Raw genomic sequence first — 60,948 nt, 5'->3', positions numbered from 1 at the left:
GTGTCCTGCACTAATAATGTATGGGTGCTGTATGTGTCCTGTATTGGTAATGTATGGGTGCTGTATGTGTCCTGCACTGATAATGTATGGGTGCTGTATGTGTCCTGTATTAATACTGTATGGGTACTGTATGTGTCCTGTATTGGTAATGTATGTGTCCTGTATTGGTAATCTATGGGTACTGTATGTGTCCTGTATTGGTAATGTATGGGTACTGTATGAGTCCTGTATTGGTAATGTTTGGGTACTGTATGTATCCTGTATTGGTAATGTATGGGTACTGTATGTATCTAGTATTGGTAATATATGGGTACTGTACGTGTCCTGTATTGGTAATGTATGGGTACTGTATGTGTCCCGCACTGGTAATGTATGGGTGCTGTATGTGTCTTGCACTGGTAATGTATGGGTGCTGTATGTATCCTGTATTGGCTATGTATGGGTACTGTGTGTATCCTGTATTGGTAATGTATGGGTACTGTATGTATCCTGTATTGGTAATGTATGTGTACTGTATGTGTCCTGTATTGGTAATGTATGAGTGCTGTATGTGTCCTGTATTGGTAATGTATGGGTAATGTATGTGTCCTGTATTGTTAATGTATGGGTAGTGTATGTGTCCTGTATTGGTAACGTATGGGTGCTGTTAGTGTCCTGTATTGGTAATGTATGGGTAATGTATGTGTCCTGTATTGGTAATGTATGTGTCCTGTATTGGTAATGTATGGGTGCTGTATTTGTCCTGCACTGGTAATGTAAGGTTGCTGTATGTGTCCTGTATTGGTAATGTATGGGTACTGTATGTGTCCTGCACTGGTGATGTATGGGTGCTGTATGTGTCCTGCACTGGTAATGTATGGGTGCTGTATGTATCCTGCACTGGTGATGTATGGGTGCTGTATGTGTCCTGCACTGGTAATGTATAGGTGCTGTATGTATCCTGCACTGGTAATGTATGGGTGCTGTATGTGTCCTACACTGGTAATGTATGGGTGCTGTATGTGTCCTGTATTGGTAATGTATGGGAGCTGTATGTGACCTGTATTGGTAATGTATGTGTACTGTATGTATCCTGTATTGGTAATGTATGGGTACTGCATGTGTCCTGTATTGGTAATGTATGGGTACTGTATGTGTCCTGTATTGGTAATGTATGTCTGCTGTTTGTTCCTGTATTGGTAATGTATGAGTACTGTATGTGTCCTGTATTGGTAATATATGGGTGCTGTATGTGTCCTGCACTGATAATGTATGGGGGCTGTATTTGTCTAGCGCTGATAATGTATGGGTGCTGTATGTGTCCTGTATTAATAATGTATGGGTACTGTATGTGTCCTGTATTGGTAATATATGGGTGCTGTATGTGTCCTGCACTGATAATGTGTGGGTGCTGTATGTGTCCTGTATTGGTAATGTATGTGTAACGTATGTATCCTGCACTGGTAATGTATGGGTGCTGTATGTGCCCTGCACTGTTAATGTATGGGGGCTGCATTTGTCTAGCGCTGATAATGTATGGGTGCTGTATGTGTCCTGTATTAATACTGTATGGGTACTGTATGTGTCCTGTATTGGTAATGTATGGGTGCTGTATGTGTCCTGCACTGGTAATGTATGGGTACTTTATGTGTCCTGCACTAATAATGTATGGGTGCTGTATGTATCCTGTATTGGTAATGTATGGGTGCTGTATGTGTCCTGCACTGATAATGTATGGGTGCTGTATGTGTCCTGTATTAATACTGTATGTGTCCTGTATTGGTAATGTATGTGTCCTGTATTAATAATGTATGGGTGCTGTATGTATCCTGTATTGGCTATGTATGGGTACTGTGTGTATCCTGTATTGGTAATGTATGGGTACTGTATGTATCCTGTATTGGTAATGTATGTGTACTGTATGTGTCCTGTATTGGTAATGTATGGGTACAGTATGTGTCCTGTATTGGTAATGTATGAGTGCTGTATGTGTCCTGTATTGGTAATGTATGGGTAATGTATGTGTCCTGTATTGTTAATGTATGGGTAGTGTATGTGTCCTGTATTGGTAATGTTTGGGAACTGTATGTATCCTGTATTGGTAATGTATGGGTACTGTATGTGTCCTGTATTAGTAATGTACAGGTACTGTATGTGTCCTGTATTGGTAATGTTTGGGAACTGTATGTATCCTGTATTGGTAATGTATGGGTACTGTATGTGTCCCATATTGGTAATGTTTGGGTACTGTATGTGTCCTGTATTGGTAATGTATGTGTCCTGTATTGGTAATGTACAGGTACTGTATGTGTCCCATATTGGTAATGTTTGGGTACTGTATGTGTCCTGTATTGGTAATGTATGTGTCCTGTATTGGTAATGTACGGGTACTGTATGTGTCCCGTATTGGTAATGTTTGGGTACTGTATGTGTCCTGTATTGGTAATGTATGGGTACTGTATGTGTCCCGTATTGGTAATGTTTGGGTACTGTATGTATCCTGTATTGGTAATGTTTGGGTACTGTATGTATCCTGTATTGGTAATGTATGGGTGCTGTATGTATCCTGTATTGGTAATGTATGGGTGCTGTATGTGTCTTGCACTGGTAATGTATGGGTACTGTATGTGTCCTGTATTGGTAATGTTTGGGTACTGTATGTATCCTGTATTGGTAATGTATGTGTCCTGTATTGGTAATGTATGTGTACTGTATGTGTCCCATATTGGTAATGTTTGGGTACTGTATGTGTCCTGTATTGGTAATGTATGTGTCCTGTATTGGTAATGTACAGGTACTGTATGTGACCCGTATTGGTAATGTTTGGGTACTGTATGTGTCCTGTATTGGTACTGTATGTGTCCCGTATTGGTAATGTTTGGGTACTGTATGTGTCCTCTATTGGTAATGTATGGGTACTATATGTGTCCCGTATTGGTAATGTTTGGGTACTGTATGTATCCTGTATTGGTAATGTTTGGGTACTGTATGTATCCTGTATTGGTAATGTATGGGTGCTGTATGTATCCTGTATTGGTAATGTATGGGTGCTGTATGTGTCTTGCACTGGTAATGTATGGGTGCTGTATGTGTCCTGTATTGGTAAAGTTTGGGTATGTGCACACAGTCAAGATTTGCACTAGGCCAATCTGTGCTGGATTTTGAAATCTGCAGCAAAAACTCAGATTTATGCTGTGAATTGGCACTCTCGCTTTCTGTCAGGATTTAGGCACAGATCCACGTGTGACGAATTGTCTAAGGTGGCTGTATTAGTAATAAATGGGTGCTGTATTAATACTGTGAGGGTGCTATAATGGTAATGTATGGGTGCTGTATTGATAATGAATGGCTGCTGTATGCGTGCTGTATTAATAATGTGAGGGTGCTGTATTAATAATGTGAGGGTGCTGTAAGTGTGCTGCATTAATAATGTGAGGGTGCTATATTGGTAATGAATGGGTGCTGTATGCGTGCTGCATTAATAATGTGAGGGTGCTATATTGGTAATGAATGGGTGCTGTATGCGTGCTGTATTAATAATGTGAGGGTGCTGTATTAATAATGTGAGGGTGCTGTATGCGTGCTGTATTAATAATGTGAGGGTGCTGTATTAATAATGTGAGGGTGCTGTAAGTGTGCTGCATTAATAATGTGAGGGTGCTGTATTGGTAATGAATGGGTGCTGTATGCGTGCTGTATTAATAATGTGAGGGTGCTGTATGCGTGCTGCATTAATAATGTGAGGGTGCTGTATTAATAATGTGAGGGTGCTATATTGGTAATGAATGGGTGCTGTATGCGTGCTGTATTAATAATGTGAGGGTGCTATATTGGTAATGAATGGGTGCTGTATGCGTGCTGCATTAATAATGTGAGGGTGCTGTATTAATAATGTGAGGGTGCTATATTGGTAATGAATGGGTGCTGTATGCGTGCTGTATTAATAATGTGAGGGTGCTATATTGGTAATGAATGGGTGCTGTATGCGTGCTGTATTAATAATGTGAGGGTGCTGTATTAATAATGTGAGGGTGCTGTAAGTGTGCTGCATTAATAATGTGAGGGTGCTATATTGGTAATGAATGGGTGCTGTATGCGTGCTGCATTAATAATGTGAGGGTGCTGTATTAATAATGTGAGGGTGCTATATTGGTAATGAATGGGTGCTGTATGCGTGCTGTATTAATAATGTGAGGGTGCTGTATTAATAATGTGAGGGTGCTATATTGGTAATGAATGGGTGCTGTATGCGTGCTGCATTAATAATGTGAGGGTGCTATATTGGTAATGAATGGGTGCTGTATGCGTGCTGCATTAATAATGTGAGGGTGCTATAATGGTCATGTATGGGTGCTGTATTGATAATGAATGGGTGCTGTATTAATAATGTTCATGTGTTTTACGAGATGTGTGGTGGTATGACCAGTCAGCGCCATATTTATCTCTCTTATTGGCCCCTCTATGCTCATGATTTCTTTGCTGCTAAATACACATATGTTTGAGGGTGTATATCTTTTACTGTGTGGCTGCAGAGTCGGCGGCAGAGTCGGCAGCATAGTCGCATGTGGCCTAACAATAGAATGGGATGTGTTACATTCAGTGTTCTGTATATTTAGAAGCTACAGTTTGTGAGCTACGGTTACTTTAAAAATAAATTAAAACTCTGGGTGCCCCATCAGCTTTGTTGCCCAGGGGCCTCCACGATCCCTAATCCGGCCCTGATGCAGTATGTGTAATATAAAGGTGCTCTGTGGTTGCGGTCATGGAGGCATGTGGGGCCTGAGTATTTACAGAGAAGTTGCCTAGCAACAACCAAAGCAGGAAGCAGGTGACCACCCAGGCCATCTTGTTAGTGGCGCATACTAGCACTTCTCCACCCAGGATTTAGGCAAGGGATATACGCCGACACAGGTTTCCCAGCCAAAGATCGCTGTGTGATCGCAGTGTCGCTCTGGCTGCATTGCAAACTTGAAGGATTTATTGCGACTGTCGTGAGGGTCGCAACGTGGCCATGATCCCTTTCATTACAGCGCTGCAGCCAGCCAAACTGCAATGTAGGCAGCACAACACAGCGATCTTTGACCCTACGACCCGGTCAAAGTCGCCATGTATCCCTATCCTTAATGGGAAAACAGAAAATTAAAAAATGACCCACTTGAAAATTTCAAGCATATAGCATGTAAAAAAAATGACATCCATAGTAGTCATAGCTTCAACAAACGAAAGACGAAATGGCGCAACACGTATTGCATAAACAGCTACACCAACACTTATACATGTGCCCCAGTGTGTTTCTGACTCTTCCCAGGGCCGTGTAGCATATAGAGACCGCCTATGTAAATATACAGGTGTTTAGTATACAACTCCTGTTACCATAGTAACTCACCTCTCCCAGATCACATGACATGAAGAACTGGTTAGCAACTCCCATGGCAGCGCTGAACTTAGCTTCACTACGTCACTTCCGGACACCACTTTCTCATTACGAACGTCTTAGCTTTCATATATGTCTCTGTCACAGGAGCCATTTTTCCGGGGGCAATCACTGTTATTTCTTATGAGCCGGTCTCTAAGAACATGGCCACCTATGCTAATCTAACCCTGCACAAATGGAGACATTTTTTGTAATCGTTCGTATTTTTCTGTGACATTTGGATTTTGTAACTTTGTGAAGCCGCCAGTGACACCAGGACGGCATGGAGCTGCTTATCAGAGGGACGGTGGGTGACCAGCAGCTTGGGGTCATGGAGGGAGGCCTGGAGGGGATTGCTTGCTTTACCCTTAACATGAATATAGATATAACCTTAGTCATATTGGTGCATTGGGTATGAACAAATGATCCTCTATATAGAGACACAAGTCCCAGCAGGCAATATGTGTGTTATATGCTGGGATTTGTAGTTCTTCAAAACCTCTATAGTCAGTGGGGACTCTGCGAATATCTTTGTCGTTGATTGACATACCATAGTTGACATGACTATTGTACGATTCGCAAGTTATGTGACTGTCAATTAAGTTTATCTATTAAGAGTCAATTGAAATGTGCCCCTTTAATCACAGTGCCCTCATAACCTCAGTGCCCCATAACCACATTCCCACTTTATAACCACAATGTCCTCGTAACCACAGTGCCCCCATAATTACGGTGCCTTCATAACCTCAGTGCCCCCGTAACAACAATGCCTTCGTAACCACAGTGCCTATAACCTCTTTGCCCCCATAACCGCAGTGCCCCCATCATTATGGTGCCTTCATAACCTCAGTGGCTCTGTAACCACAGTGCCCTATAACTTCTGTGCCACCATAACCGCAGTGCTCCCCTAACTACAGTGCTTTCTTAACCACAGTGCCCCCATAAGTTTGCCAGTTACAACGCCCTCTGCTCACCATGTCTCTCCGGGACACCCATGGCTATGCACCCTATTGTAGCATGTAGATGTCATAGAGAATAGCTGTTGTAAAGGGGGCCCTTCCTGCCCTGGAGGACTTGGTACAGGATGGGGGTTCTCCTCACGGCACAGCTGACATGTCTGTCATGTATTTCCTCTATAGAGGCCGGTACTGAGGGGGATATGTGCTCTCCAGCAAGTCAGGAACCTACACCGGACCCCTCCGAGGCTGTTCCCTCTCATCCCTATTGTGGTGGAACAAACGGTCAGTATATGAATCTATACCACAGTGTCCTGTCTCTGATGATATAATTATCAAATATTCTGGATTATGGAATGGTCCGAAAAACTATACAAAACCTATTTAAGCAGAGGAGCCTAATTGATTCTCTCTGGATATGTGAAATCCCACCTTATTGTACAGTTTTGTGCTGGAATCAAGCACTGGATTATCAGACTTTCTGGATCACCTGTCACCTCCTTTACGCCCTCCTCCCTGAGAGCAGCATAAAGTAGTGACAGACATGCTGACTTCCGCAGTCTGTCTATTATATGTTAGAGATGAGTCCAGCGTATTCATGAGCTGTCGCCCCCTCTGGTTCTGATTGATGGATTTCCCTCTATTACTGTGGATGGCGAGAAATCTGTCAATCAACGGCTGCAGGGCATGGGGCAGCTACTCATGAATACGCCGGACTCCTCTCTAACATGTAAGTGACAGACCGCTGAAGTCAGCAAGCCTGTCACTATTTTATGCTGCTCTCAGTGAGGGCAGCATAACGGAGGAGACAGGTTCTCTTTAAGTGCACTTACGTACAATCCCGGACGTAGCGAATATGAATTGGGGTTTCCTAAATTTGCAGAACCCCTTTTGAAGTGAATGTCCAGTTTTAAGTGGCATTTTACTATGTATGTATGTGTATGTGTGTGTGTGTGTGTATATATATATATATATATATTCTTAATACTTGTACTGATCCTGAGTTACATCCTGTATTATACTCCAGAGCTGCACTCACTATTCTGCTGGTGGTCACTTTGTACATACATTACATTACTTATCCTGTGCTGATCCTGAGTTACATCCTGTATTATACTCCAGAGCTGCACTCACTATTCTGCTGGTGGAGTCACTGTGTACATACATTACATTACTTCCCCTGTACTGATCCTGAGTTACATCCTGTATTATACTCCAGAGCTGCACTCACTATTCTGCTGGTGAAGTCACTGTGTACATACATTACATTACTTCTCCTGTACTGATCCTGAGTTACATCCTGTATTATACTCCAGAGCTGTACTCACTATTCTGCTGGTGAGGTCACTGTGTACATACATTACATTACTTCTCCTGTACTGATCCTGAGTTACATCCTGTATTATACTCCAGAGCTGCACTCACTATTCTGCTGGTGGGGTCACTGTGTACATACATTACATTACTTCCCCTGTACTGATCCTGAGTTACATCCTGTATTATACTCCAGAGCTGCACTCACTATTCTGCTGGTGAAGTCACTGTGTACATACATTACATTACTTCTCCTGTACTGATCCTGAGTTACATCCTGTATTATACTTCAGAGCTGTACTCACTATTCTGCTGGTGAGGTCACTGTGTACATACATTACATTACTTCTGTACTGATCCTGAGTTACATCCTGTATTATACTCCAGAGCTGCACTCACTATTCTGCTGGTGGGGTCCCTGTGTACATACATTACATTACTTATCATCTACTGATCCTGAGTTACATCCTGTATTATACTCCAGAGCTGCACTCACTATTCTGCTGGTGGAGTCCCTGTGTACATACATTACATTACTTATCATCTACTGATCCTGAGTTACATCCTGTATTATACTCCAGGGCTGCACTCGCTATTCTGCTGGTGGGGTCACTGTGTACATACATTACGTTACTTATCCTGTACTGATTCTGAGTTACATCCTGTATTGTACTCCAGAGCTGCACTCACTATTCTGCTGGTGGAGTCACTGTGTACATACATTACTTATCCTGTAATGATCCTGAGTTACATCCTGTATTGTACTCCAGAGCTGCACTCACTATTCTGCTGGTGGAGTCACTGTGTACATACATTACTTATCCTGTAATGATCCTGAGTTACAGCCAGTATTATACTCCAGACCTGCACTCACTATTCTGCTGGTGGAGTCACTGTGTACATACATTACATTACTTATCCTGTACTGATCCTGAGTTATATCCTGTATTATACTCCAGAGCTGCACTCACTATTCTGCTGGTGGAGACACTGTGTACATACATTACATTACTTATCCTGTACTGATCCTGAGTAACACCCTGTATTATACTCCAGAGCTGCACTCACTATTCTGCTGGTGGAGTCACTGTGTACATACATTACATTACTTATCCTGTACTGATCCTGAGTAACATCCTGTATTATACTCCAGAGCTGCACTCACTATTCTGCTGGTGGAGTCACTGTGTACATACATTACATTACTGATCCTGAGTTACATCCTGTATTATACTCCAGAGCTGCACTCACTATTCTGCTGGTGGAGTCACTGCTATTTTTATTGCAGGGTCGTGGGGAGAGAGCATATGACATTTACTCCAGGTTGCTACGTGAACGTATTATCTGCCTCATGGGACCGGTGAGCCTCCTGATCACTAACCCCTCCCCTACTCTTCTCCGGGGCCCTTCCTCCTCTCTCATACTTACATTTATTCCTTCATTAAGATTGACGACTCCTTATCCAGCCTGGTGATCGCTCAGCTCCTGTTCCTCCAGTCAGAGAGTAATAAGAAGCCCATTCACATGTACATCAACAGCCCAGGTAATTGGCTCAGGTCAGTAGTTTGGGGGGGGGGGAACCACACATCAGTATATATTGTATACTTAGCTTATATTTGTTTTCAGGAGGCTCAGTCACGTCCGGTCTGGCGATCTATGACACCATGCAGTATATACTGAACCCCATCTGTACGTGGTGTGTGGGACAAGCAGCCAGTATGGGGTCCCTCCTCTTGGCCGCCGGATCCCCTGGAATGAGACATTCTTTGCCAAACGCCCGAATTATGATCCACCAGCCCTCAGGAGGTGCCAGGGTAAGTCATGTGCCCACAGATAGATGGTGGTAGGTATATAGCAAGGGAGGTGTAACCCATAGCACCCAGTTAGGTTACTGCTCTGATTTTTTTACCTAGTGCTAGTAAGAAGTGAAGATTTGGTAAATCTGGGTACCGGCTCTTAGGCAGGAGGCAATTGCTTATTTTATAGCATTACTATAAGGGATGCAGAGGTAGCAGTCGTATCCGGGCCCTGGTGGTGCCCAAAGGTCCCTCTGCTACATAATAGGTGGAGGACCTGCTACGGACTTTGCATTTAGGCCGAGGAGCTTCAAGTTACAGCTGTGAGTACATTGAACCAACCTGATGACTGTTTCCTAGACGGTTGGATGTTACGTAGTTATCACTTGTCATGTAAAGGACATTTATCAGCCATGGATCTTGTGTGATGAATGATTTCTTTATGTTGTGCTCAGGGTCAGGCCACAGACATCGCTATACAGGCGGAGGAAATCCTGAAGCTCAAGAAACAGATTAACGAAATCTACGCCAAACACACGCGTCAGCCGCTGTCCCTGATCGGTGGGTACCACCCCGCTCATACTGTGGAGTATGTTTTCAGGTGTAATGCTAGAGAAGGTGGAAGTTCCCAGACTTACAAGAGTTAATGTAGAAAGTGAATTACAGGGAGATTATGGGCTTCTAATATAATTGCTTTTAATTGTAGAGTTCACGAAAGTCACTCGACTAGAGAAATCATGACTACAATCACATTTTCTTACACAAGGCAAAGATATTTTCTCATTTACCAAACTTACATTTCTTCTTTGATCATAACAATAAAAGAATCATTATAGCTTATATATGATCTATAATAATATCCCTGGCATCTGGTGGTTTAATAATATGGCATCTAGTGGGTTAATAATAAACCTGGCATTTAATGTGTTAATATCCCTGGCATCTAGTGGGTTAATAATAATATCCCTGGCGTCTAGTGGGTTAATAATAATATCCCTGGCATCTAGTGGGATAATAATAATATCCCTGGAATCTGATGGGTTAATAATATCCCTGGTGTCTTTTGGGTTAATTATAATATCCCTGGCAACTAGTGTGTTCATAATATCCCTGGCATATAGTGGGTTAATAATGTCCCTGGTATCTAGTTGGTTAATAATAATATTCCTGGCATCTGGTGGGTTAATAATATCTCTGGCATCTAGTGGGATAATAATAATATCCCTGGAATCTGGTGGGTTAATATTGTCCCTGGTATCTAGTTGGTTAATAATAATATCCCTGGCATCTGGTGGTTTAATAATATGGCATCTAGTGGGTTAATAATAAACCTGGCATTTAGTGTGTTAATATCCCTGGCATCTAGTGGGTTAATAATAATATCCCTGGCGTCTAGTGGAATAATAATAATATCCCTGGAATCTGGTGGGTTAATAATATCCCTGGTGTCTTTTGGGTTAATTATAATATCCCTGGCAACTAGTGTGTTCATAATATCCCTGGCATATAGTGGGTTAATAATGTCCCTGGTATCTAGTTGGTTAATAATAATATTCCTGGCATCTGGTGGGTTAATAATATCTCTGGCATCTAGTGGGTTAATAATAATGTCCCTGGCATCTGGTGGGTTAATAATTGGCAGCACGGTGGCTCAGTGGTTAGCAAATGGGTTCAAATCCAACCAAGCACAACATCTGCGTGGAGTTTGTACGTTCTCCCCGTGGGTTTCCTCCGGGTACTCCGGTTTTCTCCCACATCCCAAAAACCTACCGATAGGGAATTTAGATTGTGAGCCCCGATGGGGACAGTAAGTGAGGACCTCTGTAAAGCGCTGCGGAATACGTTGGCGCTAGATAAGTAACAGAAATAATAATATCCTCAATCCTGGTGTCTAATGGGTTAACAATTCTACATCTGGAGCCTGGTTAATAATATGATCCCTGCTGTCCAGTATTAATATGTCTGAATGAATATTAATAATAAAGACCACACCCAGACATCATCCCTGGTAGTTAGTGGGTTAATAATAATTATATGATGTAATTTGGAGGTCAATAAGGTCTGTTGTGGTGTGTAATAGGTTAATAATTAGAACCATGTCCTATAGAGTTAAATGGTTTAACTCTGATCGGTGGAGGTCCGGAGCTGGCACCTTATCACCCCAGTGCCAATCGTGATCGGGCCTGTACTGTAATTCCTGGTCCGGGACGGCGCTGCAGGGGGGAGAAGCGGTGGTGCCGAGTATAAATACCGTACTGAAAACATGATTACAGTACAGGACAGTTGTCCGGCAGGGACTCCTAGCGTCGTACATAACTATGATGCTAGGAGCCCGGCTCCCTGCAGTGGGTTCGCTCCGGGACTTGCGGCCCAAATACGTTCCGTCCATTACGGACCGAACATGTTCGTGTGAATCCAGCCTTAACCTTTTAGACACCAGGTTTATAATTCTGTCCCTGGTGGCCCAGTGCTTACTTACCTGTCCACATTTCAGCTTGATGATGATCATGACTTTACGTTTTCTACATCCGTCTATCGGCTAATGATAGGGTTAATACTAAGGGCAAAGCCCCACGTGGCGGAATTGCTCTGGAATTCCGCTGCGGACACTCCGCAGCGTTAATCCGCAGCGGACCCGTTTCTCCATTGCCTTCCACAGCTTTTTAGTAGGCTTCGTTTAGACGAGGCAGAAAATTCCGCTGCGGAGCATAGGCTGCGGTGCGGAATTTGGTGTCCGCAGCATACAATGGATGTTGCGGACTCATTGCGGAAGTTCTCCATTGACTTCAATGGAGATTCTAAATTCCGCAATGAAGTCCGCAGAGGTTATGTAGATGTTATGTGTGGTGCGGAGCGTATTGGTTTTACTAACATGACATTTCTGCCTTTTGGCTGGACCTATGTATTTCTAGGTCTACAGCCAGACTGAGGAAGTCAATGGGGCTCCCGTAATTACGGGTGACTACGTGTGTGTACCCGTAATTACGGCAGCGTTGCTAGGCGACGTCAGTAAATAGTCACTGTCCAGGGTGCTGAAAGAGTTAAGCGATCGGCAGTAACTGTTTCAGCACCATGGATAGTGACTACCGATCACAATATACATCAACCTGTCAAAAAAATAGAAGTTCATACTTACCGAGAACTCCCTGCGTCTGTCTCCAGTCCGGCCTCCCAGGATGACGTTTCAGTCTAAGTGACGGCTGCAGCCAATCACAGGCCAATCCCAGGCTGCAGCCGTCACATGGACTGCCGCGTCATCCAGGGAGGTCGGGCTGGATGCCGAAAGAGGGACGCGTCACCAAGACAACGGCAGGGTAAGTATGAAATTCGTTTACTTTCACTGGGGAAAGTGCTGTCCCTTCTCTCTATCCTGCACTGATAGAGAGAAGGGAAGCACTTTTACCGCAGTCCGCAGCAGCTAGTCCGCATCAATTTACTGCACATTTTTGGCAGAGCCGCAAAAGAATCTGCAACACAGATTCTGTGCGCCATTGATGCGGACAGTTGCGGAAGAAAACTGCCACGTGGGGCCATGCCCTAACAGAACAACCTGCAGGCACAGTGGCATCAGCTGGCACTGTTTTCCATGCCTGTTTTAGGTTGGGTTCCCACAGTGCAGATTTGCTGCTGATTTTGCATGTTTTTTGTTTTTTTTAGCCAAAACAGGAATTCGATCCCGGAGAGCGGACCTATAAGGCCTTTCTTTATATATTTCTTCTGTTTAAGTTCCTTTCCTGGTTTTGGCTACAAAAACGCATGCTAAATCCGCACTGTGTGAACCCGGCCTTAGGGTGATTTGCTGGCACTTTTTCCTTCGGACCCCGTATCGTCCACACACATCATCTGTGTTTGCTTGTTTGTTACTTGTCCGCCACCCATATAACACTTTGGTTTCCTTTCCCAGAGTCCGTCGTGGAGAGAGATCGCTACATGAGCCCCACAGAAGCGCAGGCGTTTGGTATCCTGGACAAGGTTTTAGTGCACCCACCTCAAAATGGAGAAGATGAACCAGAACTTGTCCGAAAATCAGAAGAGCAGCTGCCACCCTCTGAGCCTTAGATAGGCAGCACTGTGCCACTGTAGGTCACACTGAACCAGGGACTGCCCTCACAGGACCCCTGTCATTAGTCATCATAGGGATGCCCACACCAAATAATAATCAGATCTCTGCTGATATTCCTCTCGATTAGTGATTATGAACAGTTAACATTACACTGCCCCCTGGTGGCTGCTTTTCTACCATCAGTATCTGTGAAATTGTAGAGGAATCTCCCTCCAGAAGCAGATTCCCATCCTGTCTGTCCGATTGTAGCCCCTGTGTTGGGCGTAGGGTAATAAAAAACATAAAAACAATGGAAAATAAAATTATTTTCACGGAAAGCTGCGGTCTGGACTCCTGTATACAGTGGCAGTACAGCGTGAGCCGGAATAACGTCTTAAACAGGGGCGTAGCTAAAGGCTCATGGGCCCAGGTGCAAGAATTCAGCTTGGGACCCCCTACCCCTGCCCAACACCACCATCATCAGACCCCTGTGTGCGTGCCTATGCCCAGACGCCTTGCCCAACAGCCCCCATAGTATAATGCCCCCCATATCAGCCCCCACAGTATAAAGTATAATACATAGCTGCCCCCATACAGTATAATGCCCCCATATTAGCTCCCCATACAGTATAATGCCCCTCCATATCAGCTCCCATACAGTAAAATGCCCCCCATGTGAGCTCCCCATACAGTATAATGCCCCCTATGTGAGCTCCCCATACAGTATAATGCCCCCATATCAGCTCCCCAGCAGTAAAATGCCCCCCATGTGAGCTCCCCATACAGTATAATGCCCCCTATGTGAGCTCCCCATACAGTATAATGCCCCCATATCAGCTCCCCAGCAGTAAAATGCCCCCCATGAGCTCCCATACAGTAAAATGCCCCCAAATGAGCTTCCCATACAGTATAATGCTACCCATACAGTATAATACCCCCCATATGAGCTTCCCATACAGTATAATGCCCCCTATATGAGCCCATACAGTATAATTCCCCCATATCAGCCCACATGCAGTATAATGCCCCCCCCCCCCATACAGTATAATGCCCCCATATGTGCATAATAGCATAATTACTTACCTTATCCTCGTTCCGACGTCGAGTGTAGGATCCTTTGCCTCCTCCGGTGTGTACGATGAGGGACTCGGCGCAGACAGGAGCGATGATGTCGCTACATCCCACCAGCCTGCGTCGAGCCGCTCAGGGCACTGAATGCTGGATCAAGGAGACGTCAGCTTTTTGCTCCAGCATTGAATGGAACCGGAACCTTGGTGAGTGACTCGTGACCTCCAGAGGGCTTCACACGAATCCCCAGAAGCGACCCACAGTTTGTAATGTATTGTGTTGTGCAGTTTGCGGTGGGGAGAGGGGGTTGTCATTTAACGGGACCCCCTCTCCACCGCAAACAGCACAATACATTACAATACAAACTCTGGAGTCCTCCGCACCGGCACTGCACTGGCTGGAAGACGTGTCACGTGACAAGACAGTCACATGGTACACTAAGTGTACCATGTGACCGTAACCAGGAAGTGCCGATTTCATGGCACAGAAAATTAATTTAACAAGCATGCTGTATGGCAACGGGGGCCCGTCAGCCCCCCAGGCTTGGGGGCCCGGTCGCAACTGCGACCCCTATAGCTACGCCACTGGTCCACAACAGAAACCGACGGAACCCCAGAACGGAAAGCCAATGCTGCTTTGAACAGGCCCTTAGTCACAGCATTTGCCATAACTGTCTGAATGATGCAAGTCCCAGTTGTTGGACCCCCCCCCCCCCATCTCCAGAATAGCGGTTAACAGTCATCTGTCCAGCCTGGTGGGGCGGTCACAGCATCCAGGCAGAGAATGAAGGGAGAGATGGCCGCACCCTTTAAGGACTTATGTATTTGGGGTCCATGTTCCCAAACTTTCTTTTCCCCCCCCCAAGATTAGATGAGTCTTTCATAGGTTTACCTTCTTCCGTCTGCTGCATCATCTATACGCTATAATGCCGGATTCTATCAGGCGAAAGCAGAAAAACCATTGCTAATGAGATATATATATATGATACAACAGTTGGTTAAAGAGGAGACTTAAGGTGGTTGTCCTACACATGGTCGGCCTTGGCTATGTTCGACCAGTGCGTCAGCTGCCACACTGCAAGAGGGGCGCCAGCGGGTGTGTGTATCCCCACGCCGTTGCAACTACCAGCGGGGATACACACACTAACTGCAGTCGCTTTTCAACCCGGGCGCTTCTTCACTTAGTGGCCGTCGCTACCGCTGTAGCAGCTGCTAGCGGTGACACCGGGTATGATGGCGGTGGCGCCGCTAGCAGCTGCTGTGGCGGCTATAGCGGTAGCGACGGCACTATAGCAGAGCAGGGAGATATCTCCCTGCTCTGCTGTCTACTAGCACCACTGTAGCTCCCTGAAGGAGCGCAATCCCCGTGTGGGCAGGGATTCCGCTCCTGGAGCGCTGCTTGATGTTTCTGTCCATATATGGACAGTGACATCAGGGGAAACTCCTGCAGCGGAATCCCCATTCACAGCATTGCAGACTGACCGGGGATTCCACTCCAGGAGAAGCCAATGATGTCATGGACACAGACCACAGGAGCTTCTCCTGGAGTGGAATCGCCAGTCATAGCGTCTGCAATGCTGTGACCGGGGATTCCGCTTCAGGAGTTTTCCCTGATGTCACTGTCCATGTATGGACAGAGGCATCAAGCAGCGCTCCAGGAGAGGAATCCCTGGCCACACAGGGTTTCCGCTCCTTCAGGGAGCTGCAGTGGCGCTATCTATACTGGAAGGGGGGGGGGGGGGTTTGCCATCTACTGGGGGGGGGCTGTGTGGCATTACCTACAAAGGGCAACTGTGCCGGAGCACACAAAATACCCAGCTTTCCCGGGTATCAAAAAAAATAAAATAAAAAAGTGTGGAAATAAAACTAAGATATGACTTATTTAATCTAGCTAAAAGGATTAATCCTTTACTCAGACTAAATAAGTTATATTTTAGTTTATTTCCACACATTTATTTGATAGCCGGGAAAGCTGGGTATTCTGTGTGCTCCTGCCCAGTTGTCCTTTTTTGAATGTCTATTGCCCGCCAGCTATCAGGGTCATTTCCTAATCCTTGCACTACCTACAAGGGGGCTGTGGGGCGCAACCTACAGGGGAGTGGGGGGGCTGATGGTCATTTTACTGTGAGTGGGGGGCTGATGGTCTTCAAGTGGTTTCCACCTCTGACCTCCAATTGACATTAACAGGAGGCAGAAAATACCTGCGGTGCCCGTTTGGAGCTTTTTTTTTTTCCTGCGTCTTTTGCATTCGCTTCAACAGCTTAAGAAAAAACACAAAAAAAAAGTCACAACGCTGTCAGTTGCTGAAGGAATTTTGAGGCAGATTTTTTTTGCCTTACAAAAAAACGTGTGTGAACATGCCCTACGAGTGGAGTGCTTGTTCTTAGCCGTTTTCGGGCTCTCAAAACAATTTTTGGTAGGGGGGCCCTGAGGAAATAGTTTTTCCAGTGCTGCCTCAAGTCCGAAAAGGTTGGGAAACCCTGTACTAGGCTACAGGGTCCCGTCGTGGAGCAGCTCAGTTAGTCATGGGAACGGGGCCCAGGTGAGTAAAATTTTTGTTTTTGTTTAGGGGCACTGTCTACAAGGGGGGGGGGGGGGTGCGGGGACTGTATGGCACGACCTACAAGGGGGGGGTGCGGGGACTGTATGGCACGACCTACAAGGGGGGGGGGTGGGGGGACTGTATGGCACTGTCTACAAGGGGGAGGTGGGGGACTGTATTGAACGATCTACAAAAAGGTGGGGAATTATGGCACTGTCTACAGGGAGGCTGTATGGCAAAATCTACAGGGGGCACTATACTGTGTGGGGGCCACTAAGTGTACATTATACTGTGTAGGGGTACTACAGATGGCATAATACTGTGGCCACAATTAGAGGACAAAATACTGTGTCCTTGAAGGGGTTGTAATATATTATTATACTGTATGGGGGCACTAAAGGGGCATTATATTTTTTTTATGGGGCATTTATTTTTTATTTTTTTTAATGATGGGGTGGGGCGCCGAAAGATCATTTCGCACAAGGCGCCATCTATCCTAGGGCTGGCCCTGGTCCTACAATCCCTTTGCCCTGGTTTCTCCTCACTGCATCCCCCCTCAGGAAGGAAGAGCTTGATTAAAGCGGCAGTCAAACATGCATCTACCACTCCACGTCTATGCGACTGATAAACAGCCGAACGCTGTACTCAACTGTGTCCTCATTCACATAGACTTTTAATAGTATATTTTAAAAGTATATGCGTGCTGCCTCTCCATTCAAAGTCCTCATTGTAGTCGAGCAGTGAGAAGGAATTGGGTGTTTGGGACCCCCAGTGGGGATCCAATTCATGGAGCCACCAACCATCGTGTGGATAGACAAATATATATTATATAAAAAAATAAGAGACAACCCCGTTAAAAGGGTTATTCCCATATCGAACATTTATGGCACACCCACAGGAAAAGCCATAAGTGGCCAAATGGTGCCTGTCCCACATCCAACTCTAGAACAGGGCCTTTTGACTCTAGCTCGGCTGTTTCTATACTCCCAGCCACCTTGTAACTCAGCAGCCAGAGCCCAGAGGGGAAGGGTAGGACGGGGGTCTAGATGTAGGTGTGGGTCCTGTATCTAGTCAGTCATTTAGGACATATCCTGTGGATATGGCAGAGATGGGAATACCCCTTTAAGCCTTGCACTACACAAGATGAAAGTCAGCTGAAAATAGTGGACAGCAAACCCCCCCCCCCCCCACAGATTTACATTGTGGTTGGGCACTAGCAGGTTAATGGCACATTAACATGCCTTTGAGTGATGGGTACACGTAAAATTTGATTTCGCAAATTAGGATATAAAAGCAAAAATGTAAAACACGCATAACTGGGATTCCAATACCATGGGGCGCTACTACTGAATGAAGTTCATTAAATGAATGAACGGCTGTCATATGTAAATAACTGAGGTATGTGAACCCAGGGCCCCACACCCGATCGGTCATCTTATGTCTCATCACCATATATCACTGCTCCTTTGTATTAGAGCTGGTATGTAATCACTCAGGCTGCTCTCCATGTGCACTAAAATGGTTCAATTCACCAACTCCAGGTCAACACATGCTCAGTAATGGTGCCCAAATAAGGTTCTAACGTGCCCCATAGCCCAAAACTGACCCATGATTGGGTGTAAAATTTGGAATATTTTTCCAATTTCATAAAGGCGTTACACATCGCAACTAGTTTACTTTATACAAAAACACACAAAAGTATAAAAGCAATCATATCAGTGATTTATTACCACACAAAAGCAAACAAATTAGGTCAAATCTCTCAAAAAGGTGATCAGTGCTCTATAAAAAAAAAATCTGAAAAAAAATCTTGGGAACAATCCCTCATGCCCACCCTACAATCAGTCCCCAAAAGTATTATGATCGGTAAAGGTTGGTGGTAGTGAACTGCTCCGTGCCCATCAATAGACCTCTATGACATGTTAGACTGTTCACAAGTCACGCCAATGGGGGTTCTGCAACTGGAACCATGTAGAGGTTGAGAACAGAGTTCTTGGACCAATATGCATTGGCAGATGACCACATTCATGACGCCTTCATTTGACCTCAATGGGAGTTCAAGACCTTTGCGTGACAGCATTTATAGGTTTAATCTCCCGGTAATAATGGTCCTTTCATGGGATCAGTTGGGGGTTGGCAAACCATTGTGAATGTAGGCCTTCTGACATGTCAAATTTTGGGAAGCAACTTTAAAGTCCTCTAAATGCTTTCAAGGCCGGGACGTCCACAAATCGTGATAACCTAGACAAGAAAGGTGACAAGCATTTGTAAAAAAAAAAATAATGTGATCAAGTGCTTTTCCCATCCCCGAGTTCAGTTTTCCTCTTCCTTTGATCCCAGAAGCCAGCACCTTAAAACGAGCAATCCAGAAATTGTGTCAACAGGTCAGCACAGAGATTTGCTGCCACATATTCGGAAGTCAAAGGTGTAGTATTCTGCGCAGATGGACAAGAGCGACGGAAATGGAGTGGTGAACGCCCTGGGCCTGAGGTATACAAGGAGTCCCTACGGTGACAAGATGATCTTCTATGAAGAGAATGGCTCTCTCTTGGCTGGGTCTTGCAACCATGTTTGTGGTGAAGAGAGTCCAAGGACCTTCTCCTCTTGGATGTACTGTGAGGCGGTCCCTCCTTTCTATCGATGGCACAGTCCTCTTCAAAATGACTGGCCACCTTGGGTTGGTGGCAGGGATGGCTTCTGCAGTAAAAGTTTACCTTGGACCTAGTGTTACACTGGTCCTTAGGGGGTAGTCTCTCTTGTGATAGTCTTCTGCATGGACTTCTACTTGCTTTTCTACTTGGGTCCTTCGGATGAAGGGTTTCCCGAGATTGACTTCCACAGCGATCTTGAGTATGTAGGGTCTCTTTTGGCTTACTTTTAAGGATGCTGTTAGAACGTCCCCTGTTGGCATATTTGTCTTCATCCACCTCTTGACATTGCCACAAGCTCTGATCAATGTCTTGATGGCAATAGTGGGCGTCAACCCTAAGATGAGGTACATGCTCTCCATGATGAATATAGGTGGTGTTATGAAGTGGAGTTACTCTGTACAAAGAGTCATTATCAAAACATCCAGAGTTCTCTTTAGGTGAGGACAACACTTCACTGTTGGGAGTGTCTGCTTCTCCATGTGTCTGCCTGCCATCTTCAGAAGACAGAGAATCCATCTCGCAATCCACTCTGGCCAACTCATAAGGACATTGTGGTACTTCTTCCTCACTTCTCTTGACATTCTCATTGCAATAAGGGGGCTCCATGACCTTGGAGATACTGGCTCTACGGTGGGAATGATGGAGGATGGACCTTCTTAATTCATCCCCACGTCTTCGCTTTCCTGAAGGTACGCTACAAGCCCAGAGAAGAAAGTCAGCACAGCTAAGCAACTAAGGTTTTTATTAATCTTAATAAACAAACACCACAAAATACATAGTCCACCTATTACATTTTTCATTTGATGTGATTCCAGAACAGCTGATGACATCATTTTTGTAGTATAGATAGATGACATAAGTGGCATTATTGTAGTGGCCGTAACCATCTTACAGCTTAGTTAAGGTGCCCATAGACATAAGATAAACATCGACTGGATCCAGCCGACCATCTAGTGGCAGCGGCTCCCCCCCTTTCCCATTCAGTACATCCACACGCTTGGTCAAGCAGAGTATGCATGTGTATGATGGGGTCGGGAGGAATAGCGTTTGGCCGACAGCCATCTAGAGTGTAGGAACGTAACTAGGAAAGACTGGGCCCCAAAGCAAACTTGACTGAGCCCCTTGTACATCGTGCCACATACAGCCCAATATAGATAGTGCCACCTACAGCCCAATGTAGATGGTGTCACACACGCCCTTCCCCTTGTAGATCCTGAGCACGCAGATACAATTGAATGTGGCAGTCACCCAGAGATCCGGGGCTTGGGCCCCAGATGCCAGCAAAGCCACTAAGGGCGCCTGTGTGATCAGGCCCGGCACATAAATGTTCTTTAAGAAAACATTTATGTACCAGGCTGGGCGGCATGGACCCCCCCCCCCCCCCCCACTCATGCCGCGGGCCTGGTAGCAGCTATTATGCCTGCTATAGCAGTAGTTCCTTCACGGCTAGGGTGTATGCCCACCTTTAGGACACAGTGTAAATTCATATTGGTCACTTCTGCTCTTATATGACATGGGGGGCCTGAGGTCTCTAAACACTAAAGCCCTGTTGGGATCACAATATCTGCAGTTTCTTTTGCTAGTTCACCACACACAAAAAACCCAAGAGATAAAACAAACCTATACATAGGGACACTTTCACAATACATATAATGTTGCCAGCTATTTTCACTGGTGTCCAGTTCTGCATAAAATTCTAACGATCAGTAGGCGGTCCGGATTCACAGACAGCCCCCCGCTCCCGATAGCATCTGACAATTCAGGGAGAGATATGAGGCTGAATTCCCACACAGCGTTTTGTTGCGTTACTCGTGGCTTTTTTTTTTTTTGGTGGGGCAGAGGTTACCAAAGTGTAAAGTCAAATATAAAACGAACTACATAGATCTGAATTTTAGTTTGTGGTGGTGTTTTTTTTTCCAAAACGCAGCCTGCTCTGGGAGTGAAATTTTTCTCATAGGCTCCTCTATAGGGCTTGGAGAGAGAAAAAAAAAAAAAAGCCAGGAATGACTCACGTACAAGACGACACTAACTTAAACGCCACAAACCCCCCCCCCCCCTAAACAAAAAACCGTTGCCTTTTAAAACAGAGGAAGCCTAAAAGGTACATAAGCTTCAAGTTTTATACCTTTCAGCAGGTGTAAGGTGCAATGCCCTGAACAGCTCAGCAGCACTGGGTGTGCGAGGGTCCACGTGGCTACGAGGCAAGCTCCCTGGGGTAGGCCTGGCGCGTAGATAAGGGGTCATGCTCAGTTTGAATGGAATTACATATTGAGGAAGAGCTTGTAACTCTGGAGCTGAAAGAAAGAACATTAAGCATATTTCTGGAGGAATAGTTTTTAAAACAGCAGTATTATAGTAATATTCTTGTATATAGGGGGCAGTATTATAGTAGTTATATTCTTGTATATAGGGGGCAGTATTATAGTAGTTATATTCTTGTATATAGGAGCAGTATTATAGTAGTTATATTCTTGTATATAGGGGCAGTATTATAGTAATATTCTTGTATATAGGGGCAGTAGTATAGTAGTTATATTCTTGTATATAGGAGCAGTATTATAGTAGTTATATTCTTGTATATAGGAGCAGTATTATATTCTTGTATATAGGGGGCAGTATTATAGTAGTTATATTCTTGTACATAGGGGCAGTATTATAGTAGTTATATTCTTGTATATAGGGGGCAGTATTATAGTAGTTATATTCTTGTATATAGGGGGCAGTATTATAGTAGTTATATTCTTGTATATAGGGGGCAGTATTATAGTAGTTACATTCTTGTATATAGGGGCAGTATTATAGTAGTTATATTCTTGTATATAGGGGCAGTATTATAGTAATATTCTTGTATATAGGGGCAGTAGTATAGTAGTTATATTCTTGTATATAGGGGCAGTATTATAGTAGTTACATTCTTGTATATAGGGGCAGTATTATAGTAGTTATATTCTTGTATATAGGGGCAGTATTATAGTAGTTATATTCTTGTATATAGGAGGCAGTATTATAGTAGTTATATTCTTGTATATAGGGAGCAGTATTATAGTAGTTATATTCTTGTATATAGGGGGCAGTATTATAGTAGTTATATTCTTGTATATAGGGGGCAGTATTATAGTAGTTATATTCTTGTATATAGGGGGCAGTATTATAGTAGTTATATTCTTGTATATAGGGGCAGTATTATAGTAGTTATATTCTTGCATATAGGGGCAGTATTATAGTAGTTATATTCTTGTATATAGGAGGCAGTATTATAGTAGTTATATTCTTGTATATAGGAGGCAGTATTATAGTAGTTATATTCTTGTATATAGGGAGCAGTATTATAGTTATATTCTTGTATATAGGAGCAGTATTATAGTAGTTATATTCTTGTATATAGGGAGCAGTATTATAGTAGTTATATTCTTGTATATAGGGGGCAGTATTATAGTAGTTATATTCTTGTATATAGGAGCAGTATTATAGTAGTTATATTCTTGTATATAGGAGGCAGTATTATAGTAGTTATATTCTTGTATATAGGGAGCAGTATTATAGTAGTTATATTCTTGTATATAGGGGGCAGTATTATAGTAGTTATATTCTTGTATATAGGGGGCAGTATTATAGTAGTTATATTCTTGTATATAGGGGCAGTATTATAGTAGTTATATTCTTGTATATAGGGGCAGTATTATAGTAGTTATATTCTTGTGCATAGGGGGCAGTATTATAGTAGTTATATTCTTGTATATAGGGGGCAGTATTATAGTAGTTATATTCTTGTATATAGGGGCAGTATTATAGTAGTTATATTCTTGCATATAGGGGCAGTATTATAGTAGTTATATTCTTGTATATAGGAGGCAGTATTATAGTAGTTATATTCTTGTATATAGGAGGCAGTATTATAGTAGTTATATTCTTGTATATAGGGAGCAGTATTATAGTTATATTCTTGTATATAGGAGCAGTATTATAGTAGTTATATTCTTGTATATAGGGAGCAGTATTATAGTAGTTATATTCTTGTATATAGGGGGCAGTATTATAGTAGTTATATTCTTGTATATAGGAGCAGTATTATAGTAGTTATATTCTTGTATATAGGAGCAGTATTATAGTAGTTATATTCTTGTATATAGGGGCAGTATTATAGTAGTTATATTCTTGTACATAGGAGCAGTATTATAGTAGTTATATTCTTGTATATAGGGGGCAGTATTATAGTAGTTATATTCTTGTACATAGGGGGCAGTATTATAGTAGTTATATTCTTGTATATAGGGGCAGTATTATAGTAGTTATATTCTTGTATATAGGGGCAGTATTATAGTAGTTATATTCTTGTATATAGGGGCAGTATTATAGTAGTTATATTCTTGTACATAGGGGCAGTATTATAGTAGTTATATTCTTGTATATAGGGGGCAGTATTATAGTAGTTATATTCTTGTATATAGGAGGCAGTATTATAGAAGATATATTCTTGTATATAGGGGCAGTATTATAGTAGTTATATTCTTGTACTCAGCAGGGAGCGATTATGAGCATACTAGAAAGATTCTCTCAAGGTGGGAATATTAATTTACACCCAAATCCTGATAGGAGCGACCATAAGAATAAACTATACACCAATCAGCTATGACATTAAAACCACCTGCCTAATATTGTGTAGACCCCTCATGCCACCAAGGCTCTGACCTCTCAAACTACACAAGCCCTATGAAGGTTCCTGTTGCACCAAGACAAGAACAGCAGATCCTTTAAGCCCTGAAAGTTATGAGGTGCGACCTCCATGGATCAGACTTTTGTTTCCCAAACATATCCCACAGATGATCGATCAGATTGAGATCTGGGAATTTGGAGACAAGTCATCACCTTGAACGCTCATGTTACTCAGACCATTCCTGAAGAATTTTTGCAAAGTGGTTGGGCATTAGCCTGCTGAAAGAGGGCACTGCCATTAAGGAATACCGTTGCCATGAAGGAGTGTACTTGTCAGTTGTGTTTAGTAGGTGGTACGTGTCACATCCACATGAATGCCAGGTTTCCCAGAGCTTCACATGGCCTCCACCGGCTTATCTTCTTCCCATAGTGCATCTTGGTGCCACCTCTTCCCTAGGTAAGTGACGCACACGGCCATCCATATGATGTAAAATAAAACGTGAATCAGACCAGGCCACCTTCTTCCACTGCTCCAGTTATGACACTCACATGTCCATTGTAGGTGCTATCGGTGGTGGACAGGGGTCAGCTTGGGCATAGACTAGTCTGTGGCTATGCAGTCACATATACAGCAAATTGCTATGCTCTGTGTGTTCTGACATCTTTCTATCATAGCCAGCAATAACTTTATCAATTTGTGCTCGGTAGCTCTTCTGTGGGAATTCACTAGCTTTCAATGAGCCTTGGGAGACAATAACCATGTTGCTAGTTCACCGGTTGTCCTCCCTTGGACCACTTTTGGTAGGTTCCGACCGCCGTATACCGGGAACACCCCACAAGACCAGCAGTTTGAGATGCCAGTCGTCTAGCCATCACAATTGGAACCTTTTCACAGTTGCTCAGATTCTAACACTTATCCATTTTCCTGGCTTCCAAAACATCAACTTTAAGAACAAATGCACCCCCCCTCCCCCGTCAGACACCATTGTAACCAGACCATCAATGTCCTTCACTTCACCTGTCAGTGGTTTTAAAGTTATGGCTGATCAATATACAATTACAACCCTATTCTTAAATGTCTACCATGTAACGGGGTAGGCGTTACTATAAAAACAGGAGCTTACCACTGTAGAACTGGAGACTACTTACACTCGCTGCTCGGTGACAGGCTGTCACTCCATCTCTGGCTACTTCCTTCTGACTCTGTGTCCTGCTGACTGCTGCTGTCACATCTTTGAGACGTCGTGGACCTGGGGAAAGCATTAGTCCAGTAAATAAATCTATAACAATAAATTAGCAAAGTAAAAAATTAAAATAGAGAGATACTCTATGAGCCAATCTCCCTCCTGTCCTCAGGGTGTGCTAGAGAGCATCAGTCTTGTCTAGACTGGATACAGTTGCTGCAAACTCTAGCAGTTTGGATTTTTAACCTTTGAATGTAAATAAAAGGGTCATGGAACAACAATGACATGTATTTAACCATGACAACACATGGGTATACAGCTCCTATGCAGACCTAATGCCTTCTTTCCAGGGGTCCCAGAGCTTTAAGCTGCATCACTGATCGGCACTATGATCTTAGTGACTGGTCCAATAGAATTATTGATCAGCCAAGATGGATTTTTTTTGTCTGTCTGGCTACACGTTCCTCCTTTCTTAAATAGTAGACAAAAACGCACCATCGACATACCCAAGTATGTAGATTTATATATTGGTCAGTGATTCGGTCAAGTCTACAGGGATATAAAACCGGTCAGTATGGGCTTTTATGGCACTGGAGAGATCCTCTTTTAGCAGGGTCCTCATTACAGGAGCAGAGTAGAATCACCCCCATATGTTACATAGTACGGTTGAAAAAAAAAGACATGTCCTTTAAGTTCAACCAAGGGATGGGAAAATGTAAGGGAAGAATTTCTACACATAGGGGCTAATATTTTTTTTGTTCTAGGAAATTATCTAACCCTTTTTTAAATCTCCTGTCCCTGCTGTGACGGCTCCTGCGGTCACTATTCCATAGATTCACCGTTCTCACAGTAAAGAAGACTTGTCGCCTCCGCAGGTTGAACCTTTTTTTCTCCAGACGGAGGGAGTGCCCCCTTTTTTTTTTTTTAGGAGGTTTTACATGGAACAGGATTTCACCATATTTTTTGTATGTGCCATTCATATATTTATATATGTTAATCATGTCCCTCCCCTTAGTCGTCTTTTTCAAGGCTAAATAGGTTTAATTCTTGTAAAACATGGATTCCGGATAGCATTTCACAATAAATTTTTTAATGTACTTCTCTGTAACGGATGTGCGCTGGTCATCCGGTTACCTGCTGGGAGGCACCAGCCTCAGGACCCGGTATAGCTCCGCCGTGCTTGGCGTCATAGGATCTGCAGACGTGCACCCTTTGTGCAGTTTGCTGTCACAGGACTGACTGGGTGTTAACGGCTTTTTGGAGTTATTGGAAGTTCTTGCTGGGGTGTCCGAAGCTAAGGATACAGAGCTTATACATCAAATGATCCATTACAGACAAAAGATCTACAACAACAGTCTCATAAGAGCATTATGGTTAAAACGGACACCAAATCATGCAATTCCATAACAACGCCTTAAGGACCCGACTCGTTTTGGCCTTAACATATTTTTCAGTTTTTGCCACAATGCATTCTGAGAGCTACAACGTTGCCACTTGATCGGCGGGGGCCCCCAAAAAAAAAACCAAAAAAAAAACAGTCTGCCCCAGCGATATGGGTCAGAACAGACCCCTGCAATGCATTACAAGGGTTAAACGGTCAGGATTAGATCAATTATAGAGGAAGTGTAGGATTAAGTTGGCCATGTCACATTAGAGCCCATCACTCCTAAATCCACCAGCACCGCTTATCCCTGGAGGGGGGGGGGGGGGCAAAATAGTCAATGACGTTATTATCCAACCGGTCACCAGCATTTCACCCATTAAAGCAGCAATACCTGGTGAAGTGGGTGAAAAAATCATTTATATGTAACCTATAATTATCTTCTAAGTCGGCTCTGTATCTTTATTATTCAATTTTTTTGTGTTCCCGTGCCATATGCTAATGAGCATAAGAGTCGTATCTTCATTCCTCAAGCCTTTGAGTTAACCCCGCCTCCTCACTTTTGATTGGCAGCTCCTCACATCTGCCCAGCACACACGAAATCCCACGCTTGCGCATCAATATTCTGTTTTGGGCATGCGCACAACGGGACACCATAGCGGCGCATGTGTAGTAACTAGATTTAAGGCCCGGACGAAACAGGGAAGGGTGTCTGACCATACACGATGGGCGCATGCGCACTTTCAGAAGAGATTTCAGCATTCAGGGCGGGCATAAGAAGAGAGACGAACGAGACTGCCGGATCGTTACCATAAAAGGTGCAAAATGTTTGCAGACCATTATTTACGGTCAGAGGTGGAGTTTAGGAGAGGGGATATCGGCAATGAACTGGACCTCTACTCGGCCCTTGCTGGCCTCAGCTGTCAATAGGTGAAATGCTGGTGACAAGTTTCCTTTAAGCTGACCATACACATGTTGTCTGAACCGCTTAGATTGACGGGAGTGGCCGACAATCTCATGTGTAAGGTAGCCTGCCAACTGTCCTCCGATTACAGGTGGTGGGGGGGGGGGGGACCAGGCATATTGAAATCCTATGTTCTCCGAACCCTAAATTTTGCAGCAGATCATTCCCCTCTCCCCATTGAAACAAACATGCATGTTCATGGTGGAGTCTGCAAAAATAGCAGTGGCTTTAGTCCCAATGACTGCTGTTGGGGGGGGGGGGGAAGGAGTGCCAGGTCCCATACACAGATTTAGGCCGGGTTCCCGCAGGTCAGCTACACTGCGTAAAAATCACGCAGCATAGCCGACCTGGAACCCGCAGCACCTTCCGTCTGAAAAGAAAAACCCACACAATTCCACTGCGGCGGAAATTCCGCAGCATTTACGGAACCCGGCCTTCGAGTCCAGGCGAACCAGAATACAAGGGACTTACGAAGTGCAGACCATGGTGGGGTCTTCTTCCAAGGGGGAGTCCCCAGACTAGGAGTCATATTCAAAAATTGCTGCTTCATAAACAGGGCCTGATCAGCCTTAAACTGGAGACGCTGTGTAAAAATAAAATAAAAAATTATAACAGTGAATGCTACAGAGAGTGGACACGTTATGTAGTTCTCAGCAACAGAGATATATAGCAGTAATGAAAAAAAACCAACATACGATTAGTCAAACTGCCCCCAAACATGAAAAAATAATGTTTTGAGAAGTGGTCATAACCCCGCCCCATTATCAATATCAGGGAGTGGTAGTGTTCGTATATAGGCCTCATGACATTTGTCATGCAGTGGGTTTCAATCCTTTTTCTCATGGGGGGGGGGGGGACAAACAGTAATGACGCTGCAGTTACCTCTCTCCCCAAACGGATAGCGGCTTCCGTGAACTTCTCCCGCTCATCCTGAAAAGCCAGCTTCTGTTCCTCAAAGGTCGCTCGATCTTGTTGTAATCTCAGCTGTTCTTCCAAGAAGTATGCATCCCACAGAGGAGACGCCTGACCTTCCCCAGGCTGAGGCACCATCTGATCCTGCCCAAGATATGGATAAACGTTCTTTAACACTCGCTACCCAACTATATTCTACCAGTGGTTTCCTTACTAGTTCTCCTTTCCAATGTCTAGCACCAGGTGTATGTGGGCCCTGGACAATAGGCACAATGGGTCCTCCTGTTTACCACCTCAAATTTGACAAGCTTGGGGTACATACTTCGATCTCCATGTGCTCCACTTTTCCCCCACCTCCAAGCTTAGTGGGCTCAGACAGCTGCCCAGGTTTGCCTGGTGCCAGCACTGCTTTTCCCGTCACCTATACAACTATGAGCGATGCCCCTTCTTATTGATCATCAACATATACACCCATTGCTTCTGTACCCATTACCTATTCAATCAAAACCTATACACACCTGCACCCCATTCCCATCTTCCCACGATCTATACATCTGTAGCTAACGTACCACTATCCCATCCTCTCACATAACCACAGTACCACCCCAACAGCGGGTATAGCGCTATCTGTCCACCCCACATACCTGTAATAGCTGCTGCTGTTGACTTATCAGCTCCCGGCTCTGTTCTAGCTCTTCTTTAAGTTCTTCCATTTCCTTCTTCAGCCGAGTCAGTTCCTTCTCATGGTCGGTCACGCTAATGACATGAGTGACATCGGACTGCGTTGCTGTAGAGAAGACAATTTTTTTTTTTCTTTAAATATGACCTTTGTGGATTCTCAAGTCTAAAAGGGTCTTCACACAAGGTTAAAGTGTAACTAAAGGTTTAAAAAAAAAAAACAAAAAACACTTCTGATAGGTCAGCGACATGGCAAAAGTTTGGACCGGTGGAGGTCTGAGCACTGAGATCCCCACCGATCGCTAAAAGAAAGCAGAAGCGCTCAGGGGAGCATTGTTCTGCTTTGTTTCTAAACGAGCGGTCTACGTGTTCGATGTAAGTATGGCCTTTTTTGGTGTTTTTGTATATATGTCCCCTTGTTTTTATCCGTTTTGTGTGTTCAATAGAAAGTCTATGAGTACGTACACCGCTCGCTCGACTTTCTGGGGAAAGCCATAACGAAATGGAGAAAAAACGCTTGTCTGACCGCTTCGTTTTAGCGATTAGCAAGGGTCTTGGTGCTGGGACCCCAACCAATCAAAACTTCTGACACGTCAAAAGTTTATAGTTACCTTTTAAAGAGGTTATCCAGTTTAGAAAACTGTAATGCCCAATTTCTCCTGCGGTGGAGCTGCAGATAAATTTAACATTTACTGCCAGGTTTCCCCACAGATTACAGCTGATCGCTGGGGATCCCAGCAGAAGGAGACTGTGTTCTATTTAATGTACAGGGACCTGGTCTAAAAGTCAGGGACTATCCCAAGTGGAGAACTCCTTTATACGAAATTGGTACCAGGACAAATTACATCACGTTCCCAAATTTTGTGACGGTGCGGATAGCATCCACTTATAATGGGTAGAATTGCTCTATAACAAGGTAACTTTATTTTAAGAGACTCCATCACCTCGGGTTTCCAGTATCTCCACCAGCTGCTTGAGGCTGTTCCATTGCTTCTTTAGGTTTCCCGCTAACCCAAAATCTCCAACGCGATTAGGCCTTGTACGTCCGCCCCCGACACGCTTGTTTGCTGCTGCAGAATCCTGAAGAAAAGACGTGAGGTAAAACTCAGGGTATGTTCACACGAGGTCATTACGTCCATAATTGACAGACGTATTTCGGCCGCAAGTACCGGCCCGAACACAGTGCAGGGAGCCGGGCTCCTAGCATCATAGTTATGTACGCTTATGTAAGCTTAGGCTAGATTCACACGGGTGTTGCGCATCTCGAATGTGAAAAACGGGCACTTTTCACATCCAAGTTGCATCCGTGCTCTGCGCTGCGTGACGCGATATCATGCATCCCCCATAGACTAGAGTCTATGGAGGGATGCGTAAAGCGTGAAAAAAATAGGATACGTCCTATCTTCTCACGAACCCTTCACACGGTCCGTTGAAACAACGGCCATGTGAACGGCCACATTGAATTATATAGGTCCGTGTGACAGCCGTTGTTTCAACGGCCGTCACATGGACCTTTAACACGTTCGGGTGAAGGAGGCCTTAGTTTGAGGTCATGGTGGAATAAAAGACTGCAGCCTGACTTACATCTGTGGTCACCCTGCCGAGTACGTCTTCATGTCTGCCAAGAATGGCCCGCACCTCTTTCTTCATCTGTTCATGTAATTTCTTCAGGTCAGCATTCTCTGACAGAACATCTCGGAAACTTCTATCCGACATCCCTGATGAGCGCAGCATGACTCCTAATACCCAATATTGGGGAAAGACTATCATCCATGGAGGAAAAAGATATGGAAACAGGTTAGGAACACATTATATTCATGTAACATCTCCCAGTATCCCCCCCACCTGATATAACAGTAACCCGACTCCAGATCCTCTTATTACAGTAACCCGGCTCCTGATTCTCTTATTACCCTGTAACCTCTTATTACAGTAACCCGGCTCCTGATCCTCTTATTACACCTGTAACATCTTATTACAGTAACCCGGCTCCTGAGCCTCTTATTACCCTGTAACATCTTATTACAGTAACCCGGCTCCTGATCCTCTTATTACCCTGTAACATCTTATTACAGTAACCCGGCTCCTGATCCCCTTATTACAGTAACTCGGCTCCTGATTCTCTTATTACCCTGTAACCTCTTATTACAGTAACCCGGCTCCTGATCCTCTTATTACCCCTGTAACATCTTATTACAGTAACCCGGCTCCTGATCCTCTTATTACCCTGTAACATCTTATTACAGTAACCCGACTCCTGATCCTCTTATTACCCTGTAACCTCTTATTACAGTAACCCGGCTCCTGATCCTCTTATTACCCCTGTAACATCTTATTACAGTAACCCGGCTCCTGATCCTCTTATTACCCTGTAACATCTTATTACAGTAACCCGACTCCTGATCCTCTTATTACCCCTGTAACCTCTTATTACAGTAACCCGGCTCCTGATCCTCTTATTACCCCAGTAACATCTTATTACAGTAACCCGGCTCCTGATCCTCTTATTACCCTGTAACATCTTATTACAGTAACCTGGCTCCTGATCCTCTTATTACCCTGTAACATCTTATTACAGTAACCCGGCTCCTGATCCTCTTATTACCCTGTAACATCTTATTACAGTAACCCGGCTCCTGATCCTCTTATTACCCTGTAACATCTTATTACAGTAACCCGGCTCCTGATCCTCTTATTACCCTGTAACATCTTATTACAGTAACCCGGCTCCTGATCCTCTTATTACCCTGTAACATCTTATTACAGTAACCCGGCTCCTGATCCTCTTATTACCCTGTAACATCTTATTACAGTAACCCGGCTCCTGATCCTCTTATTACCCTGTAACATCTTATTACAGTAACCCGGCTCCTGATCCTCTTATTACCCTGTAACATCTTATTACAGTAACCCGACTCCTGATTCTCTTATTACCCTGTAACATCTTATTACAGTAACCCGGCTCCTGATCCTCTTATTACCCCTGTAACATCTTATTACAGTAACCCGGCTCCTGATCCTCTTATTACCCTGTAACATCTTATTACAGTAACCCGGCTCCTGATCCTCTTATTACCCTGTAACATCTTATTACAGTAACCTGGCTCCTGATCCTCTTATTACCCTGTAACATCTTATTACAGTAACCCGGCTCCTGATCCTCTTATTACCCCTGTAACGTCTTATTACAGTAACCCGGCTCCTGATCCTCTTATTACCCCAGTAACATCTTATTACAGTAACCCGGCTCCTGATCCTCTTATTACCCTGTAACATCTTATTACAGTAACCCGGCCCCTGATGCTCTTATTACCCTGTAACATCTTATTACAGTAACCCGGCCCCTGAGCCTCTTATTACCATGTAACATCTTATTACAGTAACCCGGCTCCTGATCCTCTTATTGCCCCTGTAACATCTTATTACAGTAACCCGGCTCCTGATCCTCTTATTACCCCTGTAACATCTTATTACAGTAACCCGGCCCCTGATGCTCTTATTACCCTGTAACATCTTATTACAGTAACCCGGCTCCTGATCCTCTTATTACCCTGTAACATCTTATTACAGTAACCCGGCTCCTGATCCTCTTATTACCCTGTAACATCTTATTACAGTAACCCGGCTCCTGATCCTCTTATTACCCCTGTAACGTCTTATTACAGTAACCCGGCTCCTGATCCTCTTATTACCCCTGTAACGTCTTATTACAGTAACCCGGCTCCTGATCCTCTTATTACCCCTGTAACGTCTTATTACAGTAACCCGGCTCCTGATCCTCTTATTACCCCTGTAACGTCTTATTACAGTAACCCGGCTCCTGAGCCTCTTATTACCATGTAACATCTTATTACAGTAACCCGGCTCCTGAGCCTCTTATTACCCCTGTAACATCTTATTACAGTAACCCGGCTCCTGATCCTCTTATTACCCTGTAACCTCTTATTACAGTAACCCGGCTCCTGATCCTCTTATTACCCCAGTAACATCTTATTACAGTAACCCGGCTCCTGAGCCTCTTATTACCCTGTAACATCTTATTACAGTAACCCGGCTCCTGATCCTCTTATTACCCCTGTAACATCTTATTACAGTAACCCGGCTCCTGATCCTCTTATTACCCCTGTAACGTCTTATTACAGTAACCCGGCTCCTGAGCCTCTTATTACCATGTAACATCTTATTACAGTAACCCGGCTCCTGATCCTCTTATTACCCTGTAACATCTTATTACAGTAACCTGGCTCCTGATCCTCTTATTACCCTGTAACATCTTATTACAGTAACCCGGCTCCTGATCCTCTTATTACCCCTGTAGCATCTTATTACAGTAACCCGGCTCCTGATCCTCTTATTACCCCTGTAACATCTTATTACAGTAACCCGGCTCCTGATCCTCTTATTACCCTGTAACATCTTATTACAGTAACCCGGCTCCTGATCCTCTCATTACCATGTAACATCTTATTACAGTAACCCGGCTCCTGATCCTCTTATTACCCCTGTAACATCTTATTACAGTAACCCGGCTCCTGATCCTCTTATTACCCTGTAACATCTTATTACAGTAACCCGGCTCCTGATCCTCTTATTACCCTGTAACATCTTATTACAGTAACCCGGCTCCTGAGCCTCTTATTACCCTGTAACATCTTATTACAGTAACCCGGCTCCTGATCCTCTTATTACCCCTGTAACATCTTATTACAGTAACCCGGCTCCTGATCCTCTTATTACAGTAACCCGGCTCCTGATCCTCTTATTACCCCTGTAACATCTTATTACAGTAACCCGGCTCCTGATCCTCTTATTACCCCTGTAACACCTTATTACAGTAACCCGGCTCCTGATCCTCTTATTACCCCTGTAACATCTTATTACAGTAACCCGGCTCCTGATCCTCTTATTACCCTGTAACATCTTATTACAGTAACCCGGCTCCTGAGCCTCTTATTACCCCTGTAACATCTTATTACAGTAACCCGGCTCCTGATCCTCTTATTACCCCTGTAACCTCTTATTACAGTAACCCGGCTCCTGATCCTCTTATTACCCTGTAACATCTTATTACAGTAACCTGGCTCCTGATCCTCTTATTACCCTGTAACATCTTATTACAGTAACCCGGCTCCTGATCCTCTTATTACCATGTAACATCTTATTACAGTAACCCGGTTCCTGATCCTCTTATTACCCCTGTAACGTCTTATTACAGTAACCCGGCTCCTGATCCTCTTATTACCCTGTAACATCTTATTACAGTAACCCGGCTCCTGATCCTCTTATTACCCTGTAACATCTTATTACAGTAACCCGGCTCCTGAGCCTCTTATTACCCTAAGGATTTTTCACCCATGGCAAAACTTCAGTTTGCGGCCTTAGACACATATCCAAATGCCCTAACCAAGTTGGAGCGGTAGTGGACGGGGACCATGCAGCTCCATACTACGGACCCCATAAAGCCTTTGCGCACTGGGCTCTGCCCTGTATCCATATGCCCTGACCAACACTTCAATGTCACCCAGCACACATGCCCGCTAGCCCCCCGTATTGAAGACACAATTCACCATAATATAAAGCAACCAGCACATATCACTATAATTAGTCAGTGGATTCTACATACAGTCAACAGTCCAGCTACAATAATTTCCATATACAAATATGCTGAAGAGAATAAAACGAGCAAAGTCAACAAAACTCATTTCCATAGTAGACAGTGTAATGTTAGGAGGCATTTCCCCGGCTGCGGTCACTGCCATAGGGGCTCACCAGTCTTATAGAAGATGTGCAAAAACAGAACAATATAGAATACATCCAATACTGACAGATTTGACAGAATCCTATTAAAGGGGCACGGTTAGGCAGTAGCGTATAGCAACACAGTATCATCCCAGTGTGGCAACTAAAGCGTTAATAAAAATGACACACGCGTGCCAGGCATGTTTCGGGCAGATGCCGTCATTCTCAACAAACAGCACTAATAATAAAAACAGAAAGCTTTAGGCAGTGACACAATGCCCCTTACCTACGTCTGTTGATTGTAAGCTCTTGGTACAAAGTGCAGCTGCAGTGATGTATTATTTGTCTATAGGACACCAGCGTAAAAACACAGAACAATAAATGACTTTAACAGGTGGAGGACGCGGCCGGGTGATATTTAACAATTACATCTAATTGCTCTGTGGGGATCAGCTGCGGACAATTAACTAGTGCTCTGCTGATGTGGAATTAGGCTGGATTCACACATAGCGTAAGGGCGTATTCACACGGCAGGTTTGGTTCAGTTTTTTTCATGCAGTTTTTGAAGCCAAAATCAGGTGTAGATCATAAAGGGAGAGAAAGTATAAAGGACAGATACAACGTGACGCGAAAATCGCAGCAATGACCACAATGTGAGCGCAGTGTGTGAATACGACCCACGGGCTCATGCACCCAGCCCTATAGCTCCTATAGCTGTACTAGGGCTGTCATAGACGTCTATCGGGGTCCCCACTGGACCTCTATATACTTCCGGTTTCATATGGAGGTTTTTTTTTCTGACAAGTGCCGTATGTACGGGGGTATAAGGGTATGTTCACACGGCTTATCTACGGACGTAATTCGGGCGTTTTACGCCTCAATTTATGTCCGAAAATGCGCCTCGATAGCGTTGGCAAACATCTGCCCATTCATTAGAATGGGTCTTACGATGTTCTGTGCCGACGGTAATTTTTTTTACGTGCCGCTGTCAAAAGGCGGCGTGTAAAAAAGACGCCCGCGTCAAAGAAGTGCCTGTCACTTCTTCAGACGTAATTGGAGCGGTTTTCCATTGACTCCATGGAAAAACAGCTCCAATTACGTCCGTAATGGACCCAGCGAAAAAGCGCCTCAACATGCCATTACGGCTGAAATTACGGAGCTGATTTCTCCTGAAAACAGCCCCGTAATTTCAGCCGTTACGGATGCTACCGTGTGAACATATCCTCAGGAAGCAATGCTTCAGGGGGAGAATAACTCCGTATATAGTGAGTCTGACCGTACACCATAATGCTGTCATTAACACTAACCTTGTTGCCCATAGCAACCAACCAGTACGCAGCTTTAATTTTCACATTTATGGGGGAACTGTGGTTAGGACTGTTATGGGGCACTGTGACTGTCACTGTCAGGGTATGTTCACACGGCCTATTTACGGACGTAATTCGGGCGTTTTTGCCCCGAATTACGTCCGAAAATAGCGCCTCAATAGCGCTGACAAACATCTGCCCATTGAAAGCAATGGGCAGACGTTTGTCTGTTCACACGAGGCGTATATTTACGCGCCGCTGTCAAATGACGGCGCGGAAATAGACGCCCGTGTCAAAGAAGTGACCTGTCACTTCTTTGGCCGTAATTGGAGCCGTTATTCATTGACTCCAATGAATAGCAGCGCCAATTACGTCCGTAATTGACGCGGCGTTCAAGCGCCTGCACATGCCGTTACGGCTGAAATTACGGGGATGTTTTCAGGCTGAAACATCCCCGTAATTTCAGCCGTAACGGACGCCCTCGTGTGAACATACCCTCAAGGGAGCACTGTGACTCTTCTGGGAAAACTGTGACGGTTACTGTTATGAGGGCACTGTGACTCTCAGGGTATGTTCACACGGCTTATTTACGTACGTAATTCGGTCATTTTACTCCTGGAATTACGTCCGAAAATACGGCTTGAAAGCGTTGACAAACATCTGCCCATTGAAAGCAAATGGCTGACGTTTGTCTGTTCACACGAGGTGTATATTTACGCGTCGCTGTCAAAAGACGGCGCGTAAATAGACGCCTGCGCCAAAGAAGTTTCATGTCACTTCTTCAGACGTAAATGGAGCCGTTTTCCATGGACTCCATGGAAAACCAGCTCCAGTTACGTCCGTAATGGACGCGCCGTTCAAGCGCCTGCACATGCCGTTACGGCTGAAATGACGGGGCTGTTTTCACCTGAAAACAGCCCCGTTATTTCAGCCGTTACGGACGCTGCCGTGTGAACATACCCTCACTGTTATCGGGGCACTGTAGATGTCCCCATAATTTAAAAAATGCATCGCAAAACCGTGGCGATTCACTGTAAAACCGCATGCAGTGTAAGGGGATGCTGTGGTTGTTATGGCGGAACTGAAATTTTAATGGTATGGGGGCACTGTGGCTGTCTCTTATATGAAGACACTGGATGCCATTGTTGTGGCGGAGACACTACAGTCATTGCTTAAGGCCCTGTTCACATCTATGTTGTGCCATTCCGTTGTTCTGCTCTGTCAGAGGAGCAGAACAAGGGAATAGCGGAAATCACCCGACGGAACCTATTCACTTCAATGGGTTTTGTTGGGTTTCCATCTTGCTTCCGGTATTTCTGACAGAATCTGCGACAGTGGCCCCTAAGGAAGCCTCCAACTCAGATGTGAACATGCCCTTAGGCACACTGTGGATGTCACTGTTATTAGAGCATTGTAGCTGTCATTGTTATGGGGACACTGGATGTCACTGTTATGGGGGACACTATGGATGTCACTGTTATGTGCGGAAATAGCACTGGGGTTATGCTTATTTTTTTTACTTCAGGATGTTTTAGTGGAGGTTTGGATATTTACACATTTCACACCCATGGACTGGGTCGTGTGCAACAAAAGTCAGCATATAGCTTCAGCCAACAAAACTAAATAAAAAATAAAAAGTAAAACCTGTGCACACTGAGTAGTTATAGCTATAGTGAACTGTGAGGACCAGGACATGTGCCAGTGACCGGAGGACTACAAGTCCCAGAGGCTATAGTGCGGGGAAGGTATAAAAAAAGAAAAAAAAAAAGGTGTCCGTAACAACCAATCAGGTACCTGCTTTCATTTTACTAAGAATTGTAATACATTGAGAGCTGGCATATGATTGGTTAGTTCGGGCACGTCCTGCACTTGTTTTGTTAACGGAGAAGCTCTACGTGCTGATCAGCTTGCCCTCCTACTGTCCTCCCAGGATGCAGTGCGCGGTCACAAAATGGCGGCGCCCTGTGCTCGCTGTTGCCTTGGTAACATGCGGCTGTGGCTCCGCGGTGTGACTAGGCCGCGGGGTCTTGCTATAATAATATCAAGGTGCCGAACCCGCTGTTACAATGCGGCTCCACCTGATAGCCAGATCTCTCCTTCCTCGCCGACCTTGCTGTCCCAGCTGTCCCCCGGGCTCACCCTGCAGCCGGACTTCATCACCGACGAGGAAGAGGCCGCATTGTACCGGGAGCTAGAGCCTGTTTTGAAGAAGAAACGCTATGAGAGCGGCCATTGGGATGACGTGAGTGCCCGGGGGGTCGTGTGTAATTATTGGCGCTCATAGTGCTGTCCTTGGTGGTCTATACGCCATAGGGTGCATTTACATGAGTTGGTTTCAGCTGCGTTCAGTTTTTACAGGTAAAACGTTTATTTGACGTGTTTCGCTCTCTCGCAATTCGCCATAATATTGCCTGCGGATCTGCAATGGTTTTTGATTACATTTTTTTTTTACCGCTTGTCCAAAAACGACTCGTGTAAATGCACCCGTATTCCTTAAAATGTCGCACTTATTTCCCGCTATTATGAGCGCTGGGGATATGTCTTTAGGCTAAGTTCACACGTCACAATCAAAATGTGAAAATCAAGGCACAAAAACACATTTTGACTGTGACGTGTGAATCCCCCTTTATGTCACATGAAAATCTGTAACAAATGAACACCGGTAATTCCGTAGGTAATATCCACACTTTGTATACAATTCTGCTACCCTTCGGGCCTGTTCACATCAAAGTTGGCTTTCCTTCCGGGGTTCCGTCGGAGGTTACCGTTGGGTGGACCCGCAACAGAAAGTGAAAGTGAAACCACAGCTTCCGTTTCCGTCACCATTGATATCAATAGTGACGGAAACATTGCTAATGGTTTTCGTTCGTCAACGCTACGGCAGGTGTCCGTTTTAATGACGGAATTAATACCGCAGTCGACTGCGCTATTGATTCCGTCGGAAAAACGGACACCTGCCGGAGCGTTGACGAACGGAAACCATTAGCAATGTTTCCGTCACCATTGATATCAATGGTGACTGAAACGGAAGCTGTGGTTTCACTTTCACTTTCCGTTACCTCCGAAGGAACCCCGGAATGGAAAGCGAACGGTGATGTGAACAGGCCCTCAGATGAGATGACTTGAAATCTCGTGTTCTTCGCTAGTGCTGTATTACGCTGCGGAGTTGCTGCAGTACATTGCGCATGTAGTATGCACCGTGTGCATGTGGCCTTCGGGTATGAAATGACTGACTGGCCTAGCGTATCGCCTACATATTTTCGCCAGTTTTTTTTTTTTCTACCGGGTCCAGAGACTGTGAGGCGCAGTTACAGCAGATTTGAGTGCCGTTCCCTATGTATACCACGTTTATGAAGCCGCACCATGACCGCTTTAGTTCATGGCCAAAAAAAAGTGCACCCTGCGTGACGGATTTACTAAGAAGAATGCAAGCGGCACATAACAGAGTGGAGTAGGAGACATAAACATGGCGTTCATGCTAAACGTAATTTTATGCATTGCAAAACACGTGTCATAGTACCTGCTCTAGCAAAACTACACTGCAATTGGCGCCATCTATATATTTTCATTCACTGCAGGCGATCCATGGCTTCCGAGAGGTAGAACGCCTGCACTGGGCCCCTGAATCCTCCACCATCTTACAACGGGTGAGAGAGAAGGCTTTTCCTCCTGGGGAGAACCAGCTGTCTCTTGTCCATGTCTTAGACCTCCAGAAAGATGGCTACATCAAACCTCACGTGGACAGCGTCAAGGTAAGGATGTCTGGTGGACCAGGGTGTATGGTGAAGCAGTGACCTCGGTGTGAGCCGGATACATGTACGGAGCTAATCTTACTTCTCCCTCACCAGTTCTGTGGTAGCACCATTGCCGGCATCTGCATGTTATCCAGCAGCGTCATGCGGCTGGTTTCCGTGGATAACCCAGAGGAGCGAGCGGATCTATTGCTGCCCAGACGTTGCCTGTATATAATGAGGTCAGTAGTTCGTGTTTGATTCCTGTGTTTCTATAGAGGGGGTGCTCCATCTTTGGCTGCTTACGTCCTACACAACTAAAGAAGAACTACCTACGCCAAGGAAGACCTGACCTCTATCAATGACCATGCAAGTGGAATTGGCCAATGTATGACCCTTTAGATTGTGTCTGTAGTCATCATTGTGTCAGCCACTGTCTGGGGAGGTGGTCCTTATATTTTCTGAGGTTACACCTCTATTATAAAGCTGGAGGTTCACATCATTGACAGCGCACCCCTCCCACTCCCTGCACAGTGACCTCTGTACATGTCACAAAGCATGCCCACTACACTCTCTCACAGAAGTCAATTTCCAACCCTCTTTATTATCTAGAGTAAAGCTGGCCATACGCATAAGATAGCTGTCGGCTCGATACTTGTTCAGCCGACAGCGATGTGTCCCAACCTCCCAATAAATGTATAGTGCTGCCCCCTTGTTTAGTCCAATCTTCAATGACTAGACGGTGCTCCGGTCCCAATATGGCCGCATGTGACCAGACCCGTCCATCAGCGCCCTCTATTGAATAAAACTCTGCGCACGGCACTCTACTTTCTTTTATGTTATTCAAGGAAGGCCGTCGATGGTCTAGTCATATGCTCCCTCATCAGCGGCCATGTTGGAGCTGGAGCTCCGTATACAGTGATGAAGAGTGTACTAAACGAGGGAGCGGCATTATACAAAGACATGGGTACTGATCTCCTAAGAACAATATATTAGTGACGTTATGCGATGTTTCCAGCAGATTTTGGAAAGGAAAAATAAAATTGTCAACCATTCTGGTGGCCATGTATTACATTGGTGCCCATTCATGTATGCTTGAACAGTAGTTGTGTGTGTGTGTGTGTGTGTGTGTGTGTGTGTGTGTGTGTGTGTGTATATATGTGTGTGTGTGTTTGTTTTTTTTCATTATAGAGCTTATATGTTGCTTACGCTTTGTCACCTTTCATCTCAGCGGTGTCGCTCGCTACAAGTTTACCCATGAAATCCTGCGCGGTGAGGAATCCTTCTTCAATGGCGTTCCTGTACCGCGAGAGCGACGTATCTCGGTCATCTGCAGAAATCTTCCTGCGAGCTGATAAGGTGGACTGATCTACAGGTGCTGACAAAGCTTGCTGCCCTTTTTACTCCTGTCCTAGCTTATGACCTTTCTGACACCGATGAGTCCAGGTGACTAAAATGGTCTTCGATGTGTTGATATATTTGTAAAATACCTGAAAATTTCTGTCTAACGATGAGTAATTAAAGAGGACCTGTGAGCACGGTAATGCTGTCCTAACTGCAGGCAGAATAATTGAGCGACGTGCCCTGATTCTAGTAAGCTAGATTTCTACTCTGAAGCGCCGCAGCATTTTAGAGAAGGTATTGTTTTAATAAGTGCCGGACTCGGGGAGGGGGGGGGGGGGTGTCTTCTGAGCGGCTTCTAGATCTCTACCTATACACAAATAGGGAGAGGTCCGTCAGTCAAACTGAGCCGGGCGGGGAGAAGCCAGAGGGGAGCCGTCCAGCCGAAACGACTCTCGAGCCGGGCACTTAACACTGGCCGCAAGTCAGTGTCCAAGCTGTGAACCCGGCCCCAGAGTGAAACGTAGTTTAATGCACGCGGTCAGGGCAGCATGAGCATGCTTGACAGGTGGATTCTCTTTAGGGCGTGCTGGAGTAAATCATTAGGATAATTTTATAGATCTGTACAGTGCCATCTAGTGGAGTAGATGGCACATTAACCCCTTCCCGACATTTGTCGTAAGTATACGTCATGGAAAGCCAGTGCTTCCCGCAAATTGTCGTATAATTCCAACAAATGGATGGCACCAGCTCATAAGCTGAGTCGGGGCCATCATCCCCGAGTGTCAGCTGTAGGTTACAGCTTACACCCTGCTGTAATGGCGGGCACCGAAGTTAGCTTCAATCCCTGCCATTAACCCCTTAAAGGCAGCGGTCAAAAGCGATCGCTGCATTTAAGGTGTTTGCAGCTCATCGGCATCCCAGCAATGAAATTGCTGGGATGCCAGTGGCTACAACGGCAACCGGAGGCCTAATAGTGGCCTACCGGTCTTCCCAGTACGGAAGACTTCCAGGCCCCGGCCGCGGGGCCTAAAAGGCTTCCGTAGCCATCGGCAAGATTGCTCAGGAGATGGTCATCAGCGGTGGATGTCAGCTGTATGTTAAAGTCCAATGTGTCACGAGAAAACAATCTCCGAATCGCTTGGATAGGTACAAGCATTCCGGAGTTATTACCACTGAAAAGTGAGATTTCCAATTTGAAAAATGAGGCTCGGCCAGGAAGGTCAAAAGTGGCCAAAGCAGGAAGGGGTTAAAGGAGATCAAAGGCTCGGGAACTTTTCAGTCCAAGTCCATTGGAGGTCATGTAGGGCTAATATCTGCCTGCATTAACTATTACACTACCAAAGTGCCTCTTTTTCCCTCCATCAGTACGTGGTGTGCAGTGCAATCCTACTCCTAAATTATGTCTCATTCTCCTTTAAGGCCGGGTTCCCACGTAGCGTAAACGTTGCGGAATTTTCGCAACGCATTTATAGTAGCAGCAAATTGGATGAGATTTAGTAAGTCTCACGCCCACGCTGCGGAAAAAACACGCAGCATGAACTTTAATAAATTGACCTGCGGTGCGGAATTTAATTCCGCAGAATGTAAATTTCTGCTGCGTTTTCGTTGATTTTCTGTTGCAGGTTTTCCCCATTGAGTTCAATGGGGATGCAGAACCCGCAACAGAAAGCCATGTTTTGCAGCGTAATCTCCGGGAAAAAAAAACATACTTACCCAGAGCGCCCTCCTTCCTGCAGTCTGGCCTCCTGGGATAACGTTTAATCCCACGTGACCGCTGCAGCCTGTGATGGTCACATTGCCTGCAACGTCATCGTAGGAGGCCGGAGGGGACGCAAATGAGGGAAGGGGTTAAGTGTGAGTGTTTGTTTTTTTTTGTTTTTTTTTATTGTATTTTTTTACACAGCGGAAATTCCGTCCGAAAAACCTCACCACAATGTGGTGCCATTTTTCAGACGGAAGGTGCTGCGGGTTCCAGTTCGGATACGCTGCGTGATTTCTACGCCGCGTATACGACCCGTGGGAACCCGGCCTAACGGTGCGCTGACACGTGGCGTACGTGCATTGTATTTTTACGCTGCAGAAAACTACAATGTATGCCTATGGGAAAAATATCCTGTAAGTACGCCACGTGTGAGCGCGTCCTAAATCTTCAATCGTCTGTTAAGTTAATGTCTGATAAAATCATAAAGAAATTCTGCCATTTTTAAGTTTTTTCAATGTTATTTTATTGTCAAAGATCTGCAATGGAATAAATAAATAATTTATTTGTACATAAATAGTTTTTGTTTTTTTTTTGTTTTTTTTCCCTGGCTGCTAAAAGTAAGACTAGTTATAGAAGAAAACGTAGAGGGAGATACTGTGTGTGCAAATGTTCCTGCCCTGAACTCTTCATGATCTCCGCATCAATATCCCAACCTCTTACATGACAACCGTTCGTGTTCAGATGACTCTCTCATTGCTCTACATGACAGGTCTGTGTTTAAAGCGTTAGATGCTGGGACCCCAGCAATCCTGAGAATTAGCGTTGTCTCCTTTAAAATGAATGGGGGTCACTTAGGTTTTTGTGACTCATTTCATTGGAGAGACATCGGGAATGTGTAGACTAAGGATCTGCTTAGTCTTAGGATTAGTTGGGGGTCTCGGCTGCTCGATTCTTACTGATCTGACTTTTATGGTAAAAGGTTATTTAATTATTTTCCTTGGGAACACCCCTTTGACTGGCCTATCTACAGTACATACTATTAAAGGGGTTCTCCACAGTTACAATTTCTGACCCATCCAGAACAGAAATTGCCAATCTATTCAGTAATCCAAATAATCTACATTCAAGGTGTGCAGGAAGGCATCTTAAAGGGTAACTAAACGTTTAAAAAACTTTTTTGAAGTTTTGAGCGATGGGGGTCTGAGTATTGAGTCCCCCACCGATCGCTAAAACGAAACGGGAAAAGCGCTCTGGTGAACACTCTGCTGCTTCATTTCTGATCGGCCTTCCTCTGAGCAGTGTACGGGCTCGATAGAAAGTCTCAGTCTGTACGCTGCTCGCTCGGCTTTCCGAGGAAAGCCAATCAGAAACTAAGTGGTGCATCGCTCACCCGTGCGCTTCTTTCTGCAGCTTCGTTTTAGCCATCGGTGGGGATCTCTGTGCTCGGACCTCCACCGATCAAAACTTCTGACATGTCAAAGGTTTTTTAAAAGTTTAGTTACCCTTTAAAGGAGGTTGTCTCATGAAGACAACCCTGGTCCGTATGCCTTATGGAGGCACATGGATGTCATAGAGGGAAAACCGTCACACAAAACCTGCCTCTATTTGCCAGAGCAGCGAGTCCTTAATCAAGCGCAGCTCCTTCTCTGGCAGACCCGGCGTGGCCATGTATTACTTGGTCTGCCCTTCATTTAATCTTTTGGCATGTATTACTACATTTCCCCTGCAGCAACATGCTATACATCTATTCATGCGGCCTTTTCCGAACATGTTCAGTTTACAGTAAAAAGTTCTGCAACGATCTAATATACTTTGTATTTCAATTCTTTACCTTTATCAAGTTCTCCGCTTACTGTCAGTGAATGAAAATTATTCTTGTTTACATCCAGTGTCTTGTGTCCAACCGACACTGCTGCCACCGCTAGTTACACGCAAGAGCTCTGATACTGTAACAAGTCGTGATCCCGTTTTCTAGTAACGAACCCTTCTCCTGTGTCAGCTGCACATGTTGATGTTTTTTTTTTACCCTCTGCCATTCTTATTTGCAGCCAGAGATTTATCAAAACTATTGCAAATGAAATGTGGAGTAATTGCCCATAGCAACCAATCAGATCCCATCTTGCAGAGGCCCTTTTAAAAACTGAAGAAGCAATCTGGTTGCCATAGGCAACTCCTGTTTTCATTGCACCAATTTTGAACTTTTACAATGTTCCCATCACTGACCGCAAGCAGAGATCATCAACATAGTAAGGAATTAAAAGACAAAGTATATTATTTGCAGAACTTTTCGTTCTCTAATAAGTTTTGTTTTTTTACGTAAAACACATTTTTTTTTTTTTCCGTATTCGGGTTTGCCGTTTCTTCCTGAAGTCCTCTCTGTTGTCACCTTGGCCTCCGTTGTCTGGCGGCAGGTGCTCAATCGATCACATCCATAAAGAAGTTCACTACTGAGCGGCTCTACGTTACGTTCGGGGCTCATCACCCTACACAGCTACACGTTGCAGCTGACAGTTTTTCTACTGTGTGCCACCTGTGACTGTCATCCAGAAAGGCCACGTCTTCGTAGTGCGTGGGGCGGCAGCAGGGTTCTCCAAATATTTTCTCCTCCAGAAGGGAAGGGAGGTTGCTCTTCTGCAGCAGCCGTGAAAGAGTCAGGTCGTGGTTTGTACGGGATCGGGGACACCCTCCCCCGCAGTACTTGAATAGGACGGTCTCTTCAGACTCATACCCAAGTCCAAGGTCTCTGACTCGCAGCAGTAGTGTCTTAAGTCGGCATTCCCGATCCTCCATGCGAGAACGTCCTGACTGCGCCAACCTTCTCCTGAAACGTGGGCGGGGGACGCCGTCCGATAACAATGAGAAGGTGCCAGAATCTGTGAAGGAAAAAGGAATGGTTTTTTTTGTTTTTGTTTGGAATATGACTCCATAACCATCGCTGTCTGCAGAAAATCTTTAGACGAATATAATCTTATCAGTAACTCCTGATCATAGATCTATCTATCTATCTATCTCATATCTATCATCTATCTATCTATCTCCTATCTATCTATCTATCTATCTATCTATCTATCTATCTATCATCTATCTATCTATCTATCTATCATCTATCTATCTCTCTCATATCTATCTATCTATCATCTATCATCTCATATCTATCTATCTATCATCTATCTTATATCTATATATCTTATAGCTATCTATCTCATATCTATCTATCATCTATCTATCTATCTATCTATCATCTATCTTATATCTATCATCTATCTTATATCTTTATCTATCTATCTATCTATCTCTATCTATCATCTATCTTATATCTATCTATCTATCTATCATCTATCATCTCATATCTATCTATCTATCATCTATCTTATATCTATATATCTTATAGCTATCTATCTCATATCTATCTATCATCTATCTATCTATCTATCTATCTATCTATCATCTATCTTATATCTATCATCTATCTTATATCTTTATCTATCTATCTATCTATCTATCTCTATCTATCATCTATCTATCTATCTATCTATCTATCTAGCTATCATCTATCTTATATCTATCTATCTAGCTATCATCTATCTTATATCTATCTATCTAGCTATCTATCTATCTATCTATCTATCTATCTCTCTCATATCTATCTATCACAAGGAAATATATATGTTATATATTCTCCTATGTTGGATATCATATCATATGCTATATATTATATTCTCTTATGTTACATAGTACATTGTCGTATACTATGTTATATTGTTCAATATTATATTCTCTTGTTATATCATGCTATATATTCTCTTGTTACATATTGGATGTGTTCTATAATATATATTCTCTTACGTTATAACAGATATTCTATATTATATTTTACACTCTCTTATGTTAAATAGTACAGTCATATACTATGTTATATTATGCAATATTATATTCTCTTCTGTTATATCATGCTATATTATATATTCTCTTGTTACATATATATCATACATAACAAGTTATATAATATCGCACAACGTAACATATAATGTATGGAATCTAAGAGAATATAACATAATATATAGTATATGATATACAAGAGCATATATATAATATAACATACAGACGTGTGTGTGTGTGTGTGTCACAAGAGAATATATATTATATTGCATGATATATAACATAAAAGAATATAATATAACATATAAGAGAATATAATACATAGTTTATTATATAATATCCAACATAAGGGAATATATAATATATACGGTAACCAATATAATGTTTAACAAAAGAAATAATATAATACATAACAGAATATAATAGATAATACATTTGATAGCAGAATATAGTATATAACATATAAATTTACATAATACGTAAGAAAAAAAAAAAGGAGAATATAATATAACATATAGTATATGACATAAGTGCCATAAGAGAAAATATAATATATTATAAAACCTATAATCATCCTTATATTTCAGCTAAAAAACAATCTTTACCTGGGCAGTTGTGTGTGACACATTGTTAGGCATTTCAGCCTTTTTTTAATTTATTTTTTTCCTTAGAATTTTACCACTAGGGGGCATTGTGCCCTGTATTTGAATTCTATATTCTATAAATGAAAATGTGGCAGTGGTAATGACTATAAATAGGACATTGTACACGGATTCCTATGGTACCACTCTGTTAGCAGTGATAATACGGTATATATGAATCTACCTTGCTGAGATTGTCCTCCACTTTCTATCACCCCAGTAGAATCCAAAGCTGCCGAGGCCACAGATCCAAGCAGTCCAACCAATAGGGTGACCCAAAGTGACTCCCCGCATCTCATCTTGTGTACTGTGTCAGACCAGCTCTGCGAGAGAAACCTCCAGTCCCCCAAAATTTATACCCATCGCCTAGGATGTTTTAACATGTCGTATGCTGGACCTTTCCATATAAAGCACGCGGTGCTTACACGGGGGGAGTGCTTGGAAAATCGAAGCAGGATTTCTTTGATTCCTCAACACTGCGTCACCCACCCACCCCAAAGAATGTGCCTTTTGTAGTAATGTGTGTTGTACATTAGATTTATTCTTATATATACACATATTATGTCTGTATACATATATTTACTATGTAATTGTATAGAATGTTGTCTGTGTGGGTGTTATAAAATATATATATTCATTGAAAAATAGTTTGTAAGGAAACAATATTTGGACTATATACCTGTGCTACTGAGTATATTTCTATGTGATCACATCAAAACACTTAAAGAGCTTCTTCATTGTAATATGTCTTGTGTACTGTATATCTATCTATCATATATCTATATATCTATCAATCATCTCCTATCTATCTATCTATCTATCTATCTATCTCATATCTATCTATCATCTATCTATCATCTCATATCTATCTATCTATCATCTATCTATCATCTCATATCTATCTATCTATCTATCTATCATCTATCTATCTATCTATCTATCTATCTCATATCTATCTATCTATCTATCTATCTATCTATCTATCTATCTATCTATCTATCTATCTATCTATCTATCTATCTATCAATCATCTCCTATCTCTATCTATCTCATATCTATCTATCTATCTATCTATCTATCAATCATCTCCTATCTCTATCGATCTATCTCATATCTATCTATCTATCTATCTATCATCTCATATCTATCTATCTATCTATCATCTCATATCTATCTATCTATCTATCTATCTATCTATCTATCTATCTATCTATCTATCTATCGTCTATCTATCTATCTATCTATCTATCTATCTATCTATCGTCTATCTATCTATCATCTATCTATCTATCCCATATCTATCTATCTATCTATCTCATCTCTATCTATCTATCAATCATCTCCTATCTATCATCTATCTATCATCTCATATCTATCTATCTATCTATCATCTCATATCTATCTATCATCTATCTATCTATCTATCCCATATCTATCTATCATCTATCTATCTATCTATCTATCTATCATCTATCTATCTATCCCATATCTATCTATCTATCTATCTATCTATCTCATCTCTATCTATCTATCAATCATCTCCTATCTATCATCTATCTATCTATCGATCTCATATCTATCTATCTATCTCATCCTATCTATCTATCTCATATCTATCTATCTATCTGTCTCATATCTCTACCTCTATCTATCTACCTCTATCTATCTCATGTCTGTCTGTCTATCTATCTATCTATCTATCTATATCTAGATTGTTCCCTATGTCATATTTATTTACTTATTTTATTGATATAGCGCAAACGTATTTTTCAGCGATGTACAAAGTCTGTCATTATTCACTGGAGTGTGGGAGGAAACCTTGCAAACAGTTGATCCTTTCATACGCCAGTCTTAGACAGAAGCCAAAGGAGTAAGATGTGGCAAATTAAGCGGCGCACGCCTTTTACATTGTTTATTCATCTATAATATCTTTCTATCTCATATCTATCTATGTAATCATCTATCGATCCACGCATATTTTTATTTTCTAACCATTATATTCAGATTGGAAAAATGATGAAACTCATCCACATATTATGGTTGTTGGCGTTTATCAGAGCAGTAAGGGGTTAAATATGTGAAAGCATTAAGGGAGAGGGGGGCGGTTGGTATCGGAACTGAATTCCTGTGCTGATTACAGACAGATGAATACCTTTTATGTAATGAAATATATAGGATTAGGTGTTCATGACAGTCACGAAATTATAGCGCACCCCCCTTCATACGTCTGGTAAAAAGATCAGACACAGTCTACCTCCCCTGCACTTCACCTGTCATCATATATCTGAGAGATAGGGCAACTTCATGGACATCTTTGTATCGTAGCTCCAATATGACTGCATCCTCTTCACCAGAGATCAGAGCTGCTGGAACCTAATACATCACATGAAATGACATTCCTCTTCATTAGCTTATTCATTAATAGAAAGGCTTTTATCAAAACAAGTATGTGAACCCCTTCAGCGGAAAATCAAATTGTCCCATTCTTCCTTACAGAACTACTTTAACTCATGTTTATGGACTTTCTTGCTTAAAGGGGGTTAAACCCATTTTCAAATACTGTTAATAGAGGGGATCGCCGGTTCAGGACCTTCGTCTATTAGCCACGGTCCTCGCTCTGGTGGAATCGGCATTACGTCTGACAGTTCATTGAGTTCATCCAGAACTGTGTAATGCTTTGTTATTCCTGAGGAGGCGTGGCAGGGGAATTGAACACTTGCTGCTAGCTTCCACCACAGATTATAGTATGAGGGGTACCAGTGATAAAAATCTATCCTGGTCAAGTGATGAACACACGTTGAGCTTTGATAACCGCTGTAACGAGCCGTGCGCCCATCACATGACTAGGGCTTCGTCATAATCTGATAGGATTATGTGTCCTCCCCATTTGAAGAGCCTGTGTGAGAGATGAAGTTTATGGTGCCCCTATGAGTGACACAGGTTTATCCCCACTGACTCACGGAGAAAAAGTGTGTCACCAGAGCCTGATTCAGATTGTTGCTATGCCACAGCGACAATGGGGTGGATCTGATCTCTAGTGATAGTCTATATTATTCAGTACCCAACGTTTTCTTTTTTTGGACTGTGATCGACTATCTAATCTATCCGTGAGATCAGGAGCAGGGCAATGGCTATAACAAACAGCCACATCCCTGTTCTAATGGTGGAGATCAGAGATACCAGAGATCAGCGAGAGCCTGAAGGGGGGGCAAGACTTCCCATTTGATTGTGTCACAGGAAATACCTGACACGATCTGGGCCCATACCGTCCATTAAATTACCCTAGGGTTGTCGGACCATATTCCCTGTTGTTAGGGCTTCCCTATCCGTACACAGGCTAATGTACTAACTGAGGAACGGGCTTGAGGACAGTGGGTCTCAATCTAGTAAACCCTAGTGGTCGCTGAGCTACGATGTTTCCATAACTCCCGACAACCTGGCCAGGAAGTGGCTGGGAGGCAGCGGAGCCGAGTAAGCTAGAGCGGGGTTTAGGAGGCCCCATTCTAGAGATATGCTATAAATGTCCAAGATGGGAAAAGTCCTTCAATTTATTTATAAAATAGGAAATCATGCAGATTTCTAATATATACTTATTTAAAATTCGGATCACATACCATTCTTATACCAGTGTAGTTGCTTTTGTCTAAAAAAAATAAATGGTATAGAATAAACCGCATTCCAAATTATTATGCAAATGTTATTTTTCGCTGATTTTCCTAAATAGTCGATGCAAATGACAGTCAGTATAATCTTCAAGCATCAACCGTTGGAGTATAATGCGAATTTTATTGAACAAATCTCCTAATGATAACAGATTTTTTTTAAGAAGTAAAAAACTCACAATGCACTGTTTCACATTATTATGCACAACAGAGATCAAAACATTTTAAAGGTTGTAAAGAGAACTAAAATGGTAATTTGTTGAATTTGCAGCATCAGGAGGTCATATTTACAGAAATCAAAAGCTCTTTCAATCAAACAAAACTTAACAGGCCAAGTTACATGTTAACATAGGACCCCTTCTTTGATATCACCTTCACAATTCTTGCATCCATTGAATTTGTGAGTATTTGGACAGTTTCTGCTTGAATATCTTTGCAGGATGTCAGAATAACCTCCCAGAGCTTCTGTTTTGATGTGAACTGCCTCCCACCCTCATAGATATTTTGCTTGAGGATGCTCCAAAGGTTCTCAATAGGGTTGAGGTCAGGGGAACATGGGGGCCACACCATGAGTTTCTCTCCTTTTATGCCCATAGCAGCCAATGACACAGAGGTATTCTTTGCAGCGTGAGATGGTGCATTGTCATGCATGAGATGGTGCATTGTCATGCATGAAGATAATTTTGCTACAGAAGGCACGGTTCTTCTTTTTGTACCACGGAAGAAAGTGGTCAGTCATAAACTCTACGTACTTTGCAGAGGTCATTTTCACACCGTCAAGGACCCTAAAGGGGCCTACCAGCTCTCCCCATGATTCCAGCCCAAAACATGACTCCGCCACCTCCTTGCTGAAGTCGCAGCCTTGTTGGGACATGGTGGCCATTCACCAACCATCCACTACTCCATCCATCTGGACCATCCAGGGTTGCACGGCACTAATCAGTAAACAACATGGTTTGAAAATTAGTCTTTATGTATTTCTGAGCCCACTGCAACCGTTTCTGCTTGTGAGCATTGTTTAGGGGTGGCCGAATAATAGCTTTATGCACAATTGCAAACCTCTGGAGGATCCTACACCTTGAGGTTCGCGGGACTCCAGAGGCACCAGCGGCTTCAAATACCTGTTTGCTGCTTTGCAATGGCATTTTAGCAGCTGCTCTCCTAATCCTATTAATTTGTCTGGCAGAAACCTTCCTCATTATGCCTTTATCTGAACGAACCCATCTGTGCTCTGAATCAGCCACAAATCTTTTCACAGTACGATGATCACGCTTAAGTTTTCTTGAAATATCCAATGTTTTCATACCTTGTCCAAGGTATTGCACTATTTCGCGCTTTTCGGCAGCAGAGAGATCCTTTCTCTTTCCCATATTGCTTGAAACCTGTGGCCTGCTTAATAATGTGGAATGTCCTTCTTAAGTAGTTTTCCTTTGATTGGGCACACCTGGGAAACTAATTATCACAGGTGTCTGAGATTGATTACAATGATCCAAAGAGCCCTAAGACACAATACCATCCATGAGTTTCATTGAAAAACTAAGAATTAAATGTTTGACACTTAAATCCAATGTGCATAATAATTTGGAACACGGTGTAGAAATGCATCCATAGGATAACCGAACAGATTAAAAATGGCAGCAGCCATGTGGCATTCTGGTGACACTGTCGCAATTTTTAGTCATTCAGTTAGTCTGTGGATGCATTACACAGGACTAATCTGCAGGCTATATTATTCTACTGTGACAGGGGCCTCATGCAGTATAATAAATGTATGTGAGCAGAATTTCTAATACATTGTATGTTAGAAAACTATGATTTCCCTTTTCCACACAAAAATAAAAAAATAAATAAAAACTGCACAACCCCTTTAAGGGATCCTGAGATAAGAGTCTACTTAGTAAGGCAGAGGTCTGGACTCTAAGGGTAGGTGACTGAGACCCTTGTCTAGGCAGTCCTGAAGAAAAACTCCAGGACATTGCTGGATCAGTTCTGCCTGTTTTTTTTACGAACACCAAGAAATAAAGATCCATTTGACTCTTGCCTATGCCTTCTTTGTTGAATGTGCTCTGAATTGGGACAGAGCTTTCGAGACTGCATCAAAGCCCTTTAGATTACAATAGGGGCTGGTGAACATATAGTATATATATTATATGGAGGAAAGTATTGGGACACTTTAATCACTGTATTCCGGTGTTTCATTCAGTCCAATTGCCACAGGTGTATAAGATCAGCACCTCGCCATGCAGTCGTCTTTACAAACATTTGTGATAGAATGGGTCGTACTAAAGAGTTTACCGAATTCCAGCGTGGTCCTGTAATAGGACGTCACCGTTGTAACAAGTCAGTTCCTAAAATTTCTTCCCTCCTAGATATTCCACCATCAACTGTGAGTGATATTATTGTAAAGTGTAAATGTTTAGGAACCGCAGCAACTCAGCCACGCAGTGGAGATCACGTAAAGTTACAGAGCGGGGGCGCCGAGTGCTGAGGAATATAGTGCATAAAAGTCGCCAACGCTCTGCTGACTCAGTAACTGCAAAGTACAAACCTCCTCTGGTGTTCACATCCACACTTAAACTGTGCATCAGGATCTTCATGGCATGGGGGGCCGAGCACAATGCCCCGCGTCGGATGGAGTGGTGTAAAGCACGCCGCCACTAGACTTTGGAGCAGTGGAAACGTGTTCTGTGGAGTGACGCTTCTCTATCTGGCAGTCTGATGGACGAGTCTTGGTTTGGTGAATGCCAGGAGAGCGTTACCTACCTGAATGCATTGTGCCAACTGTAAAGTTTGCTGGAGGAGGGATAATGCTATGGGGATGTTTTTCAGAGGTCGGCCCTTTAGTTCCAGTGAAGGGAAATCTTAATTCTTCAGCATACCAAGCCATTTTGGACAATTGTAACTTCCAACTTTGTGGGAACGGTTTGGGGTTCAACCCTTTTCCGTTCCTCATGACTGCGCCCCAGTGCACAAGGCCCATAAAGACAGGGTTGGTTGGGGGAGTTTGGTGTGGAAGACCTTGACTGGCCGCACATAGTTCTGACCTCAACCCCATCCAACACCTTTAGAATGAACTAGAACGGAAATTGTTATCCAGGCCCCCTCCCCATCATCAGTGTCTGACCTCAAATGTTCTTCTGGATGAATGGCCAAAAATTCCCAAAGACAAAGGCGGGGCCAACTTTATATTAATGCCTATGGATTTAGAATGGGATGTCATAAAAGCACCTGTAGGTGTCCCAATACTTTTTGTCCATATATGTCTACTTTGCCAGGAGCTGGCAAGGACCAAGCAGTGACTGAATGCTGTACACATATGCCGCTTCAGAGCCAAGATAGGTAAGAGCCTGCTCCAGCGGCAAACAAGTGAAAGATGTAAAGAAAGTAAAGTGCCCAAACACAAAGGCACAAAAAAACATCTGTCAAAGTCCATAGTATAGACTAACCGTTCCGGTGCTGGACATGTAAGCAGGGGAAACGAGAGCTCTCGCTCCCAGCCCGACAAATACCTTATAAAAGCCGTGTAAACGGCGAATATCTTGCTCCTGCTATCAGCTCCTACTTGCCTGGAGCTCGGACCACCTGGTCTATGGAGCGATATCGCCTTCAGAGCACTCAGAAGCCCTCGGGAGTGCATCACACAGAATCGGAGTGTGAATCCGGGATGGAGGACAACATGGTGTCGGTTCCCGCAATGCCATCCCAATCTATCACACAGATGGACACTATCCTGCAGATGTCCTCACCTTTGGGCAACAGTGAAGCAGGTGGGTCAATCCCTAACTTAAATGACTATCTGGCTTTGGCACAAGAAGTTGAACGTCAAATAGCTCCAGACCTACAAAAGTCATTGGAAGGCACGATTCAGACCTCCCTGAACCGCATACACGTGGAATTACTGTTGCAAACTACACGAACTGATGAATTGGAACAGAGGGTAACTTTATTGGAGGAGGAGGAGAATTAACGCTTACAGACCCATTTAAAAAAGGTCATGCTCCTTACTACCTGACTGGGAGAAAAAACTGAAGACCTTGAAAATCGCTCCAGAAGGAGCAATCTAAGGATGGTGGGCTTGAAGGAGTCTGTCGCTATGTCTGATTTACAGTGTATCTGTGAATGTGATCTCCCAGACGCTCTAGGGCTATCAAACCCTTGTAGAGTGGAGCGGGGACATAAAATAGGCCCAGATCCCAGGGGCCTGCCGAGACAGGAAGGAAATACTAATCCACGCTCCAGACAGGTGATCATGAAACTCCTTGATTACAACGACAAAGTCGAACTTCTGAGAGCTTACAGGAAGAGGAAGCAACTTCTGAACATTTTGGGCATGTGGATACTTCTTTTTAAGGATTACTTGGTGGATGTCACAAATAAAAGACGCGTCTTCAGCAAGATTTGCAGCGCTCTTTTTCAAGCCAATAGGCGTTTCAATTTGCAGTACCCTGCAACACTCGGTGTTCCAGCCGGATGGTAGTGTGACCGTCTACACATCTGCGAATGAGGCCGAGGACGCCCTTATGGAATCTTGATTGTCCCACAGACGCCATAGCCCATGCCGGTTCAACAACCTCAATAATCTATAGCCCAGGTCGGAGATTGCGGCCACCGTACGAAGGAGAACTGGCAGCAAGGGTGCAACCGGAAGGCAGGACACCCCAAAAAGAAGATGATGACGCCCTACGGAGCACTCCAGATCTTTCTCTTGGGACTGATCATCTCCGGCATGACTCTTGGTAACCTGCATATTATGGACAAGGATTGGCAATCCTCATTGTATTGTATCTTACTAAAACTTTCCATATATTTTCTTCTTATGTCAGACCCTATGTTTTAAGTAATTTGCTCTGACATCATCCTGCAATCCTCTAGTGATGTTACATATCTTGGGATTTTCTATTCATATTATGCTCTTACAATTACAAAGCAGTTAACAGGGATACCTGATTCGAAACAGAGTGCTGGCAACACTCACTATTGGTTGTTAGGGTGGGGTTGGGGAAGTCAGTGGAGGAAAACTTACATGACGGAAAAAAGTGGAGTCCATAACGCCAGGGGTTTATCTCAGAGGCGTACTGTTCATATTTTCTTGATTCTCTTTTTTTGGGGGGATTTTCTATATTGTAGCATGGTCCTACTAAAGTTATAACTTGGAATATTGAAGGTTTGAGATCTCCGCAAAAACGATCTAAAATATTGAAGCACCTGAAGAAATTTAAACCTGATGTCGTTCTCCTACAGGAGACACACCTCACGGACCAGGAATTTCGATACATGCAAAAGTTCTGGGTTGGACAGGTATTTGGATCTGCAGCTAAGGACAGGAAAGCTGGTGTCACGGCGCGGGGTGTGGACCCACTGGGCCGTGCCGTGTAGCGGGTTAGCAGCTGGCCAACTAAGTACAAAACAATGTCTATAGTCCAGAACGGGTACCTGAGGCAATGTAGATAGTAGCGGAGACACAACTTGACTCTCACTGTAGATGGCACAGTAGATGCAGCGGAAGACACAACTTGACTTTCTCTGTAGATACGATAGCATGGGGATCAGGCGGCAGGAACGGGTAACACTGGGAATTGGAAAACACTGGGAGACCATTTGCAAGACAAACTTTAGGTAGACAACAACGCTCAGGCAAGGATCAAGTGGGCAGAGCCCTTTTTATAGTCCAGCAGCACTCTGGGCTAATTATTCAGTGATGACAGCTGGACGCGTACTGGCCCTTTAAGGCCGTGCACGTGCGAGTCCTGCGGGAAACCGTCCCAGAACCCGGAAGTGAGTGCCAGCGTCTCCCTGGCGACGGCCCTCGCCCATAAACGTTACAGTATCCCCCCTCTTACGCCCCCTCTTCTTGGGGCCAGAGCGGGAGAGAAATCTCTTCACGAGGACAGGGGCATCGATGTTCTCCTCTGGCTCCCAAGACCTCTCCTCTGGACCAAATCCCCTCCAATCCACCAGATAAAACGTCCTTCCTACCACTTTCTTGGTGGCCAGGATCTCCCTCACTTCGAAAGTCGCAGACGAACCGCCAGGAGCCACTGCGGAACTGGGAGTCCTGGAGTAGCGGTTCAGGACCACGGGCTTCAGCAAGGAGACATGGAAGGAGTTAGGGATCTTGAGGGTAGGAGGCAGCCGAAGCTTGTACAACACACGATATATCTGTGGCAGAATCTCGAAGGGTCCGAGGAACCTGGGAGCAAACTAGCAAGACGGCACCCTGAGCCGAATATTCCTGGAAGACGACCAGACCTTCGTACCTGGAAGAAACTTGGGAGGTTCTCGTCTTCTAGTGTCTGCCTTTCTCTTCATGCAGTCCACCGCCAGCAGAATAGAAGATCGTGCCTGTTGCCATATCTGCAGAAAGTCCCTGAAGGTAGATTCAGCTGCAGGCACCTGGGACATAGTAGAGACAGGAAGAGGTATACAAGAATTTCAGACGATGAAAAACTGACTGGAGGTGGTGGACTCACTAGTATGGTTATTATAGGAAAACTCAGCCCACGGGAGCAGCTGTACCCAGTCATCATGCTGTCAGGAGACAAAGTGCTGCAGATAGTTCTCCATAATTTGGTTAACCCTTTTGACTTGTCCATTGCACTGAGGATGATAAGCCGAGGAGAAGTCCAACTTTACACCGAGGAGGCCGCAGAGTGCTCTCCAGATCTTTGAGGTGAACTGAACCCCTCGATCCGAGACAATATGCAGAGGCAAGCCGTGCAGATGGAAGATGTGTTGAACGAAGAGGTTGGCCAGTCGAGCAGCAGAAGGCAGACCAGTCAGGGGAATAAAATGAGCCATTTTAGAAAATCGATCCACCACCACCCAGACCACACTGCATCCAGCAGAGAGAGGCAGATCTGGGACAAAGTCCATTGCAATATGTCGCCAGGGGGCATCGGGCATGCAGAGTGAAGTGGATATGGCATTGGTTCAGAAACCCCCTGCATGAACTTGTATCTCCATGGAACTGAGACAGCAATGGCAGCGAGAACCGAGGATCCGAACCGGAGCTGCCAGGAGGTGTAGCAGGAGGGTCGATAGGAGGAGCTTGAATAGGAGCAGTGAAGGAAGTAGCTAGCGCCGCTAACTGCTGTGCCATGGAGTTTACTGCCACAAGGAGTTGATCCTGTCGTGCTCGCAGATCCTGCAGGTCCGCCTGCATGGCTTGGGAGGGTGACATGCCCTTGAATTGACCAGAGGGGTCCATGGCCTGAGCGTACTGTCACGGCACGGGGTGTGGACCCACTGGGCCGTACTGTGTAGTGGGTTAGCAGCTGGCCAACTACGTACAAAACAATGTCTATAGTCCAGAACGGGTACCTGAGGCAATGTAGACAGTAGCGGAGACACAACTTGACTTTCACTGTAGAAGGCTTAGCAGATGCAGCGGAAGACACGACTTGACTCTCACTATCGATGGCACAGTAGATGCAGCGGAAGACACGACTTGACTCTCTCTGTAGATACGATAGCACTGGATACAGGGTACAGGCAGCAGGAACGGGTAACACTGGGAACTGGAAAACACTGGGAGACCATTTGCAAGACAATCTTTAGGTAGACAACAACGCTCAGGCAAGGATCAAGTGGGCAGGGCCCTTTTTATAGTCCAGCAGCACTCTGGGCTAACGCATACTGGCCCTTTAAGGCTGTGCGCGGGCGGGCACGCGCCCCCTGTGGGAAACAGTCCCAGAACCCGGAAGTGAGTGCCGGCGTCTCCCTGGAGGGAGATGTCGCCAAGAACACAGATGGCCGGGGCCATCAGAGGGTAAGTCTGAGCGATGACCCTCGGCCATAGATGTTACAGTTGGGGTACTAACCCTAATGCATAAAAATTTTGTATTCAAGCTGATATCTCATGAATCTGATACAGAGGAAGCTGGGTACATGTCAAAATTTAGACTATGGGGGAAACCATGAGTATATATAATGTATATGGACCGAATTGAACGTCCTCAAAATTTTTCCGTGACTTTGAGGCTCTGTCACCACATTATAAATGCCCTATCTTGTACATGTGATAGAATGTGATCGATGTAGATTACAGCAGTGTTTTTTATTTAGAAAAATCATCATTTTTGACAGAGTTATGACCTATTTTTGCTTTATGCTAATGAGTTTCCTAATGTACAACTGGGCGTGTTTTACTTTTTGACCAAGTGGGCGTTGTGGAGAGAAGTGTATGACGCTGACCAATCAGCTTCATACAATTCTCGCCATTCATTTACACAGCACATAGTGATATAGCTATATCGCTATGTGCAGCCACATAAACACACTATAATGTTACTCAAGTATCCTGACAGTGAATATACATTACCTCCAGCCAGGACGTGATGTCTATTCACAACCCTGACACTTCTGTAGCGTTTGTTTGAGATTTACAGCAAGGCAAGCGTAATCTCGTGAAATTACGATGTAACCTGTCATTTAAACGAGATTATGTTTGCCTTGCTGTAAATTTCACACAGACGCTACAGAATATTCAGAATCCAGAATCTAGGACGCGAGCATTCCCCGGTGAAGCCAAGGTAGCGTACATTAAAGTGCTTCCTAAACAAGGGAAAGATCCTCTTGAACCAGGATCCTATCGTCCCATTTCATTGATCGATCAGGATCAGAAAATTCTCTCGAAAATATAGGCGGACCGCTTAGCACAATATCAGGTAGGCTTCATACGAGGTAGGGCGGCAGTGACAAATGTGCGGAAGGTGTTAGCGGTGCTGGAAGTACAGCACCATCTCCAACAGGGTCTCAGACGAGCATTACTGGCATCGGATGCCGAGAAGGCTATCGACAACGTTCAGTGGGCTTGGTTGGAGATGGTCCTGGATAAGATGCACATCAGGGGGGCTTTTAGGACTTTATTTGTGGGGTCTTTATGATAACCCGCAAGCCTGCATTCATACTCAAGGCTTCTTGTCAGCCCCTTTTTGTTTAGGGCACACTATCTAGAGACTTCTGACCTATTTACAGGCATTACAGTGGAATGGTATTATTTTGTTTTTAGCTGACCCTAAAACACATCTGGTACCCATAGTTGACATTTTACATAAATTCGGGATACAAAATTAATGATACAAAAAGCGAGTTATTAGAATCGAGGCATCCATTCCCGCCGTCATTGTGGGACTCTTTAGGACGTGGTATCTCCCCCACTCCACACCATATCGCGTACTTGGAAATCAATATAGGAAAAAAAACCAGATTCGTTATACGGTCTGAAATTTCCTCCCCTCATGAGGAGTATTAATGTAGAACTGGTTAAATGGCAAAATCTGCCTCTGACATTTTTTGGAAGATGTCACTTGATAAAGATGATCAGCTTTCCGAAACTCCTGTATCCCCTACAGACCCTCCCCCTACTAATTAAACATGTTGATATTACTAAGCTTAACTCCTCCTTTACTC

At 44.0% G+C, this 60,948-nt stretch overlaps 3 protein-coding genes across 7 annotated transcripts; 2 read left to right on the top strand and 1 right to left on the bottom strand.

Annotated features, from left to right (window-relative positions):
• Positions 1–5,585: 5,585 nt before the first annotated feature.
• CLPP (caseinolytic mitochondrial matrix peptidase proteolytic subunit) lies at positions 5,586–13,838 on the top strand. 2 transcript variants are annotated; one of them, XM_075859148.1, is made up of 7 exons: positions 5,586–5,699; positions 6,532–6,633; positions 8,951–9,022; positions 9,109–9,205; positions 9,289–9,476; positions 9,914–10,019; positions 13,363–13,838. In XM_075859148.1, the coding sequence occupies exons 1-7, from the start codon at positions 5,676–5,678 to the stop codon at positions 13,515–13,517; spliced, it is 744 nt and encodes a 247-aa protein (XP_075715263.1). In that variant the 5' UTR covers positions 5,586–5,675; the 3' UTR covers positions 13,518–13,838. The 2 variants fall into 2 exon arrangements, with proteins under 2 accessions (XP_075715263.1, XP_075715262.1); XM_075859147.1 differs by lacking the exon at positions 5,586–5,699 and adding an exon at positions 5,708–5,804.
• Positions 13,839–19,384: 5,546 nt separating this feature from the next.
• On the bottom strand, positions 19,385–36,491 carry LOC142748389 (uncharacterized). The gene is made up of 10 exons (XM_075855491.1): positions 35,558–36,491; positions 31,117–31,295; positions 30,477–30,612; positions 29,499–29,641; positions 28,825–28,998; positions 28,414–28,525; positions 26,732–26,891; positions 25,563–25,663; positions 21,886–22,054; positions 19,385–20,454 (listed from the first exon to the last, which is right to left on the bottom strand). The coding sequence occupies exons 2-10, from the start codon at positions 31,264–31,266 to the stop codon at positions 19,461–19,463; spliced, it is 2,139 nt and encodes a 712-aa protein (XP_075711606.1). The 5' UTR covers positions 31,267–31,295; positions 35,558–36,491; the 3' UTR covers positions 19,385–19,460.
• Positions 36,492–38,498: 2,007 nt separating this feature from the next.
• On the top strand, positions 38,499–48,478 carry ALKBH7 (alkB homolog 7). 4 transcript variants are annotated; one of them, XR_012882588.1, is made up of 6 exons: positions 38,500–38,820; positions 40,157–40,330; positions 40,427–40,551; positions 41,541–41,755; positions 43,974–44,124; positions 48,096–48,478. XR_012882588.1 is itself a non-coding variant. In XM_075859143.1 (5 exons), exons 1-4 carry the CDS (start codon positions 38,530–38,532, stop codon positions 41,662–41,664), a joined length of 714 nt encoding a protein of 237 aa, XP_075715258.1. In that variant the 5' UTR covers positions 38,499–38,529; the 3' UTR covers positions 41,665–41,684; positions 48,099–48,476. The 4 variants fall into 4 exon arrangements, 2 of the variants coding, with proteins under 2 accessions (XP_075715258.1, XP_075715257.1); XM_075859143.1 differs by lacking the exon at positions 43,974–44,124 and having other exon boundaries at positions 38,499–38,820; positions 41,541–41,684; positions 48,099–48,476; XR_012882589.1 differs by lacking the exon at positions 43,974–44,124 and having other exon boundaries at positions 48,096–48,476.
• Positions 48,479–60,948: the final 12,470 nt, after the last annotated feature.

This window comes from Rhinoderma darwinii, chromosome 3, assembly GCF_050947455.1.
Source record: "Rhinoderma darwinii isolate aRhiDar2 chromosome 3, aRhiDar2.hap1, whole genome shotgun sequence".
In the NCBI taxonomy this organism is placed as follows: Eukaryota; Metazoa; Chordata; class Amphibia; order Anura; family Rhinodermatidae; genus Rhinoderma; species Rhinoderma darwinii.
Note: the sequence above shows the minus strand (reverse complement) of the source record. Positions and strands in the feature narration are given on the sequence as shown.

Excerpts from the sequence above, each read along its gene's own strand:
- CLPP (XM_075859147.1), top strand. The coding sequence starts at position 5,724 with ATGGAGGGAGGCCTGGAGGGGATTGCTTGCTTTACCCTTAACATGAAT. Across the intron at positions 9,023-9,108 it reads TTATCTGCCTCATGGGACCG|ATTGACGACTCCTTATCCAG; the intron begins GTGAGCCTCCTG and ends TCCTTCATTAAG. Across the intron at positions 9,206-9,288 it reads CATGTACATCAACAGCCCAG|GAGGCTCAGTCACGTCCGGT; the intron begins GTAATTGGCTCA and ends ATTTGTTTTCAG.
- LOC142748389 (XM_075855491.1), bottom strand. The coding sequence starts at position 31,266 with ATGCTGCGCTCATCAGGGATGTCGGATAGAAGTTTCCGAGATGTTCTG. Across the intron at positions 28,526-28,824 it reads CTATCCGTTTGGGGAGAGAG|CGTCTCCAGTTTAAGGCTGA; the intron begins GTAACTGCAGCG and ends ATTTTTACACAG. Across the intron at positions 26,892-28,413 it reads CCCACCATGGTCTGCACTTC|CTTCGGACACCCCAGCAAGA; the intron begins GTAAGTCCCTTG and ends CTGTATCCTTAG.
- ALKBH7 (XM_075859143.1), top strand. The coding sequence starts at position 38,530 with ATGGCGGCGCCCTGTGCTCGCTGTTGCCTTGGTAACATGCGGCTGTGG. Across the intron at positions 40,331-40,426 it reads CTCACGTGGACAGCGTCAAG|TTCTGTGGTAGCACCATTGC; the intron begins GTAAGGATGTCT and ends CTCCCTCACCAG. Across the intron at positions 40,552-41,540 it reads CGTTGCCTGTATATAATGAG|CGGTGTCGCTCGCTACAAGT; the intron begins GTCAGTAGTTCG and ends CTTTCATCTCAG.